The following is a 72,089-nucleotide window of genomic DNA, read 5'->3' as shown; positions in this document are numbered from 1 at the left end:
GGTAGCACTGGGGGACCACTAAGGCCCTCGAGGACCCATGCACCGGAACCCTTGGCTCACTGTACAGGAGGCCATCCTCCCAATACACGTGGTAGTTGCCGGTCTCCTTGTTCATCGCTTGGGCTTCGGCCTGTCCCGCATGCCTTCAAGCGTGGGGCACTCCTTTTGCGCCCAACAGAATTCCTCCCGGGTAGGACCTCCTTCCACATGCCACCCGGCAAGGGTCGGCAAATCCCCCACGGGAACGACATCCACCTCCACGGACTCCGGGGTTACCTCCGCGGGCTCCCCATCCATCACACGGGGTGTGTCCTCCACAACACTCTCCTCTGGACCGACAGTGGGTTGGGCCATTGTTTCAGGCTCCAACCCGGGTTGAACTTCTTGCCGGGCAGCCGTGGACCGTGTGACTACGCACGTCCACCCTGGTAATCCCAGCATCTCAGTGTGGGCCTTAAACTCCACTTCCTTCCAGGCGGTATGTTCGAGGTCCTTACCGAGCAGACAGTCCACAGGCAAGGCAGGGCTGATCACAACTCTCAACGGGCCTGACACTCCTCCCCATTCAAAGGGAACTTGAGCCACGGGATAGTAGCTCATTCTGCCGTCAGCCAACACGGCCGGATGGTACACATCAGGAACAACGTGCTCAGGGGACACCAGCCGCCTCACTACAGTGGTCATGCTGGCTCCTGTGTCCCTCAGAGCGTCCACCTCCTCCCCATTGACCTTCACCCTCTGCTGGTACTTAGCAGTATTCGATGGTAAGGGCGTCACTGGTACCATTTCTTTATCCCCGAGTGAAACCAGGGTCAGGCCTGTCCACTCCCCCTCCCTATCTAGGGGCAGCTCCAACCCAAGCGCTATACTAGCCACCCCGGGACTCTTGCCACCAGTGGGGGCTGGGGGTCGTTTGCGACACTGGGGGTCTCCCTTGTAGTGTCCGACCTCTCCGCACTCATAGCACCGGACCACTTTTGGCTGCTGACTCTTGTCAGGGTAAGTGGGTTTTGGGGAATGGTTCTGAGGTGGGGTACCTACTCCTTTCCCAAACTGTCTAGTTTGTGGGCCTCGTGAGAACTCTGTTCTTTTATCACCACCCTCTTTCTTCTGAGGGGCGCCCTGTCCGCCTTTTGGGCCATCTCCCCCGGGGCCCTTGTGTGACACCCGGGTGCTAACCCAAATATCCGCCTCCTCCGCGAGCTCACGGGGATCAGTAAGCTTGCGATCCACCAAATGTTGGCCCAACTCCGGAAAACACTTATCAAGAGGTGCTCTCTCAAAAAAAGTTTACAGAGACCCTCAAAATCACGCACCTCGCTGCCACGCACCCAACCATCCAGAGCCTTTCGGGCATACTCAAAAAAATCCACCCAATTCTGCGTGGACAGCTTATGGCTGCCACGAAACCTCTGGCGATACCTTTCAGGGTTGAGGGCAAAATGTTTGATAAGCGCCTCCTTCATGGGGGAATACCTAAACTGGTCTGCCTTCTCCAAATACAGGAGTGAGTCCCTGACATCAGGAGGTATATACCGGTACAAACCACCTCCCCAGTGTTTTTCAGGCACCCCATCGGCAGTCAAGGCCACTTCATACGCCTCCAACCACCTGGCAATGCCATCCCCTTGGTGTAGCTCGCTATCACCTCCTTGGGTAACCAGAATCTGGGCTCCTGATGAGCTCCTGGTACACTGCCACCATTAGGACTTCCTGGCACACTCAACTGCAATGCTTGCAGCTCCATTTCCTTGAGCTGCAGCTCGTGCGCCAGCTTCCTTTCTTCCAATGCTAATTTCTCTCTCTCCAAAGCAAACTGCTTATCTTCCCTTTCTCTCTCCTTCTCGTGCTCTAACTTGGCAAGCTCCCACTTTAATCGCCTCTCCTCCCTCCTGTCCTCGTACTCCTGGGGTGACACAGTCTCCCTAGATACACTGCTCCCTACCCCGGAACGTCTTCCTGGCAATATATTGTCTGACATGTCAATATTGAGCAGGCCTGGGTCTTCCTGAGTGTCCACCTCCCCGTGTGTGACCTTTTCCCCATCCTCTTCTTCCTCTGGTTGGGCCCTTACCCATGCCCTTAAGGCGGTACGGAGCTCTTCTTTTACAGCTCTCGTCCCCACAGGCACCCCCACCCCCTGACAAAACTCCCTTATCTGCACTGCCGTGTACCTATCAAGGTCAGCCAGCTGGAACTCCATTCTGTCAGGTGAGGACCTAGATAACCTGGAAGAAAAATTCTAGGACGTGGGCAACAATACTGGTTTAACACACTTTGTTGCAGGCTAGACAGTGGTGAGCAATTGGGTTTGCTTGTAGCACGATAGGTGTCCAATTAATTGCAGCGCACTCTGTCCCACTGGAGGGAGTTAGGTAGCTACAGGTCCTGGATCCCACCGCTCGCCACCAATGTAAGAACTGGGACCACCAGTTCTCCGTGGGGTAGCATGGCTCGAGCAGGAAGGCGGCCAGGGGCTTACGTGTAAAGCAGCTACTTAACACACACATCCAATGAAACGCACAGTGGCCCAATAATGGAGACCACACCAGTAGTTGTATTTGAAAAATCAAGATCTTTTATATAGGCTTTCAATTAGAGCAATGCATTGGTAATTCATTAGCATTTTAGACAAGCATTTCATTAAGACGTTTCCTGAATCACGTGCAGATTGCCTTTCCTGTGAAGGGGTAAATGATAAAAGCTCAGGAAACTGGTGAGATGAAGTAGGAGCTTTATTGATACAACCATCAACCAGCAGAAGTTACAGCAAACTGTATTCTCAACCATTGGAATGTAATCATTCTATTAGTGATGTCACTGACCTTGACACTTTTAAAGATACAGCAACATAACACATCCCCTATACATAATAAAAGAATAAAATGAATATTGATGAAGAAACAAAATAACCTAAAAGAAGAAGATCAAAGAGTAACAGAGGACACTAATGCATCACATAATCATTGAACTTCTTGGGAAGCTGTAAAGACCTCCTAGGAGTATTTCTCTGGTAACTGGTGGAAGGAGAAACATTAGGATCACAGGAGAGTTTGGGACCATCATTGTAATGATTTCTGACATCATTGCATTTGGCCAGTTTAGACATGTTCCAAGTGCAACCATTGTCTAAGGTGACAACATTTTTCTTAATGGAAACAATGGTGAAAGGACCAATGAAGTTCGAAACACCTTTGTGACCAAATTTCGTTTTTTTCACGAGAACACTGTCACTCATGTTCCATTTCCTGTGTTTGACAACCATTCTAGCATCATAACGTTGTTTGTATTTCTGCTGATAATTTGTCAACACAGCCCTCCTTCTCACTTCCCTTTCCACACTGTCCTCAACCACTTTCTCCGGAAGCCAAGTTGGATTTAGCTTTGAACAAGCTAGTCTACCTCTCAAAGCCTCAAAGGGAGACCTTTGCATAACAGCATTGGGAGTCGTGCGATGTGCCCACCACGTCTCCCTTAAAACACTGTTGAATGAAGTCTTGGACTCTAAAGCCCTCTGTGCACAACTTTTCACAACCCTATTCATCCTCTCCGTGAGACCATTTGCTTGAGGAGAGTAAAGAGCTGTTTTCTGATGAATAGTACCCAGACTTTTCAAGAAACTGTCCATCTCACTGGAAGTGAATTGTACTCCATTATCAGTGAGTAAAAACTTGGGAACACCCTCCGACCCAAACACATCTTTTAAAAATTCAATCACAGTTCTTGAGTTAACCACACTCATACATTTGGACACTACCCACTTTGAAGTGTAGTCAACCAATAAAACAACATATCTCTCATGTGAGGGCATGAGCTCAAAAGGGCCGGCGATGTCTAAGCCTAACTTTGTCCAAACAGCAACAGGAACTTCCACAGGTGACAATGGAGAATGACTGGTGGTACGTGACTTGTCGTTGACTGCACACAAATGACAATCTTTAACCACGGTTTCCACCATGCGATCCATTCCAGGCCACCAATATCTTTCCCTAATGCGAGCCTTCGTCAAATTTCTTCCCAAATGCCCCTCATGAGCCAGGTTGATAACCCTCTCTCTCAATTCACTTGGAGGCACCACTCTATCACCCCTCATCAAATTGCCTTGGAAAAAAGTTAAATCATCTCTCACGGACCAAAAAGGCTTCAACACACTCTCAAGAGTATCATAATCCGGCCAACCACTCCTTATAACATTCCTCAGCAATAGAAATACAACATCATCATCAACCTTGCGTGACCATTCCTCCTCGGAAATGCTAGACTCCAAAACCCAGTTTATACACGTAGCAACATCTGTGACACAATCTCTATCTATGGGAAGACGTGACAAGCAATCAGCAGGTTTATTGTTCAACCCTGGAATATACTGCACAGTAAAGTTGAACTCTTGCAATCCTTCACTCCATCTTTTCAACCTAGGTGTTACATGATCACTTTGATGACATGAGAAAATTTGAACTAAGGGACGGTGATCAGATTTAACCACAAATGGTATCCCCCATAAGTAAAATTTGAAGTGACATATAGACCAATATACTGCCAACGCTTCTCTTTCGATGCAAGAATAATTATGCTCAGCTTCCTTTAGAGCTCTTGAAGCGAAAGCAACAACAACTTCTTCCCCATTAACAACTTGGGAAAGCACAGCACCCAATCCTTTAAGGCTGGCATCGGTAGTCAAAATAGTTTTGACTTTGGAGTCAAAATGACCTAAAGTTGGCATCTCACCTATCTCTTTCTTAACCAAAACAAAAGCTTTCTCGCAATCACTAGACCAGGAAAAATGTACACCTTTTTTCAAAAGAGACCTAATGGGCTCAACAAGACTGGCAAAACCATTAACAAACTTGGAATAAAATTCCGCCATCCCTAAAAATGATTTGACCTGATCCTTATCCACTGGAGTAGGTGCCTTAACAATGCTCTCAGCTAACTCTAATTTGGGCTGAATTCTGTTCCCCGAAATAACGTGTCCCAAATACATGACAGACTCCAAGCCAATACGACATTTTTCCTTTTTTACTGTAAGTCCACTCTCGTTTAACTTATCTAAAACAGATCTTAACACTTTGTCATGCTCACACATGTCTACACCATGAATCAAAATATCGTCCTGAAAGAACATTACATTGGAGAGACTGCCCAAAACCATTTTCATCACCCTTTGGAAACATGCGGCAGCTGAAGCTAAGCCAAACGGCATTCTTAAAAAACTGTAAGCACCCAAAGGTGTAACAAACGATGTTAAGTGTCTGCAATCTTTATGTAGCACAACTTGGTGATAAGCAGAAGAAAGATCAAGAACACTAAATATCTTTGCTCCTTTTAGAATGCTGATACTCTCAGCTATGTTAGGTAAAGGCTGACGGTCTACCCAGATCCATTCATTCAAGCCGCGAAGATCCACACACATCCTAATCGATTTCCCACCATCCTTGGGTGATAGAACCACTGGACTCAACCACTCTGATGATTCAATCTCTTCAATCACTCCTAAGTTTAACAATTTCTCAATCTCAAGTCTAAGTGGCTCCAGCATCATGTTAGGTACTTTCCTGACCTTGTGCACACACGGTTTGGCAGATTTTTTAAGGATGATTTTATGTTCAAATCCTTTCAGACACCCCAATTTGTCAGAAAAGACATTAGGATAATCATCAAAATATTTACTAGACTCACACACAAGATCTACCTGGGAGTGAAGAGAACTGGAAAGAAAATCTTCCATCAGCATGACTTGATTTTTTGGATCTTCTGCTCCCGGATTAAGAATAATCCCTAAATCATGCTGGTGCCGCCATCCCAGGAGATTGTCACCTCTGACGGCTACATAAACTTTCCCAGATATACACTTACCACTGAAGGGAATGTTGGCCACAATGTATCCTAAAATCTCTATTTTTGACTTATTGTAGCTAAGGGGAGAGATATCAGGGGGTAATAGTTGAACATTTTCCAACCCAACCACCTCATCCCAAATCTTATTACCAATTAAAGTAAAAGGAGAGCCAGAGTCTTCCATAAGTTTAAATACAAATTTGTCAATTCCTACATCACAGAATGGCATAAAAATATGTTCTGTGTCAACCATTGCATCATTAACATTGGAAACCACAAGTGTACATACAATATCAGAGGTTGGCTCACTAATTTCTCTCTTTTTGCCAGATCTACATACACGTGCATAGTGTCCTTTGATACCACAGTTATTGCAGATGCTATCTCTTGCGAAACAATGAGGAAAATTGGAAGTGTGAGAGAAACTCCCCCACCTGAAACAACGCATTTTTTGGTTACTAATAGGACGTTGTTGGCGAGGATCACGCTCCTTAGAGAAAGTAGATTCTTTGGTCGAAGAAGGACGATTATCAAGAGTGTTTTTCTGGGCAAATGTCTTTTGGATAGGTTTGCTCTTAGCACTTACACTGACTTTAGCCACATCTTCGTGATATTCACCAAACAGTTCGTCCTCTTCTAACATATGTACAGAATCAGAGCCTTTCTTTTTACCATCACTGACAGTGTGACTGTCATCTTCTTTATTCTTTCTTATCTCTTTAACCCATGTAGAAGTGTTTTCCATACCCTCTACTATATCTAAAGCTTCTTTCAATGTGGGATTTTTGGATAATAACTTTTCTTGAACTCTAGAACTGTTCGTGCATCGAACGAGTTGATCTCTAACCAGAGATTCAGACAACTCACCAAAATCACAAGTTCGAGAAAGAGTTTTCAGAGCTGCAACATATGTACCTACACGCTCACGGGAACCTTGGACACGAGTAAAGAATCTATGTCGCTCTAAGACAACATTAATTCTAGGTCCAAAATACTGTTCCAACATAGTCATGTGAGATGAAGTAGGAGCTTTATTGATACAACCATCAACCAGCAGAAGTTACAGCAAACTGTATTCTCAACCATTGGAATGTAATCATTCTATTAGTGATGTCACTGACCATGACACTTTTAAAGATACAGCAACATAACAGTAAACATTTCATATAATCATTTCAGTAAGACATTTCATTAAAATAACAACCAGCTCATCTATGCAGTGAAACATTAACTAACCCCGCCTGTCGCATCAGACTCTTTGACAGGCAAAGGGGTAATTGTATAAACCTGGAGGATCCTACAAGAAGCGACTATAGTAATGCGTCTAATTAACACATCAAACCTCTCATGGACGCTTTTCCTGGAAAGGAATAAAACATATCAGCAAGTACTTATCAGTCTAACAAGGAACTTCAAAGAACACAGCCTTTAGTCATCTGTGACAAGCCTTTCTTCTTGTTAATACAGGTCGGTTTGCGACCCAGATCAGATCATCAGAATACTATGGAAGTCCACCTCTGCAAGAAAATTCAGTACAGTGAAGTGACTCTCCCTCTCATTAACAGGCTTGTAAATATGGTACACTATGAACATTTCAGGCTTGTAAATATGGTACACTATGCACATTTCAGGCTTGTAAATATGCAGGCAAAACGATATAATGAGGCACATTCAGAAGGGGGCCAACAGGACCCAGTCACAGTTAACCCCGGGGGAGGGGCGACCTCGGGCCTCATTCGGCCTACTGCCCTCGTCCCCAGGGGGTTACCTCTCTTCTTCGGCCCTCCGGGGCCCTTGCGAAGTGTCCGCTTGGTGGGGAAAAGAGCTCCGGCCCTGTGCGCCGCGGGGGCAGTTCTGGAGCCCCGGCACCGGGACGAAGCTGGACCAGCGTTTGGGGCGGCAAGCGGAGGGGGCTCTCAGGCTCAGCGGCCCCCTCCGTAGTGGAGTGCAGCTCTCTTCGGCCGCCGGGCCGTGTCAGCGGGGCCCGCAGTGACGGCCAATGGGGGAGCAGTGTGAGCCGGGCCGCGGGACCAATCGCGGCACAGGAGGACGGGGGCGCGGCCAATGACGAGGCCGAGCGCCCTCGTCACGTGATGGAGGCAGCGACTTGGCTTCAGGCCTAACGAGGCCTGACTGGACCACGCGGCGGCCTTCCTCAGGCTCCGGGGGCTGCCGCGGGACCTCCTCTTAGTCGGGTGGGGCCCGGCCTCACTGTGGCGGCCCTCTTCTGGTACCGGGGGCCGCCGAGGGGTCTCACAGTGCTTCTGTGGGCTGCAGCGGTGATTCGGTGCGCTGCGCGACAGCGCCTGGGGGGCAGTCTCGGCTAGGCAGAAGGAGGGGGGCCACTGGCACCTCCAGGCCTGGCGCGACAGCGGCCGACAGCGACAGGCTATCGCAGCGCTTGGGGACAGCAGGTGAGCGCTTGGGGGGCAAATGCAGCGCCTCGCTGACAAGATGATTCCTGAGGGGGAGAAGCGCTTTTGAATACAAGTGCCTCACAGGGGGCTTCAGCGCTAGAGTCTCGTGGGCACAGTTAGCTCAGGGCAGGCAGGATGGGAGCAAGTTGTAGCGCTTGGCCCACAGTTCAGTCAGGGGGAGACAGGTAGGCCCAGTTGTAGGAAGGGGATGCGCAGGGCAGCACCTGGTCCCAGGAAGCAGGTTTCTTGCCGCTTGGATGGTTCTGCGCCCTTAGGTTCTTGTTTCTTGAAGTGGAAGAGGGGGGGGGGTGATGAGTTGAAGGCTTGAAGAATTTCTCCTCAGTCACTGCAGATGGGCCCTGGGGTTCCCTACCACTGGGCCAGATCAGGGGGCTAGCTTTGGACACCTCACCCAGCTTAAGAGGCAGCACCTAGATCCTGTCACTCCCAGTAGCATAGGTTCCTCACTAGGCCCTCCCGCCTAAAACTCCTGCGTGGGTTCCCCAGGTCAGTGATGCCCCAACTGACTAGAAAAAGTTCCCTCCCTTGCTTATATATGCCCAGGTCAGGTGACCACTCTCTAAGGCGGGAAAATTCAGGTCCGCCTTCCTTCTGGAAGTTTCCAGGAGCTTCCCCACTCTAACTATGGACAGGGGCTTGGTGGCTGGTGTTGCAACATTGTATGGGGACCCAGCCTGCTCCTGGCAACTAGGGTGCTACACTAAAAAAAAAACACGCTGCAGTAGCAGGGGCCAGTGCCAGCCATGTTGAAAGTAGAGAGCACCTGCACCCTAACACAGATTAGCTATGAAAAAGGTGCCCGAAGACCTAAGGGCCAACAAAAAGTAGGTGGAAAAAATGAGGCAAGGGCAAAAAAATCACAGGGAAAGACCACCCTAGGGCTGACAGGTCTAACAGTCTGCCTCTGTGCTCTAGCCTGCCAATAATTTCTTCTCTGTATTTGGACCCTCATAGCACCATTGTGCCACATACTGCGGGAGTCTGGCGAAATAATAGAGACGAAGGTCTGGAAGTCCTAGGCCCCCCAGTCCATATCCACCTTTAACAACTCCAGCTTCCCTCTACTGCATTTCCCGGCCCATACAAGGAAAATGAGAAGGCTATTCAGGGTGGTAAATGTGGCTTTGGGGATTAAGCAGAAGGAGTTCTGCAGCACATAGAGGCAGCACGGTAGTAAGCACATTTTTGCCAGGTCTATGCACCCAAAGACAGACAGTGATAGGTGATTCCGGAAGCATATTGATGCCTCCAGGCCTGTGAGGACCGCTCGCGCATTCAAGGCATATTGGGCTTTGGCTGTATGAGCAACTTGGTTATATTAATAACGGAAATGATTGCACTGCCATGTACATGCAGAGGCAGCGAGATCCATGATTTCTCTCCCAGATAAAGCCACCAGGGGGAACATAACTGATTTCTGGCTACTGATAACCAACCCTGACACTATCCCGAACTCAGACAACACTGTCGGGGGGAGGCACAGTCTCTGTTGGGTGATGAATAGAAAGCAGTGCGTCATTGGCATACAAAGATATGACATGAGTACGCCAACCTACAACTATGCCCCATTGGGCCATGTCCCGCTGTAGCCGGATTGCCAGCGGTTCCATAGCCTGTGTGAAAAGGAGTGGTGACAAAGGGCATCCCTGTCTTGTACCCCGCTCTATATTGATGAATGCAGAAACCAATCTACAACTGCATAATCTAGCAGTTGGCTGACAGTATAGTAGACAAACCCAAGAGATAAAATCTAGCCCAAAACCTATTGTAGCCAACACCTCCCATTGATTGTCTAATCTTGGGTACCAAAGGCATTCTCGATATACAAGGCGACTGCAGCTGCCTGCATATCCATATAGGCCGTAGAGTGCAAAATATATTAAAGAATCTGCACAAATTTAGGAGAGTCCCCCAGCCTGGCATAAACCCACGTTGATTTTCATGCACCAACTGTGTAACCACCCTAGTCTGTCACATTAGTAATATTTTAGCCAGAATTTTTTTATCTACCCCTAACAAGGGCAGAGGTCAGTATGAGCTGGGTAGAATGGGGTCCTTGCCTGGTTTGACTATCTGGGCCTCCCGCACGGAAGAAGGTAGAGTTCCTACGCGCTTGGCACATGCAGGTTCTATAACAACCTACACTATCCTCAAACTCTAATCTTAAAAGGAGATTTATGATTAAATTGAACTTATAAACCAGTCTCATCTAGTTCACTGGTAAAAAATAAAAACAAAAACAAAAAATACATAACCATCTTCGATTCCAGCCTCCTTAAATAAAGTTTAACAATACACATATCCCCTTACGAGACCACCCTCATAATTTGTTCACTGTAGGAAGGAACATTATCTGACGCCCAATGAAAAGGCCTTTTTGAACCCCTACTAAAAAAAACTTCTGCTGATAGTGAAGAACTTTGCAAATTCATGCCATCAACTGGGCTACCCATGTTGGCCAACATTCTGAAAAATGTGGTAGAAAAACAACTAAAAGGTCACATGAAGAATCACACCTTACTAAACCCAAACAAATCAAGCTTTAGGGAGGAGTACAAGAGGGGAGGGTGCGCAGAGCTGCACCCTGATGAGAGGGCGAGTTCCTACTGGGGGGGTTCATGGGAGGGGGAGTAGCTGGCTCCAGTTTGGGGTTCAGTTGTGGGAAGGCTAGTAGGAGAGGGGAGTTGTGGTCCCTTCGGGGGTGAAAGTTATCTTCAATGAAGGGGGTGGTGAGAACTAGGGGAGAGTGGGTTGGCGGGTTGGGGGGTTGTGTATCGGAGTTGGCATGTCTACATATCAATTGTGGGAGGGCTAGAGAGTGGGGAGGGCAGTGTGATCTAGCGGAGTGGGGGTTGGAGGGGGGGACTGAGAAACGGAGTTGTAACGGGGTCTGGAATCTCTAAGGGGGGAGGCTGAGAGCTATTGTTGGTTCGGAAGCTGGGGAATGGTCTGGGATCTCTAAGGGGGAGGCTGAGAGCTAGTGGTGCATCTGGAGCTAGGAAGAGAGGGGTTGGGAGTCCTTTGGGGATGCGAAGGGGGCTGGGTCCTGGGAGGTAGGGTGAGATGGGTGGAGGACGGGAGTTGGGAAATAGGGGGAGCTAGGGCTGGTTGTGGCGTCTGATTGGCGGAGTGACTAAGCAAAGTAGGGAGGGGACGCTGGGGTGGCGAGGACCTGCTCCGGAGACTAGGAGTTTGTAGGGAGCCGATAGGGGGGGAGGGAGTTGGTTTGTGTGGGTAATGGGCAGTAGCCATCTTGAGAGAGGGGAAGAGAGAGTCGAAGAACTCTAGGTTCTCGTCTTTCGCCTAAATTAGAATGGTGCCATTGGCATAGATGGTGAAGTAGATGTCTCCTGTCAGTCACTGTTGGTTCAGGGGGGCGATTGTTAGTTTGCGGTTAAGTTCAGTGAAGGTGGTTTTGGAGACGGGGAGAAATGAGTTAAAAATGGTGACCCATACGTTAGGTCTGTTGGTGTGGAAAATGAAGTCCATTTTCCTCTGTCCTCTAGTTACGCAGTAGTAAGTGTCAACAACTAGTGTTTCGGGGTGTTGCCTGATTAAATTCTGTTTGAAGCGTTTCTTGGCTTTAAAGGAAAGGGTGGGTGGGAATGTTATGGCGAAGGTCTTTTGCCCTTGCGGAGATAGGTGGTTCGGAGAGGGGCAAAGATACATGACCAGTTGTGAGGCCTGGGGCATCCTAGCTGGGCTGGGGAGGGCAAGAGGGCAAGATCTCTGGGGCAGGAAGGGGGGGTAGTAGGACGTGGAGGTGCCGGGTTGATTGAATCGGGGCAGAATGTAAGTTCGTCCTAAAGGTGAGAGGTAAGATAGACTCTGAGGAGGCCAGCTTTTCAAGAAGTGGGTAGTCTGCTATGAATTATGGTGCGAGGCGCTGTTACTTAGGGTCCTCCGCTGTCCCTTGGCTGGGAGAAATAGGTACGTTGAGGCTAAGGCATTAGAAGGTCCAGTTTCCCTGCCCATTAACTGCCCAGGGAGATCTTAGCTCGCCAGGGCTTGAAGCAATCAGAGAAATTTGTTCAAACATACATCAAAACACTGACAACACAGAAGTGTACCTCATGATAAGCATGCTGAAAACCTAAAGCCAGGCCCTGAACCAATTCAGACATGCACTTCAAAGCACTTCCTAAAGGTCAATCCAGACAAAACGTAGTTCTTCCACATTTTGCCAAACAACAAAACTGACACCTGCGCACAACGGAATGCAAAACTAAAACCCTTTATTACCTAGACTGATATTAGTAAGTAAACCCAACCCCTTGGGTTTTATACTTAACAACAGACTCTCGTTAATAAAATCAAGTCTGCAACATCACAAAAAAATGCTTAATGGTAACAGCGAGCCATTCGTAACTTGAGATACTTCTGAACATGATCTACAAATTATAGTCAAGTCATTAATCCAGACCGACTATTCAAAAGTCTTACTCACTGATTGTAATGGCCTATCATGCTGGGACAATGTGCGCGATGCGGGCGTTAATAATGCGCAAGATACATAGTGCTTGGTTCATCAGCGCGGTCCCGAATGCCGCCGCAGGGCTCCGTCTCTTTATTTATAAATGCGCATTACGTCACGTGCTAATGTGTAAACGTGCGCTCAGTGCGGAGGTGAACTGGACTGTCACCCCACACTGAGAAACATTACATTCCTCTTCACCTTAATTAAACACAAAGATATAACATCAAAATAATCTGTTACTGTGGTTCTGAAAAATCTGGATTCATATAATGATACCGGACTCGAGAATAAAAACTTCGTCGAAATAGGACGAATTTGGTATCAAAAGACCGAGAATGACGAGTACATCAAGTACATGTATTTTCGGCATATTCGAGTGACGATTTCACCTCGAAATCGTCATTTACCTTCTAAACCCTTAGCTGCATGTTGCCCTCTACATAGGCCTTAATCCAGTTGAATTTGATTCCACAAGGACACATACTCCTTAATCGACTTCTCTCTGACCCCAGTACAAGTTAGAACCATTGCCCCAGGCCGAGCTTGTTAGGTCAGTTCCCTCCCAGTGGCCGAGCAAGATAGCATCTAGGCTCAACCAGCCATAAAACCATTTCAGCGCGCACACCTGCCATATCTCGCTCACATCTTTCTCCACTCCTTTCCTTCACTTGCTTTATGATGGGGAGGTGACCGTTTTTATTAGGGGTCCAGCGATATCTGATGAAATGTTGGGCCTTGCCGGATGATTTGTTATGAGCAGCACGACGTGAAATATGTACATGTCATCATGACTCTGCTTTTCTTTTGTAATCAGTAACCATAAATGAAATACCACGAATCCAAGGAATGTATTGCTCAAGGCTAAATATTAGGTATAAGAAGAGAAGCCTGACTTTGTGAAAGTGTGCAGTCTCCTGAATATACTTGTATCGTACTTCTAGGACCCTGTCACCTTGGTTGCAGCCAATAAACTAATCTTTGACTTCACCTGGAAGACTCTGAAGTTTCTGTAGGTCTGACTCAGGAGAACCCGAGGTCTCTGGTGTGTTGATCCCCTGGCACCGCTGGGTTACCGGTTCTGTACCGGTTGTTAAAAACCCAGTACCTCATTTGGCGCCCAGCGTTTGGGGCGATTCCAGTGGTACCAATCAGCCTGAAGATCGTGAGGAGCTTCGTGTGGAAATTCCGGAGGAGGGCCCACCACCTCATCGACCCCTGCATGTCGACGTGGTCCGAAGGTCTTTACTGCGAGGTTCCCCGCTTCCCGACGGCTACAAGGACTGCTGCCCTGGCTATCGCCCTGATGTTGGACCCTTGAAATTTTTGGTAGAGCGAAACGCTGAGACGAGTCTTCTGGTGAAGCCATCAATATTTTTCAGTTAAGTATAAGTGGAGCGTCTCCCAGTCCTTAGTTGGACTTACTTTGTGGTATCTTGGAGATACATAAAGGTTTTTATTGGTTCTTGCAAGCACCATAACCGAAGGACTCGTGTTTTCACGAGAAATATCATAGTCGATAAATCCTTTGAAGTTTTGGAACTAGACTAGAGAGAAAGGATGCCTAGTCTTAGACTCGGGAATTGGTTTTGTCTTGGTAGTAATAATAGGGACTCCCGATTGGAGGACTCATGTCCGGTTCCTCCAGTTGGAACTCCGACTTACGAGCTGTACGTTAAACATGGGGTAGGCCCCATCGTTTACAACGAGGTATGGATTAAATACACTAGGAAAGACGGTGTTTTAAAATGGCCCCAATATGGTAGCTTTGATTCTGAAATCTTAGACAACCTTGAAGTTAAACTCTTCAAAAAGAAAGCCCGGCCGGCGATGTTTGACTCTTTCCGCATATGGCGCAAAGAAGCCAAACAAAAAGAAATTAAATTAGCTAAGAAAAATAAGAGAGAAGGGGGACTTTCAGTAATGCAAGCTGCCGTGCAGTTTAATGATAATGAGGAAGAGCAGATAAATGAGCAATTGCACAGGCAATGTAAAATGGCAATAGATAAGTGTTATCCAGTTTTGCCGTCTCTTCAGCAAGGGACAGCAAAAGAGCGTGAAAAAGACCAATTAATGTCGCAATTATTAACTTCGCCACCCCCCTATGCGCAGAATGCTACAGCACCCCCGCAACCTTTAGTTGCACAAGCTGCGCCTCTGGCTCTTCCACAGCATTCACCAGCTGTTCTTCAGCTGGCTCCTACTTCTTCGGTGCAGCCTCCTTCAGGCCCACCGACAACTTCTGTTCCTCCTGTGTTTTCTACGATTTTGCCTACTGTACTTCCTACATCTCCTAATGCCCCTCCTATGATTTTGCCTAGTACCACATCTATTATTCCTCATACCTCTTCTGCCATCTCTACCCCCGCCTCATCTCACCCCGTTTTTTCATCTGTTTGTTCTTCCGTTTCACCTTCCCTTCGGCAGAAAATGGCCAGCACTGTTACTAATCTTCTTTTACCCCTTTTCGGGTCGCCTGCTACGACCCCTAACATAGGAAGAAGACAGTTGCGAAGTCAACTGCCTGATTATCAAGAGAGAGATTCCCTGAATAGTTTAGCTCGGAAATGGGTCTTGGACACTGCAAAATATGATTTACAGTCTGTCATGGAAGTTTTCCATCAATGGGAAACAGCGACACAGAGATATGTGTTCGAACAGATGTGTGTTTTTCTTTGCGAGGATTTAGAAGACAATGATCAGGATTGCCTCCCACAAGAGATGTGTCGTATAAGGTTTAAGTTTAGTCAAGGTATGATTGTAGGTCCCGATGTGGAAAAAGCAGTTGATATGCTATTATCATATCGAAGTAAGGGAAGTAGTTCTGGGTCACCATCGGAATATAGTGCATCTAGTAGGAAAAAGGCACGACAATACCCTATGAGAGAAGTTCCCCCACAATGGAGAGAGGGTGACGCGACAGCTGTCCCACCTGTCCTGCCCCACTTTCACCGAGTATGGGTACATGTTCCATGGAAGCGAGCTGAAGTTTTAGCACTCAAACAAACACTACCAGATCCGCGTAAAAATCCTGCAGGGTACTATAAAGAATTGTCGCAAACTGCTGGGTCATGTATAATGAATTTGGCCGATATCGATATGTTATTCGGGAACGTTGTTCCACAGCCTTTATGGGGAAAAATTTGTCATGTAGATCATGACCAGGAATTAGGTGACACGTGGGCTAATATTACTGCTGCAGACGCACGACAAGTTGGTGGTGCCAAGCCTGAGCCTCTGATAGCGGAACTACCTGGTAGAATAGTAGATTACATGAAAACGATAATGCCTGCAATACGCGTAAATTGGGATAAGTTATCTGCATGCAAGCAAAAGAAAGAAGAAACTGTTTCAGACTTCTTCACCAGATTCGAAGAAACATTCATTGACCACAGCGGTCAAGACATGACCACAGAAGGTGGTCAGAGATTGTTTGTCGATAAATTTGTGCACAATTTACTTCCAGACTTGTGTAGAAAATTGAAAGATTCAGAAAGTTCTTGGGCAGTCTCATCTTCAGCCCAGATATTAGCTACCGCACAGTACTACGAGAATAGAGACAAAGATGAGAAAGATAAAGTAGAGAAGAAAACTAGAGAACTCAAAACGAAGGTTTTGCTACAGCAAGCCTATCCTCCACGTGGTGGTGGTAATAAAAATAATAATGGTCAGAATAACTACCAGAACACTTTTCAGCAGCCTCAGAGAAACTTGCAGAGATTCGATTACAATCAAAACCGCGTAGGTCCCAACCAGTGTTTATACTGCAAACAAGAGGGTCATTACAAGTATGACTGTCCTGCCCTGCCACAACGTGCGAATGGATTTTCTGGCGTAAGAGGTCGTGGTAGTCAGCAAGCGCCTAGAGGTAGAGGGCGTGGAAACGCCCCTCAGGACGCACGTCCCCTTCCACCACAAAACTCTATGAACAGGTTTGATCAGCAAAATAACGTATCTGACAGGACAGCTCAATACTACGTTGATGAGTATTACACAGAAAATGAGCAGTGGGAGAATAATGATTGCTAGGACAGCCTTAGACAAGGAGAGGGAGTTGTTTCAGTTCCAGTAGATCAGAGTGGACCTTACGTTGAGGTGATTACATCGGGTGTGTCAGAACCTTTTCTGTTGGATACTGGTGCTACAAAGAGTTCTATTATGCACTCCAAACTCCCTGGCGCACCTTTGTCTGGCGAAATGAACGTTTCCGTAGGTTTTTTCTGGCGCCCCGGTTAGAAATCCGATTTCTGACCCTTTATCTCTTTCTGTTGGTCCTTGTGAATTCGAAGCACCCCTTATTTTGACAACAGGTTGTGGTGAAAATTTGCTAGGATTAGATTTGCTAAAAAGATTGTATGCGACTTTGTACTGTTCTCCCTCAGGAGTACAACTGACTTTAGGTAAGAAAGTGGTTTCTCCCATGTATTTGTCGAGAAATACGCTTCCAGCAGAATTGGCACTTCTTCCGGATATTCTTTGGGCTACTGGTCCGAATGATGTAGGTCTTTTAGAAATTCCACCGTATGTTGTAACATTGAAACCGAATGTCAAAATGCCACGAATTCCCCAATACAGGATATCCAATGAGGGCGAAAAAGCTTTGCTAGCGATTGTTTACGAGTTGATTGAGAAAGACGTAATTGAAGAAACACGAGGCAATGTTTGCAATAGTCCTGTTCTGCCTGTTTTAAAACGAACTGACCCTTCTCAGCCACCTGTGTATAGATTCGTGATTGATCTTAGGGAAGTAAATAAGATAGTGGTGCCACAATTCCCAGTTGTCCCCGACATTACAACATTATTGACTATGATTCCAGCGTCCGCATCCTGGTTTTCGGTGATTGACCTGAAGAATGCTTTCTTCAGTATCCCGATTGCTGAGGAAAGCAGGGATATTTTTTCCTTCAGTTTAGGTGGTCGCAGTTTCCGCTTTAAACGCGCTCCTCAAGGCTACTGTGAAAGCCCCTCAATATACAGTCAAGCTCTGAAAAGTCAGCTTGACGCAATGGTTTTGCCCAAAGGTTCCACTCTCGTACAGTACGTGGACGATTTGCTCATAGCTGCAGATACTGAGAAAACATGTAAAATGGCCACGTTGACATTACTGCGCCATCTATGTGATCTACACCACAAGGTGTCACTTTCCAAGCTCCAATATTTCCGACAAGAAGTGACCTACTTAGGTCATCTCTTATCGAAGGAGGGAAGGAAACTGACCCCAGAAAGAATTCAGGCAATAGCTAAATTGAATGTGCCAAGAACGCAGAGAGAAGTACGCGCTTTCTTGGGCATTACATCGTACTGTAGACAGTGGATTCCAAATTTTTCGTTATTAGCCAAACCCTTATTGGCACTAACGTGTGCGAATACACCCAATCCCATTCCTTGGTCTGATGAGTGTCAGAAAAGTTTTCTCGAATTACGCACAGCATTATGTTCGGCCCCTGTGTTAGGTAACCCCAACTACAGTAAGCCGTTCACATTATATGTCCACGAGAAGGAGGGTTGTGCATTGTCCGTACTGACTCAGTTATACGGAGATAGACAGCGGCCATGCGCCTATTTTTCGTCAACTTTGGATCCGGTAGCACGAGCATTGCCAAGTTGTCTAAGGGCCACAGCAGCAGCAGCTGTTTCTATTCGAGAGTCTGCAGGTCTAGTAATGAATAATACACTAATCGTGATGGTCCCGCATGCAGTAGACACATTGTTAAATAGGACCAAGACACAGCACCTAACTAGTGCTCGACTGTCCAGTTATGAATTGACGCTACTAGCGAGCCATGTGCACATCAAAAGGTGCAGTACCTTGAACATAGCCACATTGTTACCAATTACTGAGGAATCGGATGCTTCAGAACAGCACGATTGTTTCCTCAGAACGGAGGAAGAGACGAAAGGGAGAGTTGATTTATTCGACACTCCTCTTGCTGAATGTGATGGTACACTATGGGTGGATGGTTCATGCTTTAAACTCCCAAATGGTAACGTGACTACAGCATATGCTGTCACAACTTTGCACACAATCGTTGAAACTGCGCGAATACCACATGGTTCAGCTCAAGCCGCTGAACTCGTGGCATTGACGAGAGCATGTGTGTTATCCAAAGGAATGAAAGTGACTGTCTATACCGACAGTCAGTATGCTTTTGGAGTGGCTCACAGTTTTTGACGATTGTGGAGAGAACGTGGGTTCCTGACTTCGCATGGAGCTAAGATTCAGCATGGTCAGTTGGTGAATGAGCTTCTTGAATCACTGACGTTGCCCCTGAAAGTAGCGATCGTAAAATGTAGTGCACACAAGAAAGTGATTGATGATGTTGGTCGTGGAAATGCATTTGCTGATGAAACTGCTAAGGAAACGGCAAGGAATATGATGAGCCGAATGTATGTTGCGAGCCCAGAGAGATGGACTGGTGATGTTGGAATATGTGAGGACACGATAGAAAGTGTGAAGTCCATCCAAGCTGAGGCCACGGAGAAACAGTTAAGCATGTGGAAAGAAAGTACAGGGAGAATGGATGCAAATGGTTGTTGGATTGAATCGACAGAGCAACAGAGATGGTTGTTACCCGATGCATATGTGCCTGCAGTGGTTACAATGGCTCATGGGATGGCCCATATCAGCGCGAAAGGGCTTTGCGAGTTGTTGGCCCCAGTGTGGAAGAATTCAGGGATTCCCAAGTGTGCAGAGAATGTTGTCAAGAATTGCATGGTATGTCTGAAGCACAATCCTGGTAGGGGAACCCCAACTCCAGCTGGTCATTTTGCACCTCCTACGTATCCGTTCGAGGTTTTGCAGCTAGATTTCATACACATGGAGAGGTGCAACAACTTAAAATATGTGCTCGTGGTTGTTTGTGCCTTCTCAAGGTGGGTAGAAGCCAAACAACAAAACTGACACCTGCGCACAACGGAATGCAAAACTAAAACCCTTTATTACCTAGACTGATATTAGTAAGTAAACCCAACCCCTTGGGTTTTATACTTAACAACAGACTCTCGTTAATAAAATCAAGTCTGCAACATCACAAAAAAATGCTTAATGGTAACAGCGAGCCATTCGTAACTTGAGATACTTCTGAACATGATCTACAAATTATAGTCAAGTCATTAATCCAGACCGACTATTCAAAAGTCTTACTCACTGATTGTAATGGCCTATCATGCTGGGACAATGTGCGCGATGCGGGCGTTAATAATGCGCAAGATACATAGTGCTTGGTTCATCAGCGCGGTCCCGAATGCCGCCGCAGGGCTCCGTCTCTTTATTTATAAATGCGCATTACGTCACGTGCTAATGTGTAAACGTGCGCTCAGTGCGGAGGTGAACTGGACTGTCACCCCACACTGAGAAACATTACATTCCTCTTCACCTTAATTAAACACAAAGATATAACATCAAAATAATCTGTTACTGTGGTTCTGAAAAATCTGGATTCATATAATGATACCGGACTCGAGAATAAAAACTTCGTCGAAATAGGACGAATTTGGTATCAAAAGACCGAGAATGACGAGTACATCAAGTACATGTATTTTCGGCATATTCGAGTGACGATTTCACCTCGAAATCGTCATTTACCTTCTAAACCCTTAGCTGCATGTTGCCCTCTACATAGGCCTTAATCCAGTTGAATTTGATTCCACAAGGACACATACTCCTTAATCGACTTCTCTCTGACCCCAGTACAAGTTAGAACCATTGCCCCAGGCCGAGCTTGTTAGGTCAGTTCCCTCCCAGTGGCCGAGCAAGATAGCATCTAGGCTCAACCAGCCATAAAACCATTTCAGCGCGCACACCTGCCATATCTCGCTCACATCTTTCTCCACTCCTTTCCTTCACTTGCTTTATGATGGGGAGGTGACCGTTTTTATTAGGGGTCCAGCGATATCTGATGAAATGTTGGGCCTTGCCGGATGATTTGTTATGAGCAGCACGACGTGAAATATGTACATGTCATCATGACTCTGCTTTTCTTTTGTAATCAGTAACCATAAATGAAATACCACGAATCCAAGGAATGTATTGCTCAAGGCTAAATATTAGGTATAAGAAGAGAAGCCTGACTTTGTGAAAGTGTGCAGTCTCCTGAATATACTTGTATCGTACTTCTAGGACCCTGTCACCTTGGTTGCAGCCAATAAACTAATCTTTGACTTCACCTGGAAGACTCTGAAGTTTCTGTAGGTCTGACTCAGGAGAACCCGAGGTCTCTGGTGTGTTGATCCCCTGGCACCGCTGGGTTACCGGTTCTGTACCGGTTGTTAAAAACCCAGTACCTCATTTGGCGCCCAGCGTTTGGGGCGATTCCAGTGGTACCAATCAGCCTGAAGATCGTGAGGAGCTTCGTGTGGAAATTCCGGAGGAGGGCCCACCACCTCATCGACCCCTGCATGTCGACGTGGTCCGAAGGTCTTTACTGCGAGGTTCCCCGCTTCCCGACGGCTACAAGGACTGCTGCCCTGGCTATCGCCCTGATGTTGGACCCTTGAAATTTTTGGTAGAGCGAAACGCTGAGACGAGTCTTCTGGTGAAGCCATCAATATTTTTCAGTTAAGTATAAGTGGAGCGTCTCCCAGTCCTTAGTTGGACTTACTTTGTGGTATCTTGGAGATACATAAAGGTTTTTATTGGTTCTTGCAAGCACCATAACCGAAGGACTCGTGTTTTCACGAGAAATATCATAGTCGATAAATCCTTTGAAGTTTTGGAACTAGACTAGAGAGAAAGGATGCCTAGTCTTAGACTCGGGAATTGGTTTTGTCTTGGTAGTAATAATAGGGACTCCCGATTGGAGGACTCATGTCCGGTTCCTCCAGTTGGAACTCCGACTTACGAGCTGTACGTTAAACATGGGGTAGGCCCCATCGTTTACAACGAGGTATGGATTAAATACACTAGGAAAGACGGTGTTTTAAAATGGCCCCAATATGGTAGCTTTGATTCTGAAATCTTAGACAACCTTGAAGTTAAACTCTTCAAAAAGAAAGCCCGGCCGGCGATGTTTGACTCTTTCCGCATATGGCGCAAAGAAGCCAAACAAAAAGAAATTAAATTAGCTAAGAAAAATAAGAGAGAAGGGGGACTTTCAGTAATGCAAGCTGCCGTGCAGTTTAATGATAATGAGGAAGAGCAGATAAATGAGCAATTGCACAGGCAATGTAAAATGGCAATAGATAAGTGTTATCCAGTTTTGCCGTCTCTTCAGCAAGGGACAGCAAAAGAGCGTGAAAAAGACCAATTAATGTCGCAATTATTAACTTCGCCACCCCCCTATGCGCAGAATGCTACAGCACCCCCGCAACCTTTAGTTGCACAAGCTGCGCCTCTGGCTCTTCCACAGCATTCACCAGCTGTTCTTCAGCTGGCTCCTACTTCTTCGGTGCAGCCTCCTTCAGGCCCACCGACAACTTCTGTTCCTCCTGTGTTTTCTACGATTTTGCCTACTGTACTTCCTACATCTCCTAATGCCCCTCCTATGATTTTGCCTAGTACCACATCTATTATTCCTCATACCTCTTCTGCCATCTCTACCCCCGCCTCATCTCACCCCGTTTTTTCATCTGTTTGTTCTTCCGTTTCACCTTCCCTTCGGCAGAAAATGGCCAGCACTGTTACTAATCTTCTTTTACCCCTTTTCGGGTCGCCTGCTACGACCCCTAACATAGGAAGAAGACAGTTGCGAAGTCAACTGCCTGATTATCAAGAGAGAGATTCCCTGAATAGTTTAGCTCGGAAATGGGTCTTGGACACTGCAAAATATGATTTACAGTCTGTCATGGAAGTTTTCCATCAATGGGAAACAGCGACACAGAGATATGTGTTCGAACAGATGTGTGTTTTTCTTTGCGAGGATTTAGAAGACAATGATCAGGATTGCCTCCCACAAGAGATGTGTCGTATAAGGTTTAAGTTTAGTCAAGGTATGATTGTAGGTCCCGATGTGGAAAAAGCAGTTGATATGCTATTATCATATCGAAGTAAGGGAAGTAGTTCTGGGTCACCATCGGAATATAGTGCATCTAGTAGGAAAAAGGCACGACAATACCCTATGAGAGAAGTTCCCCCACAATGGAGAGAGGGTGACGCGACAGCTGTCCCACCTGTCCTGCCCCACTTTCACCGAGTATGGGTACATGTTCCATGGAAGCGAGCTGAAGTTTTAGCACTCAAACAAACACTACCAGATCCGCGTAAAAATCCTGCAGGGTACTATAAAGAATTGTCGCAAACTGCTGGGTCATGTATAATGAATTTGGCCGATATCGATATGTTATTCGGGAACGTTGTTCCACAGCCTTTATGGGGAAAAATTTGTCATGTAGATCATGACCAGGAATTAGGTGACACGTGGGCTAATATTACTGCTGCAGACGCACGACAAGTTGGTGGTGCCAAGCCTGAGCCTCTGATAGCGGAACTACCTGGTAGAATAGTAGATTACATGAAAACGATAATGCCTGCAATACGCGTAAATTGGGATAAGTTATCTGCATGCAAGCAAAAGAAAGAAGAAACTGTTTCAGACTTCTTCACCAGATTCGAAGAAACATTCATTGACCACAGCGGTCAAGACATGACCACAGAAGGTGGTCAGAGATTGTTTGTCGATAAATTTGTGCACAATTTACTTCCAGACTTGTGTAGAAAATTGAAAGATTCAGAAAGTTCTTGGGCAGTCTCATCTTCAGCCCAGATATTAGCTACCGCACAGTACTACGAGAATAGAGACAAAGATGAGAAAGATAAAGTAGAGAAGAAAACTAGAGAACTCAAAACGAAGGTTTTGCTACAGCAAGCCTATCCTCCACGTGGTGGTGGTAATAAAAATAATAATGGTCAGAATAACTACCAGAACACTTTTCAGCAGCCTCAGAGAAACTTGCAGAGATTCGATTACAATCAAAACCGCGTAGGTCCCAACCAGTGTTTATACTGCAAACAAGAGGGTCATTACAAGTATGACTGTCCTGCCCTGCCACAACGTGCGAATGGATTTTCTGGCGTAAGAGGTCGTGGTAGTCAGCAAGCGCCTAGAGGTAGAGGGCGTGGAAACGCCCCTCAGGACGCACGTCCCCTTCCACCACAAAACTCTATGAACAGGTTTGATCAGCAAAATAACGTATCTGACAGGACAGCTCAATACTACGTTGATGAGTATTACACAGAAAATGAGCAGTGGGAGAATAATGATTGCTAGGACAGCCTTAGACAAGGAGAGGGAGTTGTTTCAGTTCCAGTAGATCAGAGTGGACCTTACGTTGAGGTGATTACATCGGGTGTGTCAGAACCTTTTCTGTTGGATACTGGTGCTACAAAGAGTTCTATTATGCACTCCAAACTCCCTGGCGCACCTTTGTCTGGCGAAATGAACGTTTCCGTAGGTTTTTTCTGGCGCCCCGGTTAGAAATCCGATTTCTGACCCTTTATCTCTTTCTGTTGGTCCTTGTGAATTCGAAGCACCCCTTATTTTGACAACAGGTTGTGGTGAAAATTTGCTAGGATTAGATTTGCTAAAAAGATTGTATGCGACTTTGTACTGTTCTCCCTCAGGAGTACAACTGACTTTAGGTAAGAAAGTGGTTTCTCCCATGTATTTGTCGAGAAATACGCTTCCAGCAGAATTGGCACTTCTTCCGGATATTCTTTGGGCTACTGGTCCGAATGATGTAGGTCTTTTAGAAATTCCACCGTATGTTGTAACATTGAAACCGAATGTCAAAATGCCACGAATTCCCCAATACAGGATATCCAATGAGGGCGAAAAAGCTTTGCTAGCGATTGTTTACGAGTTGATTGAGAAAGACGTAATTGAAGAAACACGAGGCAATGTTTGCAATAGTCCTGTTCTGCCTGTTTTAAAACGAACTGACCCTTCTCAGCCACCTGTGTATAGATTCGTGATTGATCTTAGGGAAGTAAATAAGATAGTGGTGCCACAATTCCCAGTTGTCCCCGACATTACAACATTATTGACTATGATTCCAGCGTCCGCATCCTGGTTTTCGGTGATTGACCTGAAGAATGCTTTCTTCAGTATCCCGATTGCTGAGGAAAGCAGGGATATTTTTTCCTTCAGTTTAGGTGGTCGCAGTTTCCGCTTTAAACGCGCTCCTCAAGGCTACTGTGAAAGCCCCTCAATATACAGTCAAGCTCTGAAAAGTCAGCTTGACGCAATGGTTTTGCCCAAAGGTTCCACTCTCGTACAGTACGTGGACGATTTGCTCATAGCTGCAGATACTGAGAAAACATGTAAAATGGCCACGTTGACATTACTGCGCCATCTATGTGATCTACACCACAAGGTGTCACTTTCCAAGCTCCAATATTTCCGACAAGAAGTGACCTACTTAGGTCATCTCTTATCGAAGGAGGGAAGGAAACTGACCCCAGAAAGAATTCAGGCAATAGCTAAATTGAATGTGCCAAGAACGCAGAGAGAAGTACGCGCTTTCTTGGGCATTACATCGTACTGTAGACAGTGGATTCCAAATTTTTCGTTATTAGCCAAACCCTTATTGGCACTAACGTGTGCGAATACACCCAATCCCATTCCTTGGTCTGATGAGTGTCAGAAAAGTTTTCTCGAATTACGCACAGCATTATGTTCGGCCCCTGTGTTAGGTAACCCCAACTACAGTAAGCCGTTCACATTATATGTCCACGAGAAGGAGGGTTGTGCATTGTCCGTACTGACTCAGTTATACGGAGATAGACAGCGGCCATGCGCCTATTTTTCGTCAACTTTGGATCCGGTAGCACGAGCATTGCCAAGTTGTCTAAGGGCCACAGCAGCAGCAGCTGTTTCTATTCGAGAGTCTGCAGGTCTAGTAATGAATAATACACTAATCGTGATGGTCCCGCATGCAGTAGACACATTGTTAAATAGGACCAAGACACAGCACCTAACTAGTGCTCGACTGTCCAGTTATGAATTGACGCTACTAGCGAGCCATGTGCACATCAAAAGGTGCAGTACCTTGAACATAGCCACATTGTTACCAATTACTGAGGAATCGGATGCTTCAGAACAGCACGATTGTTTCCTCAGAACGGAGGAAGAGACGAAAGGGAGAGTTGATTTATTCGACACTCCTCTTGCTGAATGTGATGGTACACTATGGGTGGATGGTTCATGCTTTAAACTCCCAAATGGTAACGTGACTACAGCATATGCTGTCACAACTTTGCACACAATCGTTGAAACTGCGCGAATACCACATGGTTCAGCTCAAGCCGCTGAACTCGTGGCATTGACGAGAGCATGTGTGTTATCCAAAGGAATGAAAGTGACTGTCTATACCGACAGTCAGTATGCTTTTGGAGTGGCTCACAGTTTTTGACGATTGTGGAGAGAACGTGGGTTCCTGACTTCGCATGGAGCTAAGATTCAGCATGGTCAGTTGGTGAATGAGCTTCTTGAATCACTGACGTTGCCCCTGAAAGTAGCGATCGTAAAATGTAGTGCACACAAGAAAGTGATTGATGATGTTGGTCGTGGAAATGCATTTGCTGATGAAACTGCTAAGGAAACGGCAAGGAATATGATGAGCCGAATGTATGTTGCGAGCCCAGAGAGATGGACTGGTGATGTTGGAATATGTGAGGACACGATAGAAAGTGTGAAGTCCATCCAAGCTGAGGCCACGGAGAAAGAGTTAAGCATGTGGAAAGAAAGTACAGGGAGAATGGATGCAAATGGTTGTTGGATTGAATCGACAGAGCAACAGAGATGGTTGTTACCCGATGCATATGTGCCTGCAGTGGTTACAATGGCTCATGGGATGGCCCATATCAGCGCGAAAGGGCTTTGCGAGTTGTTGGCCCCAGTGTGGAAGAATTCAGGGATTCCCAAGTGTGCAGAGAATGTTGTCAAGAATTGCATGGTATGTCTGAAGCACAATCCTGGTAGGGGAACCCCAACTCCAGCTGGTCATTTTGCACCTCCTACGTATCCGTTCGAGGTTTTGCAGCTAGATTTCATACACATGGAGAGGTGCAACAACTTAAAATATGTGCTCGTGGTTGTTTGTGCCTTCTCAAGGTGGGTAGAAGCCTATCCCCTAAGAGACAATACTGCCTTGTCCACAGCGAAAGCCCTTGTGAAAGAGTTCTTCCCCAGGTTCGGAATGCCTAGAATGGTCTGGTCGGACAACGGAAGTGAATTTGTGGGTTGTGTGATGAAAAGAGTGTGTGAAGGGCTAGGCATTAGGCAGAAATTCCACGCTGCAAATCACCCCCAATCAGCTGGATTAGTGGAATGTTACAATGGCACGCTTAAACTTAAATTGGCCAAAATCTAAGCGAGCACAGGTCTTAAATGGCCTGACGCTGTACCCTTAGCACTCCTATCCACCAGAATGACTGTGCATTCGCGAATGAAACTCAGCCCCTATGAAATAATCTTTGGTCGGCCAGCCAACATATGGGGAGTGCCTAGGCCCACGAAGTTTAGCGAGCTGCAACACCCCATTTTGCTTGACTATTTGTATGAATTGACGGCTAAATTGCGTGTTTTATATCAACAGGTCCACAACACCTTGCCTCCGGTCTCTGAGACACCGGGTCACTCCATTGACCCCGGTTCCTGGGTGTTGGTCCGCAATTTCCAGAGAACAAGAAACGACCAGCCCAGATGGACCGGGCCTCACCTCGTCCTCCTGTCTACAAGGTCGACTGTTAAAGTGGAGAGGAAGGCAAATTGGGTCCACGGGATCCATTGTAAGAAAATACCCTTCCCTCTGCCACATGACCAATGGGTCCGAAAAGGAGGCACTGACTCAGAGCGCACAACTGATGAACGTGTAAAAGAAGCTAAACGTGATTGTAAGAGTGTGAACATTTTTCAAGAAACTACGCCGCCATCAGAACAATTGAACTCTGTGGAACCTGAGCTACTATTTCTGGACCAGACAGTACCCGGGAAAAGACGCTACAATTTACGACCAAGAAAAACAGACTAAAGTAAAAGTGATTTATTTTTATGATCCGAGAGAAAACCTGTGGACTAATAAAAAGTTTTGTTTTTCTTTCCCCAAATCCTATTTTTGAAAGTGCAGATTCTCCCATCTAGGTAACTTGCTCATTTTTGTTTTTCGAACCGCCATCCGGGTTCCGCTGCTAGGGTCGCGGTTGATTAAAGACTTTTGGGTGCAGCTGACGACGATAGGTCGCTGGTTCCAGTTAGTCCAAGGGAGCCACCCTAGACTGACGGAAGCATCCTTTAGCAGAAACAACCTACCGCCGCGGGCAGCACCTTAGAGAGGATGGAGTTTCCTGATGTGGAGAGAACTGCCAAACAAATGAACTTTAAGCAGAGACTTTTGAAAACAATGAGGAGGAGAATTTTTATAATAATGTGTATTTTTATGCTATTTAGCGTAATGGTCTTTTTGATAAGCTATGTTTTATTCTCTTTTCATGTGACATTCACGCCCACTACATCACCCATACCTCCCCCTACTGTTTCCTCTCATTCTTTCCACCCTTTGCCTGACCACGAATCAAATAGGAGATTAGAGTTCATTAATAACTCCTTCGTTCAGCTATTACACCAGCACCAACTTGTAATGAACACAACCAACTGTTGGGTGTGTGGTCTCATGCCCCACACCACGGATAGAGGTATTCCCTATTTGGTCCTGCCGTTCAGTCGCAATGGGTCAGTATGGGCATATAGGACAATGTTCATATATGCACGAGAAATCCAACCCCTACGTTCTGTAAAAGACAACCTCAAGACTAGCGCCCTAGTCAAGGGTATAGTTGACATGATCAGGGAAGTAACTTCTTACGAAGATACCCCGGATGATGAGATACTTGCATATGTAGGTTGGAATGTGACCGGATATGGCACTACAGTAAGTGAGAAACAGCAAGCCAAGAGATCGTCCCCAATCTGGATCGTACCCCATCAAGGTCACCTGTGTCTGCAAGGTATTGGTAAGAATCCCAGAGCTCAGCTAGGGAAGAGTGTCTGTACAGAAACGTACGTTTTTGGATCTCAGACTTCCCCAGCCTTTTTAGCTGCTAAGGGTACTTATTTCATCTGCCATGATAGAGCCTATACATGGTTGCCCCCTGACTTCTCGGGCTCATGTTTTGTTTCATTCCTGTTACCTCCCACCTACACAGCAGCGGCGGATTACCATCGGACAAGGGTAGTTAGAGGTGTTTTGAGTAAAGAAGACACTGCAGGTCAAGAATTTGGTGACTTTGCAATGGGTGTTCTGCCGTTCTGGGGAGCCATGATTAACAGCAGAAACATAAGGCAATTGACAAGGGTAGTTGAATCCACCGTGATTGAAACTGCTGGTGCCCTTAGTAACCTGACTGCTGAGCTCCAGTCGGATCGACTAATGACCCTTCAAAACAGGGTCGCTTTGGATGTGATACTGGCGGACCGAGGTGGAGTATGCAAATTGATCCAGTCCAGTTGTTGCATTTTTATTCCAGATAATGCTCCAACAGTATACGGGGCCATCTCCAAACTACATAAGATTTCCGAATCTATTCATGTGGATAAAGGAGATTGGTCATTAATGGGATGGTTCTGGGGACTGATATCCGCCTGGGGATGGAGAATTCTGATGGTCATTGGGATGGTCTTAGCCATTCTTTTCCTGTTCTGTCTATGCATACAGTGTGCTCCTGCAATATGTGGCCTCTGTGCTACATCATGTGTAAGGAAGCCTGTGTCAAGACATGAGCTCAGCACTAGAATGATGTTGCAGCAACATCTCAATGACTTTAGGAATATAGATCTGGACTCAGATTAACATGAGGATAGATTAATTGCCTATGTAAGGGCAAAAGGAGGGTCTGTGGTTCTGAAAAATCTGGATTCATATAATGATACCGGACTAGAGAATAAAAACTTCGTCGAAATAGGACGAATTTGGTATCAAAAGACCGAGAATGACGAGTACATCAAGTACATGTATTTTCGGCATATTCGAGTGACGATTTCACCTCGAAATCGTCATTTACCTTCTAAACCCTTAGCTGCATGTTGCCCTCTACATAGGCCTTAATCCAGTTGAATTTGATTCCACAAGGACACATACTCCTTAATCGACTTCTCTCTGACCCCAGTACAAGTTAGAACCATTGCCCCAGGCCGAGCTTGTTAGGTCAGTTCCCTCCCAGTGGCCGAGCAAGATAGCATCTAGGCTCAACCAGCCATAAAACCATTTCAGCGCGCACACCTGCCATATCTCGCTCACATCTTTCTCCACTCCTTTCCTTCACTTGCTTTATGATGGGGAGGTGACCGTTTTTATTAGGGGTCCAGCGATATCTGATGAAATGTTGGGCCTTGCCGGATGATTTGTTATGAGCAGCACGACGTGAAATATGTACATGTCATCATGACTCTGCTTTTCTTTTGTAATCAGTAACCATAAATGAAATACCACGAATCCAAGGAATGTATTGCTCAAGGCTAAATATTAGGTATAAGAAGAGAAGCCTGACTTTGTGAAAGTGTGCAGTCTCCTGAATATACTTGTATCGTACTTCTAGGACCCTGTCACCTTGGTTGCAGCCAATAAACTAATCTTTGACTTCACCTGGAAGACTCTGAAGTTTCTGTAGGTCTGACTCAGGAGAACCCGAGGTCTCTGGTGTGTTGATCCCCTGGCACCGCTGGGTTACCGGTTCTGTACCGGTTGTTAAAAACCCAGTACCTCCTTACCAGTCCAGGACGAGTCCCACTCGGTCACCTGACACTGCTCTCGGTCGCCTGCCTCTCACATGACTGTGGATCCTCACACAAGGAATCCAGTCAAGCGGGAGGAGGGGCCAGGATTGCCCCGCAACTGATACTGGGACCGCTCTTCTCTGGATGGGGCCGGAGACGGAACTCCTTCTCTCGGGGCATAGCTACCCAGAGATCCCGGTGGGGAGCTGGATGGTTCTCCTTCAGGGCCTCTTTGTGGTGATGGGGATTCTTGGCCTGGCGCGCTCGGGATTGCCACGGGATTATCCCTGGATCGGACCACTGCTCCCGGACTTGGGTTTGCCTCCTCACTTCTTCGGACTGGGAGGGTAGATGTCCCAACACATACTTTCATGAAAAAGATGTTCCGGTTAAGTTCTTCCCCATCTTTCCGGGCTGTGATAATTGTGCCTCTCCAGTGAGTTACTGTCCACAGACATTGCTCGAATGGGAGGCGAAATTTGCTCTCCGGATGTCTGTCCTTGACATATACCTTGTCTCCTTCACGGATGCTGGATGCTCTCGATTTTCTGTTGATACTGGACCGGTCGTTGGTGTTGGTTCTTTTTTCTAGGACTCGAGCTCCGTTAATTGGGGAAGGGACCCAGGTCGGGTGATGTGGACTAGTGTCTCGTACTATGCGGCCCATGCTTGCAGACCCCGGTGCTCTCTCTGTCGTGAAATGGGGCATCAGACGATATTCCTTCAGGAAGCTGTATATAGCTTGTTCTAGGGGCGCTTCTTTGTTGTGGATCTGCTTCTATGACGACAGGAGCAGGTCGCTCTAGCTGGTCTGAGACTTGACACCATTGGCAGGTTCTGACAGTCTATTCAACCATCGTGCCAAGCCCCGGGAACCACACTTTTGCCCTCAGCCTACTTTTTGTTTTTACCACGCCTTATTGCCCTCGGTGTGACAGATCCACTGCCTGCTGTGTCAGGCTTGACGGAATAACTAGTCGAGGACCTCTCAGAAGGCATCCGCTGCTGTCGGTGGATAGCTCTTCTTTGACTCTCATCAATGACTCTAAGGTGTCCTTCGCTGAAATTGTTTGCCTGGCCATGCTGGACTGGATGGGTCGCCAGTCATTCGCTTGAACTGCCGCAATGGCTAGCTGCAGACACTCGTAATTTTTTGTGGCTTCAACTAGAGTTTCTAGCGTCACCGGCATTGGCCGAGACCGTTCGGCCACAAAGAAGACATATTCTTTGATTTCTTCTGCTTCTTCCTCCTCTGCTTTGGTCGCTTCCGAGAGGGCTGCTTTGGTGTCTTTGAAGGAGTGTTCTTGGTCAGGCCCCCACTGGTACGCAGCGCAGTTTTTGTCAATTCTCGAAGTGCTTTGTGACATTGGTCAGGTCTGGAATGAAACATCCAAAGAAGTTAACCATTACCAAGAAACTCCACGTTTCAGAAACATTGGAGGGTGCTGGGGCATCTTGAATATCACAGACTTTATCTGGATCTGGGGCCACCCCTCTGTCTGAGAACATGTATTCGAAAAAAACTGATTTTCTTTTGAAGGAATTGGCACTTCTTCCTGTGCAGCTTGAGGCCGGCATCTCGGATCCTTTGAAACCCATTGAGGAGCCTTTTATGGTAATCTTCCAGGGATGTGGCATAGACTAGCAGGTCGTCACTGATGTTGAGGACTCCTGGGAGCCCACTCAGGACTTCTCTCATGGTGTTCTGAAACACCTTGGCGGTGCTCGAGATCCCGAAGTTTAGCCTCTTGTATCTTCTCAGGCCTACATGGGTGGAGAAGGTAGTGATGTACCGGGAATCGGGATGCAGAGGCAATTGGCGGTAGCTGAGTATAAGTCCATTTTCGAAAACCAGGCGGCACCATTTAGCTCACTGAGGATGTCATCTATAGTGGAGGTTATGTGGCATTCCCTCTTAATGTCCACGTTTGGAAGGCGAATGTTCACACAGATGCATACTTGGCCTGGCTGCTTCGGATTTCTGGCCACTACGATTGGTGATATCCATGGGGTGGGTCCACTAACCTTCTCTATAATTCCTTGCTGTTCAAGCACCTCCAGCTCTTCTTCGACTTTCTGCCTTAGGTGGAAGGCTATGCGTCGGTGACTCAGCGCCACCGGTTGGACTGATTTGTCGATGTGGAGGAAGACTTCTTTTCCTTTTAAGCAACCTATTCCTTGGAAGACATCATCAAACTCTTCCATTTCGCCATCAATTCTTCTTTCTGGACTGCGAGGGCAAAGGAGATTAGCCGCAGTTCTTCTGCTGCATAGCCACTAACTAGCATGCCGCTCCCTTCTTCTGTCACTTACACTGTGGTGGGGATGCTCAGGTCTTGATGATGAAGATTGGTTTTGAAACACCCCAGGAGCGGGATGGGCATATTCGGCCCATACGGAAACACGCAGATCTTGGCCTCTCGTAGCTCTGTGCGTGACTGAGATTCCTGTACACGTTGGCGGCCATCAGCTATATTGAGGCACCGGTGTCTATGGTGGCTTGCACCTCCTGGTCGTGAATCAGAATACGGCATTTCAAAGGTTTACGCTTTTTCCGCCACGGTTGGTCCACAGCAAACACCTAGTGGACGGGATAGTCTCCAGTATCGTCGTACATGTCTTCACTATCGAGCGATTCACCTACTGCTTGTGCTGTTTCTTTCTGTTGCTTCGAAGATCTGCACACGGCTGCAAAGTGGTTTATCCTGCCACAGGCTGTGCACCTTTTGCTGGGCAGTCCTGCATGCAGTGGGGAGTGCCTCCGCATTCTCTTCCCTTGCCCTGTGGTTGCTTGCCTGGGGGCCTGCTGGGTTTGGCCTTCACAACGTTCGCTTGTTCAACCTTTATGGGGCAGTGGAGCGCCGCTTCCATGTGCGATGCCCTGGCTTTCAATAACTCCTTGGACCGTCCTAATGTGAGAATGTCAGCAAATGATTTGCCAGACTCCTGGAGGATGGTCTCCCTTAGCTTCGAGGAGTAGCAGCCCTGTATGATCTGGGCCCTGACTTCTTCCTGTTTATCTTGGAATGCTGGCCAGCTCCTTCAGGCGACCATGGAACGCGTCTAACGCCTCCTCTGCCTCTTGTTTGGCCTGGCGGGAAATTAATCTCTCATAGTCCCTGTTAGTCATAGGCTCGAAGTGCGCATTCAGGGCATTCAGCAACGTTACATACATCTTGGGCGTGGCCTCCACTAGAGTCTTATAGATGCAATGAATGTCCTTACCTCCTAGGTGTAGGACTAGTGCTCTACGCCGTTCGTGGGCGATGCCCGCCCCCTCAAAGTAGAACTGAAGGTGTTCCGTCCAGTCCCTCCACTTCGGGGCGAGCGACGAGGGAGCGCCATCCACCTCAAACGGTTCGATCGCAGGGATCGCCGCCTTCAGGTCGTCGGGGTCACACCTCGCGGCACGTGCAGTGCTTCACCTTGGCAGAAGTGGCAGCCGCCTGACCGAGGGTATATGAGGCCTGGATACACTAAAGCTTGTCCTTCCCTGTTGCAGTCTGGCAGCACCAGCAGGGAATGCCCTGTAGGGGGGGCTCGGGCTGAGCCGGCACCAGCGGCGTGAAAGCAGGGTAGTGGAAACCCTAGAGCAGGTGCCAGAAAGGGCGTGGAGGCGGGGTAGCAGAACCCTCCCTGGTGGCAGAACCAGCTGTACCTCCGTGGCAGGCAGTGCAGCGAAATTTTGTGCTGTGAGGCAGCGTGCGTCCAACCGCCACCGCCTCGTCGCCAATGTAATGGCCTATCATATGGGGACCATGTGCGCGCTGTGGGTGTGAATAATGCGCAAGACACAAAGTGCTTAGTTCACCAGCACGGTACCGACTGCTGCCGCCGGGCCCCGCCTCTTTATTTATACATGCGCAATACGTCATGCGCTAACGTGTAAACGGGCGCTCAGTGCGGAGGTGAACTGGACCGTCACCCCGCACTGAGAAACATTACACCGACCTTCCTAAAATAAACCATAACAACTGTCTCTAGGCATCGCATGTGACTCAGTAGCACAGCTAATCACAAACACTAGGAAAACTTAGCTTTCTTTAGGTTTATATTTGATAAGGAAAAAATACTGGATTCTACCACTTTTCTACATTAGTCGTACTTATATGAACACTAGAATACTGACCAGGCTATTATAACAGCAGCCATGTGGCAATCCTATGTATCTAATAGATATGTTTGCACTGTAAGAATGTTAAATGTGTCCGTCTATATGACTAATTATACTAGTAACCATATGTATAGCACTTACAAGCACAATATTTGGCCCTGAACTTTTAACAATCACTATAATCACTGATTTCGGATATGTTGGTCTAATTATTTAAATGAAATCGAAACAAGACAACTCACAGAACGTATTAGGGTATCGAACAAAAATCCAGGACTGGAAATCGTGGTCTTAATGACCTGCACGCAGGTAGGTGGTCATGCTAAATCGCTGCAACAAAAGCAAACGTTGAGCTCCCTGCATAAAATACGGATTGGCAACCTGCATGTTACAGGCTGCGCTTAACAGATGTACATTTTGTTTATTCCACTACCTATGCACATCTTCGCAACACCCTCACATCTGTCATTCATCTGACTGTTAAAATCTGTGCTTTTTTATTGCAACTCCGTCTGAAACTCCTTTCAAGATGGCCGTTGATCGGATACAGTCTTTTCATACCTAAGAGTGGTCTAGTGTTTAAAACGTCCACAAAATATTTACATGCACGCTAGTCCTTCCTCGAACTCTATAATCTCAGACGTCAAAAAAAGAGGCGGGTCATTGAGGATCTTTGGCCGTTGCACCTTCAGATAGTCTTGTTCAATTGGCCGTTGACAGGCAATTCCGGAAAGGGCGTAGTTTATTCCCTGATGGGTATGATGAGCTTCCGGGACTGTACATGAGGACCCGTCCTATTTCTTGTGCTTGAAAGATGGCTGCAGAGGGGGATGTTGAATTGGAGCTCGAAACCGAAGAGAACTGCACCGAACGGCCTACGGAGAAGCCGCGCAAGCATGATAGCGGGGCCGCCGACCTCGAGAGAGTCACCGACTATGCGGAAGAGAAAGAGATCCAGAGTTCAAACCTTGAGACGGTGAGATGTTCTGGGTTGGTAGAAACAGGCAAGCCTCGAGGGAGTGAATGCAAATAGTACACTGGGAAGTGTGCTTCTGTTTAACAGTGTGGGGATGGACCCAAGCTTGACGTTAGTAGATGATCCTGAGTCATTAAGGACAAGATGCTCCAGTTCCAGGCATTTCTTTTAGAAATAATTATTTCTAGGTCCAGTGTCTTAGTTAATTTGTTTGTAGTGAACAAGTGATATAACTCACAAAATGTGTTAGATTGTTCAATGAAATTCCATTGGTGCAGCAAAATATCAACAGGGTAAAGGAGGCGCAAGAGCTACTTAGGTTACGTAATTCCAAGATTGTTTTTGTGTGAGTGAAAATAATCCATCAGAGGGATGACGGCTAAACTTTTTTGTTAAATAAAGTTTTGCCACACTAGAGACACAGTGATATGTCTTTTAAAGAAACAGACTTTTCAGCTGTACAGGAGGCAGCGGTATACAAACAAGTGGTGGCATTTGTAAAAAAAAAAAAAAAATGCATTTCCTTCGAATGAGAGCTAATATAACAATCGTTGCTGCACTGGCTACCTGGAATGTACGGGGACTAGGGGCGGTACAAAAAAGACACAGGATGCATGCCTTTTTACTTCGGCACCACGCCCAAATAGTATTCCTACAAGAATCGCACCTAACACAGACGGAAGCACACTCATTACGGAAGAAGTGGAGGGGTACTATATTCTCTACAATGTACTCCGCCTTTTCCAGAGGGGCCACCATATGGGTACGACATGGCACCCCATTTGTAGAACTGGAGAGGAGGGTAGACGACCAAGGGCGTTATATGCTGGTGAAAGGCACTCTAGACGGTACACTGCTGGTCCTGGGCAGCATCTACGCCCCGAACTTTGACCAGGACAAATTCTTGGGAAACGTGGGCCGGGTCTTAGCGGACTGGGTAGACATCCCCTGGATTCTAGGTGGGGATTGGAACATGATCCTAAATGTCGACCTGGACAGGCGACAGGAATACACAAGATGACCGACTCCTTTAAAACCTGGACCCAGGGATGGGGACTGGAGGACGTATGGCGCACCCTGCACCCAACACACAAGGAATACTCTTACTGCTCCACAGTACATGCCCTACATACCCGCTTAGATAGAATCCTGTGTACCAAGTCACTATTGACTAAATGTATGGCCTCAGACTACCTGGCTAAAACCTTCTCCGACCACAGACCACTGACACTCGACCTACACTGGGGGAGGGTGCCACCACCGGTACCCACCTGGAGACTTAATCCATTGCTACTGGAAGATGGCCCCTTCTGCGAGCATCTGTCGGATACTCTAAATAACTACTTTAGGGGGAACTGGGACACTGCGTCCTCGAACCTACTGGTGTGGGACGCCATGAAAGTTGTAATAAGGGGAAGCGCTATTGGAAGGATAGTAGGGGCCAGACAGGAAATCCACAGGAAACTCTGTACGATTGAAGACGGTCTGAAGGATCTGGAGACGGCGGCGGGAGTAGACCCCGGACGTAAGGGAGACTTACAGTTATGTAACATAGAACACGCGGAAACTCTAGAGGCACTGAGAGTCATTGACCACAAAGACTATCTGAGGCGTCAGCAGGCGGAGGCAGACAGGTCTGGAACTTTGCTGGCTCGCCTGGTCCGTGACAACCCTGAAACCCCAGTGATTACGAAGGTTAGAGACGGCGAGGGCAGAGAGGTGTTCACACAATCAGGCATTAACACTGCATTTAGGGCTCACCTGGAGCGGCTATATGCCCCTCCCCCCGTGGGTGATGAAGATGAAACAACGGAATTCTTGAGGGATCTCCCGATCCCAACCCTGACCCGAGACGAACAGACTGGGCTGGACGGACCCATAACGCAGCAGGAAATTAAACTAGCTATTGGCTCTCTTAACTGGGGCAAGACCCCTGGCATGGATGGCCTGCTGGTAGAATTTTATCAGACCTACTCTGCAACGCTAGTACCCATCTTAGAGAAAATGTATAAGACCGCTTATGAAGTGGGTCACCTGCCTACCACGACGATGCAGGCTGCAGTGATCTCCATACCAAAACCCGGTAGGGATACCCTTGACCTAAGTAATTACAGGCCCCTTTCAATGCTCTCCACAGAGTATAAAATACTTAGCAAAGCCATTGCTATGCGCCTTCAGTCCCGTCTCCCTGCCCTAATACACCCAGACCAATGTGGCTTCCTCCTGGAGAGGAGCACATCCCAGAACACGAGAAGACTCCACGCCCTTATGTCGGCCACGCCAGCAGACTTTCCCCAGGCCGGTTGCATCGCCTTAGATCTCAGACAGGCGTTTGATTCCCTGACATGGAACTTTATGTTCGCGGTCATACGGCGATTTGGCTTCCCGAACTCCCTGATCAAATGGATTTGTCTACTGTACAAGAACCCGACGGCCAGAGCGCGCACAGGCAGGTACATTTCAGATAGCTACGACATCTATAGAGGCACCCAACAGGGCTGCCCCCTATCGCCTCTTCTGTTTGTCCTGACACTTGAGCCTCTAGCGAAAGCGCTCCAGACCCGAGCGGGCGAGGTGGGTATCCCCATAGGGGGGGGAGTACATAATTTGATATCAATATATGCCAATGACATTTTGGTATATCTACGGGATTTGAACGGGAACCACTCAAACCTAGCGACTATCTTTGCCCAATTTGCGACTATATCTGGCCTAGCCATTAACCCGACGAAATCCCTGGGTTTTTATTTCCGAGCGGGGCAACGACCCCCTTACATACAATTCGGCGACTGTCGGATTCACACGGAGCCGACTACATTTAAATACCTAGGTATCAACGTATATAGGCGGCAGGACGACCAGATTGAGGGAAACCTGAGGAGGGCCATTACTGGCCTCCGAAGTAGTGTAAACTTTTGGTCATCCCTACCACTGTCTGTCATGGGTCGGATAGCGGTCTCCAAGATGGTAATGCTCCCACTTATACTGTATTACTTTGTCAACCTACCGATCCTTCTGCCGCAGCACATATTCACTACACTGAACACGCTCCTAATCTCATATGGGGCCCTGGGAGACGGCGAATAAGCCTAAAAAAATTACAACTGAGCACTAGACAGGGAGGCCTAGGTGTACCAGACCTGCGAAGCTACTACTACGCAAGCCAATTGCAGTGGTTGTCACGATGGGTGGCGGGCAAGAATCTACATGAGATTGGTTTCACACAAGCACAAATAGCGCGAGGAGAATTGCATTCCCTTCTGTTGCCCAAAGCCAAGATTCCCCGAGACTGCCATCCCCTGCTACATACTGCTTTAATGTGCTGGAGGAAGGCATTGGCATACACGGCAGGGACCGCACCCTATGCAGATAACATTCCCCTGTTGTGGATCCCAACACCACAAGGACGTCTAACACAACGCAGGTTACAGCCCTGGACGGCGGCGGGAGTGGACAGAGTGGGAGACCTGTTTGGAGACGACACTATACTAGACCATGCCTCCTTCGCGCTGACAACTGGAGCCCCAGCGAGACTGTACTTCCTACATGCCACAGTGACGCATTACGTACGCCGTACATGGGCCCCACAACGTAGCAAACCAACACAACACGAACTGGTGCATCTCCTCTATTATATGGGAACACTTAGTGAAATGTCTCTGTGTGGGCATTAGGGAACACGCTGCTCTGTCTCCCAGTACACTCAGGGACACCTGGACATTCGACACAGGAGAGGCTATGACAGACGAAGCCTGGAAGATTGTCCTAGAACATCACAGAAAGGTATCCAGGAACGTAAAATTCAAATTCATTCAGGCTATGATATTGCATAGAGCATACCTTACCTCGTAAAGACTTGGATGTTCCCTGCTTCCTCACATAGATGTCCCCGGTGTCAAAGAGAGGAGGCCGACCTTCTCCATATGCTGTGGGCGTGCCCGAGAATACGCAGTTACTGGGGGACAGTCCGACATACCCTACACACTATCACAACCCTGCAGATCCCGGAGGGGGCACTGCCTTGCCTGATAGGTCACAGGAAAAGGACCAAGAACCACAAAGCGCAGCTGAAGTTCTTGGACTTAGCACTCCTGTTAGCAGCTAGGGTCATAACTATGAGGTGGAAATCAGCCAGGCCCCCGAGTGTCGAGGTATGGCGGTCCGATCTGCTAAAGTGGGGCAGGGCAGAAAGTGTGGTTCTGCGCAGGGAGGAGGAGAAAGGTCTCCGGAAGCATCCGATCGCACAGGACTGGGAGCAGATGCTGATGGAGGTAGAGGACGAGGACCTAGAGATATCACAAGAGACTGCCCCGGGACCAGTAATACAAAATGGGGAGAGGATGGAACACTGAACACGGATAGAGTCGCCAGAAGTACAGGATAGACAGCCGCTTAGAACTGCATTGCTGGATGGTATACGGCTGTCATGCCAGGAGTTACAGTGCCTACCTGATAGGGATGCTAGGAGACGGGGAGGGTGGGTGGGTGGGAGGTTGGGAGGGTCAGAGTTTAAGAGGCGATAATGTACTGCAAATGTAATGCATTTCCTGTTCTAATAACACTGAGATAACCTACACTATTGTCGAAAGAGGGAAAGTTACTTGTACAATAGCCGGAAGTTAAAGGGAGAAAATGAGAAAAGACTGCTGAAGACTAAAAAGTATACGTGTTCAATGTACTAACTGTTACAGTCATGAATAAAGAGTTTTACAAAAAAAACAATCGTTGCTGCACTTTGAGAATATTACTGTGTTGAACATTTACGTTAGGAGTAATCTTGTATAATGTTTATATTCTTTATTTATAGGCAATGTCTGTGATAGGAGATCGAAGGTCCAGGGAGCAAAAGGCAAAGCAGGAAAGGTAAACAATCTGGTCATTCAGGTTCTGAAAGCCATACAGTGATCATGTGCTGTGTTTTAGTGTTTATTTATCACAATTCTAAAATGGTATATTTTAGTAGTTGTTTGAATCTACAGTTGTCCAATTTTCAGGTTGGGTATTTATAGCACTGAAAAATCTAAATTGAAAAGTTTGACTAGATTTGTGTAAAAACAACATTTCATGTAGAATTGCATGATTCGTGAAGTCGGAAGAATACTGTTGGGGGCGTAAATTATATTCTTGAAAGAGGAATTATAAAAAGCTTCTAAATTTGCAACAAAAATATGCTGGGGAAATTTGAAAAATCCACCTGGATATATGCCTTTCAAGCAGGGCCTATTTTTGGTGTGGTAGCGGTGGGCCCAGGCCGACAATCTTCAGAGGGTCACACAGAGCTGTGTGCATGAAGTTTATGCGAACAGAAGCTCTCCTCTTTCCTTTCCACAGCCTTGTCCGTGTGCTTGTTCTGTCAAATTTTCCAGTTTAAAGTAGTTTTATTCCTTCGTTATCATACCACAAACTTAATTTTTAACTCGCCATTAAACCCCTTCTTTGCCCTCCCATCACCCTGTCATTCCAGCTGACACACATCCACAATCCTCTCATCAACGTGACGCAGGTAAACTGGCGGATTTAGGTGAGCTGAGGGAGGTCCGAAAATGTTTGTGTTTAGAGGCCAGTCACCTCAGAGACTGACTGACTGAATTTTATTCACTACCATCAGCTAGGGTGCCAAATTTCTCTCCAGCTTGAGCTCTTTCATATCTAAAGTCAGGTCTGCTTTTCAGAGCATGTACTCTGTAAAGAGCTTGAGTTGCATATGTCAATAGCCAAGTTATTTTTTTCTAGGAATATAGTTTGTATAAAGTGAAAGCAAAATGTACCCATCAAATTACAAAATGTCAGCGTTGTTACTACATCTGCCATAATTTCCGTAACCAATGCATAGCTTAAGCCTTGCTTTGGTACATTAGGTGGCTAACATTCAGGCTTTGATTCCTAATAATAACCACTTTGACTGTGGAAGACTGCACGTTGGAGTTAATGAAGATTGTGTTTTTATGTTTTTTAGCTTTTTAACTGGAGTAGCTTATTCTGCTTGTATGGAACGTTTTTGGTGACATAGTCAAGTAGAGTGCAAATGGTTGCATAGTCAGAAAATTATTTGCGTGTATGTGATGAGTTCAGTAAAGAGTTTGAAATTGTCTCACTGTTCACTGCAACTCAGCTAAGTAAGTTGGGTTTTAAGATGGGTGTGGTTGGCTTGTAATTGGAAATTTAATGTATCGGGTGTTGGGCAAAGAAGTTTGCAATGGACAAAGAAGAGGATGATAGTGTTCAGGTCTGTTTTGCAGAATAAATTATAGTTTCCTTTTGATGATTTAGTGTTTTCTGTTAACCTTTGCTTGTGACTTTAGACTGAAGAGTTATGATATTCTGGTGGTTGTAATGGCACAAATAAGTAATACATTTACACAGTGCCCTTTATGCAAAAACATCTGTAAGCTTTGTTGTGCCAGAAGCCGAGGACTTTCATGAGAGAACGTAATATTCAGTAGATGCCAAAACCTCTTGTGTGAGGGTTGTGATTTTGGGAAAATTGAAGCATATTTCATAATTAAAGAGCCACACCTACAAACCTTTTCCCTCCTATTTGTGCATGTTTTGAGTAAAAAGGCTGCATCAACATTTTGTCCAAAGATCCTAATTGATGAGATGACACAATGGGTATGGTTTTTCCCAGATAAATATTGTAGAGTAGTACTGTAGCAGACTTTATGCACCATGCACTGAAGGCAGTTCTATTCCCCATTTTGGGGGCATTTAAGTCTAGAAAAGGCTTATGAAATATATTCCAGATCGACTTTATCCTGGAGTTTTTTATAACTTCCGTTCTTTTCAGGAGTTTGGCATTTCGTTGTTTGACAATTTGCACACACCATTATTTGTTTGTCAATCCAGGCCTGACCTTTGGCCCTTATTAACTAGACAAATCTTTTAGCAAAAGAGCGTAGGATTAGTGCTTTTCACTTGCAGGGTTTTAATACTTATTTATCTGACGGAAACAATAACCTGACTTTTAGACCCTTTACGATTTTCATTCTCTGCTTTCAATTGCAAGTTGTTTGTACTCCACACTTAAATATTAGTCAACCATTTGGAAAATGATTTTCCTTCAGCAGGTTATTAAATAGACACTTTTGTCTGTGTAGACATCTTTAGTAGAAATCTTTTCTTCTAAAGATGTTGACTAAGGTTTTCAGGCAAATATTACAAGATTGGTACCCATCTCCAAATTAATACTCATTTGTGTACTTTCATTGTAATAACTGGGGCACATAAGGGCAAAATACTTATGCTTAATACACATCAAAATTAAATATAATTCATGAAACCAATGTGTTTATCTGCCAAGCGTTATGTGCTCTTAAAGTCTAACTCTTGTGTCTACAGTTTCTGTGATAAGACATACTCTCTTGCAGAACGGAAGACGTGCTTAATAGCTGTTGAGAAAAGCTAGAAAGCTGAAATAAAGATCAATTTTCTGATAAAAACTTCTCTTTGCAGGGAAAAGGAGTTGGCAAAAGTAACTATCAAAAGAGAGGATGTAGAGTTGATCGTAAGTATGAAAATGTAAAATACATTTTACTTTTTGTGTAGCACCCTATTTGATGAATAAGATCTTCAAGAAATGTACCATCAACCATGCAGGTCTCCAAAAATACGTGAAAAAACAGGTGTATAAGATCTGAAATCTGTATTTGATTGAATAAGTTTTAAGTTTTCTGGAAGGTTCACTTTAAACGTGGAATGCAAACCGGACATTAGCATAGTGCTTTTTTAAAATCTATGTACTGTAATCTTTGTCTTTGGGTGGCATAGTGTTGCACTTTATGTAGTAGAGGGGATTAGATGGGGTGTAGTGTAAAGTTTCTTTCAATGGAAAATGATTCTGTTAATACGTTTATATACAATTCTTAACATGTTGCTTTATATTGGTCTCTTTCCTTGATTACTTTATAAACATGGACTGTCCTGTAAAAAAATATTCCATCACTTGCACAATTACATGTCGGTTTTAGTGAGCGTGTCATTGTGGTCAGTGGACCGTTGTAACAATGTTCACTGAGCACACACAAATTCAGAGTTGAGGTCATGGTTTCAACAGTTCTTGTATTTCTTTGTTCTCATATATGCCCTTTGCCAACACGTTTTGTCTCTAGCAGTTCCTGTCCCAGCGGACTTCATCAGGGCTTTACATTGTTTACATTTTCCTATGCTGGTATGTGTATTATGAGAAGCTTTCATAAGTAAGCCATACCATTAGTCTCAAGTTGTCCTAATCCTTTGTATGGCACTCTAAATTACGCTGTGGGCTGATAATTTCTTCACTCATATCTTGAGTACATAGTTCTGTATAATGTCTGGTACCGCAGTGTAAGTGGGCGCGAATGTTATTTGGTCACTCAAAGAATAGTGTGAAATGTTTTCAATATTTGAAGACTCTGAATGTAAGTCTTGGTTTAGCTTCTTATGACTAATCTTTTACATATATAATCAGTTAAAAAAATGTAATGCATAAACACTTTTTTTTATTAAACAGTACTTGCCTATTCTGACCTGTATATTATATTGTCTAATTCTTTTTTTACCTGCATATAGTGAGCGCTTAATTCCAGCTGTTGAAACGTGATGCTGTTTGCGGCTGAATCAGTAAAGCCTTGGGGTGATTTAGTTAAGAGGCATTGTATTTTTTTAGGTCGAGCCTGTCCCATTCCGCAGGAATGGATAGGATCGAATTCAAGTGCTCGATCGGCTAGTGAAACCACTGGCGTTTCTTCACAGTGCATGTGAGGTCACGTGGCCACAAAGCGGGTCACGTGACCACACAAGCACGCGCATCTCCCTAATCTGCCTGCCTCCTTGCTCGCATTCACGCCCCAGGCTCTCCCACCCCCATCCGGCTTCCCTCCTCGCTCGCATTCACGCCCCAGGCTCTCCCACCCCCATCCGGCTTCCCTCCTCGCTCGCATTCACGTCCCAGGCTCTCCTACCCCCATCCGGCTTCCCTCCTCGCACTTAAAACATCTCGCGCGATGGCTGTAGATCCATCTACGCAGACGGCATGCTCCCTTCCAACATCTAGCTAACACAGCGATCACATCGTTCTCTCTTATACCATTCCACATTCCCACAGGGGCAACGGGACACTCCGACGGCTGAAAAACAACACCAGAAAGAAAGCTGCCCCGCCCATCAATCACCCTCCCACGCCAGCAGCTCTTCCCGCTCCGACCCCCTGCTCTCCGCCCCCTGCTGCATCTACTTTTTTTTCTTTTGCTTCTGCGGCATGTATGGGAAGTCTCTCTCATCGCACAGCTGCTTCATCTGCACGATTGAAAACAGGCAGGTTCCCGTTTCCTGCTCCTGTTGCGAGCTCTGCTCCTATCTGAATGCTTTTTATTATTATTTATACCATTCCACATTTATCATTACTGCTCATTGGGCAGCTTTGATGCTACCAGGACATTCAGCGCTTGCCCTGTTCAGAAGCATGGTGGCAGGGTGGGATTACACCTATTTAAATCACATATTGGCAGCTACATGGTGCTTGCACTGGTGATACTGGCATCAAGGATCATTATTTTTTTTTAGCACTTGTGTGTGTTTTAAAAGCGTGCCATGGCTTCAATGCGCGATGGCATTGCACGGGCTTTTAGCCACAAGTTGAACGTGTCATTTTACATATCCCGGTACATTCAGTTTCGGATTTCAAGGGGAACTAAGTTACATGTTCCGATCGTGGCTCCACACAAATGGTAACATTCTTGACTTCAGACATGCCGTTAGTGGGAAACGGGTCCAGAGCGCTACAGTGATAATCTGTTCGTCTTTTTCATCATTGCTCAAGCAGTAAAGATGTTGACATAGGCTTTGAATACAGGCCGAGTTCTGAAGATTACTCGGAAGGAAAGGGGTAGATATAAAATTGCACAATAATTCCTCACATGGACAACATATTTAGCAAGACGGAATGTTTCAGGTTGAATGCTAAGAGCAGACGTGTCCCTGTTTTGCATCTTTTGGGCTCTTAATAAAATAAAGAACAAGCATTGGAAATGCAATAGGTCTCGTTTTAACGCAAATTTAAGCTATAGGCCTGGTAAGTGACAAAGCCTTTTATTTATGTTCTAAAAACCAGAACGCAAAAATAAAGGGCATTATCATTTACAATGCTAATAGTTCAGACTCGCGTAATTGTGAGACCTATTGCATTTCCAATTCTTGTTTGTTGAGGTTGCCTTTTCATGGCTTTGAACGAAAAGGGCTTGCCTATTAGTCCATCGTATTTGCTGGCTCAATAGAGGGTTATTGCAGTAAATAGTTACTGTTGTGGATATTCTAAAATACCTTCTGTTTATTTTGACAACTGTATAGGTCCAGTTGGGCTACAGTAGAAATAGATTGTGAGGGTGGTTCTCTATCCTGGGTTGGAGGGGGTACCAATATATAGTGTCTTAAGATAGTTTTGTGTATTGGCTCCCACTCCATTTGCCTTATTTTTGTTGACCTTCCCAGGTCCTTTTAAAGATCGCATACTCTTATCTGAGAATGGGTTGTGTGGATTTTCCATTTATGCTGTATGAGGGCGAATTTCTTATAATGAATTCCATCCAAACTTGAAAACCAAGGAGAAGGGCTCTAAAGATCCAAAGGGACAGAGCACCCAATAACTTAAAAGTTCAAAATAAATGTTCCCTTTTGGAGAAACTTTACATAATATATCCTCACTCAGCTTATACACCCACTTTCACACTTCACACAATTAATGCTCCACTCAGGATATTAAAGCATTTGTGCACAAATTTAATAAGTATTAGAAATACATTCACTATAAAAACATAATAATGTACAGTTACATTTTTTTCCCATGGATACTTGAAAACACAATAAATCACAGTAAAATAATTTCATTACACAAAAAGGAGAACCCAGAAAGACAGTAATAGTTGTCTTGCAGTTGTTAATTTGGAGACATAGACAGCACCTTGCACGGGCATAAATTCCCTGTCTAATTCTGATTGCTGACTTGAGCCAAATTTGCCTCAAGTCAGCAATCCGAATTAGACAGGGAATTTATGCCCGTGCAAGGTGCCGCCTATTTCTCCAAATCAATGAAATTATTCTACTGTGATTTATTGTGTTTTTAAGTGTTCATGGATTTATTTATTTTTTTAGGTTGGGGGAGGGGGTGGAGAGCTGCAGAAGACGGCGACCAAACTGGTACATAGCATATTTTTCATATATCTTTTGCTTTCAACCTCCTTCCAGTTAGTGGTAGAAATAGATGTAAAGCGATAATGGATCCTGGAAAGCCATACATTTTTGAAAAGAAGACAACATTCTGAATTCTGCAGGGGTCATTTGTGTAGCTCCTTCAAGGTTTTCCATCAGAAAGTAACAGGTGAAATAGAAAATATATTGAAATTGAGTTGGGGAAAACACACGTTTGTGCCTACATTTTTACCTTTAACTATGCTAGATTTTTGAAACCAAAATACCATTACGTCCGCACGACTCTTCTGGTTGCTGGTATATATTTGGCTTGTTGGTTCACGAAGAACCCGAGGTACCCAGAGCAAATAACGGAGCTGCACCTGTCGATGGTTTTTAGGTCTCGCTGAGCTAGCACATGCGCTGCTCTGCAAGAAATTTAGTTCACAGGCTTTTAAAAGTGCCACCAGAAGCTTTTCCTGGCCTCAAGCTTGCATGCAGCACACATGCCTTCATTTCAGCACGCGCCGTGTAACTCCAACCATGTTATTGTTTACTTCCCCTGTTCCCGAGGGCGCTTTTAATGCAGCCATAAATCTTTTCTCTACCAAAAGCATCGCAATGCACTTTCACGGCGGAACTCCTGGGCTTTTTTTTAATTGATTTGCTGTGCGGGCCACTTTCTCTGCGCTTGTTCTACACGGCCCAGCTTTCAATTAAAATGTAAGGAGCAGTAGAGTTGAGTGCTGTGCTTAACACACAGCATGGCTGTGCACCTTCATTTATGAACAGCGCCGCTTACATTTTAAATTTCAGGAGCTGAGCTCAGCACACATGCCTTCATTTCACCACGCGCCATGTAACTCCGACCATGTTATTGTTTACTTCCCCTGTTCCCGAAAGCGCTTTTAATGCAGCCATAAATCTTTTCTCTACATTGGCACCATTCTTCATTTTTTTACACGACACCTGATACTCCTTCAAAATTTCCTGTTCTGCACAAGCTGATAAAATATACAAAATGCCTGGTAGGGAAAATGTCTGATAGGCATTCAAAGCTAATTCAGTAGACACTCGTTTAAATGTCGCTTTTGTGACTTATGCCAACACCTGCGAAACCTGTACAAACAACACTTGCAAAATGAGTGTAGGACTGGCTTCACAGAGAAGGGCGTTTATGGATTTTAAACCCTGATCTCTCGGTGTGCCATAAACACCGACTGCTTCTCGCCCGAACCTCTTAGTTTGACAGCTCAGTTCTATTCTGATTTGCTGCTGTTAGTTTACTGCAGTATTAAATCATATGCTTCTAATTTCTGTCTCAGTGAAAAGCAAAGTACATCTGGCAAAAGGCGAATTAATGTTCCCCCTAACCACAGCTGTCACATAGTTAATTGATTGAAAAGCCTACACAGTGTCCACTCCACTCCTTTACTCTATGCAGGAGTCCAATTACGAAGCACTGGCAGCAGCCAAGTCGAGAGGAGATGGGGAAAACAATGTTGGTGTCATTAACTTTCACTCAATGTGCTCCCTCGGTTCAGGTTTTGGATTATTTTTATTTATTTAAAGTAAATGGCATCAAGGCATTCCTTTCACAATACACATCACTTCATCAAAGTGCACCCAGCTGACTTTTTTTGGTATTCCCGCTACACTCCACCCCTTCTGCTCCTTAATCTATTTTAATGGTCAAGCAGTAATTGAAAACTGTAGCATATCCGTTAAGTATTTTTGTTCGAGATACAAATGCAGAAAATATATGGACAACTCTTCGCTCTTTTCCTTCTGCACAGTAATATTTTTAAACTACTTAAACTGGAACATTCTCTTGCATGGAAGACTGCCTGTGCCAGTGGTGTAATTAAGAATTTTTATGGCTCCTCCCGTGACCCGGTCCTGGGTGAGCGAAGGGTCATTGGGGATGTGTTGGATTCTTTAAGATTTCAGGGTGCAGTACCTTAAGTGGCTAAAAGAGGTCATGAGACACCTAGTAACAGCCTGTGGTACTGCACCCTGCAAAGTAGAACAATAAATGTTGCTGTACCGACAATCTGCTGCATGGCTAAATACGTGTAAGGTCTCAAAAGCGAGACCGGTTGCATTGCAAATGTTTGTTCATTGTGTACTGGGTATACAGCAGTTCATTTGGTAAAATCTAAAGAGTGAAAATAGTTAACAAGGAAACCTATGTATGTCCGAAATGGAAACAAGACATAGAATTTAGAAGCAATGGTTATTTGCACAGCTTTGGATTTGTGCGTAGCCATACTAAAATGTGAATTGGGGGCATTTTCCAAAATGTCGTTTTTTTTTTTATACACGGTTTTACATTTGGAAGGTAGAAATGTATTTAAAGAACACAGGTAATAACACTTGTTCTATTATTCTGTGTTCTCCCAAGTTTCCCGATAAAAATGTTACCTCACTTGTGTGGATAGACCTAGTGCCCACAACAGGAAATGACGAAAACATACTATGGCAACTTAAAAATGATCGATTACAAAAAGACATGGTTCTGCAAGGGAGTTATCTGTGCTTTTGGTCCCGGGCTTGGCGGCCATCTCGGAAAACCTACCAGACCCAGACATTTCTGAAAACTGGACTCCCGGGGGAAGTCTAGGGAGATGTAGCTTGCGTGGATCCCCCAACCGTTTGTTACCTAGAATCCCCTGCAAAGCTCAAATTTTGCCCCAAAAATGTACTTTTCCCCACATTTGTTTCACTGGTCGAAGACAAATGTCCTACCACCTAGCGTTCCGCCAGGTCTCCTGATTAAAATGGTACTTCACTTGTATGGGTGGGCCAAGTTCCTGCAACAGGAAGGGGCTTAAATGTATTGTTGAGGTAACATTTTCTTTCATAAAACAATCTGATTTTGAAGGGGGGTGGAGCGGGGGGGGCAGCTGGTTTTGGAAGTTGGGGCACCTGCGTTTTTGTTCCCGGGCTCTGCGGTCCTCTAGGGAAACCTGCCAAACCCAGAGATTTCTGATAAATAGACCCCTGGGGAAGTCCACGGAGGTGTGGCTTGCATGGATTTCCCCAATGTTTTCATGCGCAGAATCCCCTATAAATCTCAAAATTTGCTATTAAAAAAAAAAAGCACATTTTCCTCCCATTTCTGATTGGGATCATCTTGCCAGCACACATTTCCTACCACCCAGCTTCTCCTGATAACCAGCATTTACAATGCAATAGGTCTCGCGTTTTTGAGAGTTTAAGCTATTGGCATTTTAAATGGAAATGCTTTTTACTTAACTGTTTTAAAAACTAACGCATATATAAAAGGCATTGTCATTAACAATGCCAATAGCTCAAACTCGCTCAAATGCGAGACCTGTTGCATTGCAAATGCTTGTTTCGAAATAAACTTAGTTTGCCGGTGTGAGTTGAACTGGCACACAAAAAGAAGAGGGAAGAGCAACTGAAAGTGGGGCTATTGAGGAATCACAGAGGGCCAATTTATTAAACAATATTGGGGCACGGGTGGGGAAAGAAACAAGGGGGTGGTGGGAGAACACACAGAAAGAGTAATGAGATGAGATGCTGCACTGGACGTATCGTGCAAGAAGGGTGGTGATTAAGTGCCTTGGTATGGGTGAAGCATAGGGAGGAGAGTAATGTGAAAACTGAGAGCTTAACAGGAAAAGGGTGGAGATGAGATCTGGCTAAAGGGCTACAGCTGCTGATTTTGGAACCTGGTAGGAATCCCGGCGTTGGTTCAACACCCTGTGATCCTGGGCAAGTCACTTAATTTCCCTGTGCATAAAGCAAAATGAATGTGCCCTTCTATAATGTTAGTGTTGCTCTTGTAAAGCACTCCAAATCCTTCTGGTTGAGTTCAGGCTATATAAAAACTGAGGAAAAAATAGTAAACCACCAGAAAGCGGACTAAAACGTAGAATAGTTTGACATACAGATGGCACTTGTCTTGAAACGACTGCTCTCTAATTAGGTACTCATACCTGTATGCGACTTAGAAATTGCCTTCGGAAGCGTGCGCTACCAGTTGCTCCAGCTCTAGGGAAACAATAAAATTCAACCATGATCTAATTTTGGGAATGCGCGGACTCTAACTGGTCATACTTTGGAGTAGGGAGGCCGGGTAGGGAAAGGAGAAGTGCTGGTCTGCTTTCCTGGCTGATGTTTTTGCTCTGGTGCACATGAGGCTGGAGGAGGAGGAGTTCTGAAGCTGATGCTAGCGAGTGAGAGTGGAAAGCATACATTGGCAACAGGGTGTGGGCGGGGTCTCTGCATTGGCTCTTCTTGTTGTTAATAAAAAATGAAACCTGAATGCCGTGTGTTTAAACAAAAACATTTTTAAAAAGCCGCCAGCGGAGCATGTTTGATAACCAATGAGTTTTAAAAAAACTAACCAGAGCGACTAAAGAAACTTCTAAAAAAGAGTGTGTGCATGTTTAAAATGCACACCGAACATTTGGGAGGGACTAAACAAGTTCTGGGATTACACGAGTGCTGCGTGGGGCGGCGGGCACCCTTTGTGAAAGTGAAATTGCGCACCGTGCTCTGCTAATACAACAAGCCTCCTCGTGGGGCCTTGTGTCACCCAACAAATCACGAAAAATAAACAAAGGCCAGCCGTGCAGACAGTGGGGTTTGTTTTCATTGACTTATGCTTGTGTGGGCACCGGTTATGGCACTGTGGGAGGTATGCTGGGGCAGGCTGTAGGTTAATTGTATCATACACATGTAGCCATGACAAACCTGAGACGATGGCTCCCAGGAAAACCTGGTGTGCTTGTCGGGGCTGCCTTCTCCCCCACAACTTTACTCCCAGAATCACTATGCAATCTTTGACTTTCCTCTTGCCCGGACTCTGTTCGTATGTACAGCTTGAGCGAGTACTAGATGTGGAATTGCTACACAAAGGTCTTAGGGCACTCTTCACTTCCAAAGAGTGATTGAGGCGAGTGCCTTCAGGTGTTTGAGCTTGGAGAGAGCGCTGTTGTAACCCACAAAGGGGCTCCAGTACCTTCGGGTTGAGTTCTGCTTATAAAATCTGCAAAAAAAATAAGCAGCTCAAGAGCAGAGGTGGGGGGTGGGCACAGGAGGACAAGGAGGAGGGGTGCTAGGGAGACAAGGAGGCACTGCAGCTACCGCCCTGCGCGCCGCTCCTCGCTCCTGTGGCAAATCACTGCGGGAGTGCACTTTTCAGAAGAGGTGAGACGTGCACCCACCGTTAGTCATTTGGAGGCTTTGATTCAAAAAAGACATCGGACCCACACAGAGTGGATACAAGGAGGCTTGCGCGCTGCGCTAGGCTCGACCTAAAAATGATTCAATTTAGCTAAAAAGTCAGACTTTCCTCACATTTCTGAATGGGAAAAGTTGTGGGATCATCGCCTGGCACATATTTCCCACCACCCAGCATTTCTGTCAGTTTCCTGATAAAAATGATACTTCACTTAAATGGGTGCCCAAAGCACAGAACCTAAAAACGTATAAAATTAAAAACTGAGGGGAAACCAAAGTTGGGCCAAAAGGGCAGTGTTTTTTGTTTTGTTTTTAAAATGGTATTCGGCTGACTGCTTTGGGCACCCTGACAAGTGAGTTGTCATTTTTAGGTCTCGCCTGTCGATGCGCATGCGCATCGAGCAAGCGAGACTATAGGGGCTCATCGACTCTTTATCTAACTTGCAAGGAATCGTGGCGATTCCTTGCAGTGCCCGTGACTTTTAAGCTCAATGCGCATGCGCATTGAGCTTAAAAGCGCGTGCACAGCCGCCCGCATTCCTCCGACACCTTTGAAGTGAAGCTTAGCTTCACTTCAAAGGCCCGGCTTCCACGGCCGCCAGGCCACATCAAAGGCTTCCCCAGCACTGCCCCGCCCATCAATCACCCTCCCACTGCCACCCCCCTCCCTCTCCATATGGTGCGCTCTGCCTCAGGCCTCTGAGCCGTCCCTACGCTCCCCGCCCACCCCCATCCTTCACACCCTTTGTCATTACTTCGGCCCCGAGCCCGAGCCACCCCTACGCAGATGCATTATTATTAAGGTCCCGGACGCACGCAGGACATCGCGCCGGAAAGCAGAGGGTCTGAAACATTGATTTACGCGCAGTTCTTTTCATTTAACGTTTATAGTGTCATTAAAGCACTCGTGCTCTGTGGCCTTCCATCACGCCACCTCTGTCGATTCACCTCATTTTTATACCCTTCACTGCTCGCTTCACCCTATCCTCGTCTAATCAGATTTTCGGGGTCATTTAATTTTTCTATCATCTCCGCACGTCTGAGGAAAGGGGTTTTCAGTTTTTCTTAAGTGCTTTCTATCCTCGGCCGCAACAATCAAGAGAAAAAAAACACTGCGCGCGCTAGTGTGACCCGGTTTAACTATCTCACATACTAAAAATAAACACACGGGACCTGCATTTCTCACGTGGGCAGATTTTACACATTACATTTTTAAGTGGTAGCTAGACAGTAGTGTTTTCCCCTCTGTGCGTACCTATGACTATTACTTCACGTGCCAGCAGAATCTGACAAAAAAGTCAAAATACCGATTATTTAAGATTCGTATAACATGCTTTTGAGAAGTGCTGCAAGCTATACCATGGCAGATTGTGCACTAGACAAGTGCCAAGTAATACTGCAATTCTCCTGCTTGGACCTTCACTGGCGCACGCAGTTCCAAATAATGCTAGAAGATTGAAAACATCTAGTGGGGTTAATAATCTACTCTGGAGATTACTTTTGCGGGAGAGTAATATTGATTACATCCAAATTATTTGGCTTATAGTAGTTTTCGTAATTTTTATTTTTCATCTGCTTTTCCTGTAACATTGGCATGCAGCATGCTGAGCCGGGAATAATGTCTTGCATAACTGTTTTCTTGGATGTGTGCTGCGGCCCTTTATGCAACTATATGGAGCAGGGCGTGACCTTTGTGAACGAGGAAAGAACTCTAGCAGATGGTCATTCAATAGTATTCTGCATAATACTCCTAATTATTGGGGGGGGGGACGATTTTATACACCCCTGGTTAATAAGTGTGATGCAAATTGTAGGCGATAGACCTGAATCCATACTTGCCCATCTCTTGAATCACTGGAGCCTACATATATATATCTGTAACTGTCCAGCCTGAAGCAAGAGTGTCTGCAATGAATGCACTGTACTCATTTTGAGCCAAAAATTGCTTCATCTCAGTTGTCTCACCTGAAAAATCATCATTTTCAATGAAGAGAATATCCTGCATATTTCACGTCTCCCTCCTCTGTTCCTAAACGCTAGCATATATGCCACCGACCTTCAATAATAAAGCCAAACGCTTAACATCTATCCCCCTTGCATCTCATTAAGCCATATTCACGGATCTTCATCCCATTCAAGAGAAGACAGTCAACAGTATTATCTCACCAGTAGACACTGTCAGTTTCCACTCTGCTATCTACATTACAGAACACAACAGACCTTTGGATCTACGTGGATCACTAAAACTGACAACTCACTACAAAATAGGACCATGCTACTCTAACTCACCCCTTTAACACACCATCAGAACCCACTACTTCATTTCAACTGCAAACCTCACTTTCAACACCTATAATTCTATATTAAGCCACTTCTCTAACAGTTTCCAATGTAGATTTTCCTCACATAAGCTAGTCCTTGATAACTGTCTACTGTAGAATTTCTCACAACACAACAACACTGCCCACCTTCATACACCGCTCCGGTCCATCCCTACAACATACAGTTCATAACATCGACCACACAGACGGCCCACATCACTTCTCAACATCCCCACACCACACCATTTCGTGTTCATGGGAAAACCTAGCTCTGCCTCATTACTCCTGCGCTCTAAAGCTGTGGTCACAACCTTTCTCCTTCCTTTTTACATAAACACGCATTTGACCCTCAACATCACATCACCACCTGATCAAACTCACATCTTCGGCCATCAACATGCAAACCAGCTCTGCTACAAAAAAAAGTCAAGAAAGCACATGTACTGTATATAGCGTGTATACAGTGCTTCCTACCCCAGGCGCAGGTTGAAAAGTGTTCCAATTTGCATCACAAACAAACTTATCAGTCAGCAGGGATAAAAAATGGTGTTGGTTGTAGTGACCTATATAGAAGTGGAGATATGCTCTAGACATCGTGTGGCAGCAACACCGAGCTTAAGGATGATGTGCTTACAGAACAGTGAGAGAATAGATTCATTTGCACTTTAGCATTGGCTACAAAAAATAAAAATGCAAAAGATTTACAACAAAAAACCCATAAACAATTCTAAATGCACTAACTCTAATGCTGCGAGACCTATTGCATTTCCAATGCTTGTTATTGGATTGGGATACTTAGGAAAATGCTGGGTTTTGGGAAATTTGTGGCGACGCAGTGATCTCACAGTCTTGGCACACAAATGTGAGGAAAATCTGTCTTTTTAGCTACATCGAAGGTTTACAGGGGCTCTGGGTAATAAAACGCTGGAGTATTCATCCAAGCCATACCGCCAACCAAGCGCCATCCATGGATACCGCCAACCAAGCAATAGTCCACACAACACCAGACATGTGCCATCAACGCAGACAGAAATGACAGTGCTACTAACTTTCGCATTTTCATCAGTGAAAAGAGAAGTGTGACTAAATGGAATTATTTATTTTATGTTGCTTTTTAAAAATTTAAATCTAGTTGTCCATGGGTTTGGCACAAGTGCAATAGAGCCGGAATTAATCTTGGCTGTCACTGTCTTAGCAAAACTGTGAGTTTTATATTTTAACATTGCATGGCACACATCAATAAGAGACTCTGATTTATTACTAACGGATGGTCTCTGGTGCCTCTTCCATTGGTCCATGGCTCATCTCTCAGGAACTCTTGTCTCACAGCACCTAGACCCTTTGCAGGCTCCATAAAATTCTACAAAGGTAGGAAGATATAATCTCTGTGAGATCTACTCTGAGATGTGATTTAATTACCTTAACCCACAAACTTGCACAATGGATCATCGCCATATCTCAGTTGTCTGGTCTGGTGGCTAAAAACACTATTGCATCTACACAAAAAAGATTTGTGCAGGGAAACTTCTCTTCCAGGCTTTTACTGTGTTATAGGGTTTTATGTGATTTCATAGAAATTAATTCGCAGAATACCATTACTGAAAACTTATTTCATCTAAACTGTTAAGTGGAAATTTTCATAATGAATGGCATGTACCTTTTTGCAGAGATTAGTTCATAGAATGTCGCTTTTAAATGTAAATCAAATGATTGCAGGTTTTACTTTCAGAAACAGTTTGTCAGATATGTATTTCAGTGCTCTACTTTATTTTTCATATTTCTATCCGCATGCAATGTCAAACAATAACTTCGGATGCTTTTAATTTTCTTACCCATCACCACCCGTAAACCTTATCCATTGCTGACCCCTTACAACCTCTAAACCCCATCAATAACTGCTCCCTAAAACACCTCACCTAAACTTCACCCGTGCCTAGAGGGTCTTTGTACCCACTAAATCCACCATTCCCATACCCTAAAATACCACCCATCCTGTATCCCTCGGCACACCCAAACTCCACCCTTACCTGAACACTCAAAAACCTTCACCACCCCTTTTTTAGGTCGAGCAGACCTACTCTCAATGCGTGAGCATTGAGAGTGTCTGCTTCAGACCTTTTGTGGCCCGTATTTAGGAGAGTGGACAGCTACCAGACATGCGCTTTGACGATGTCAGATTTCACCTCGGGAGCGAGCGTCTGGTAGCTGCGCATGCGCAGACACAGGCAGCCCCCACCCCTCTGCATGCACGCACGCACACACACAGGCGCGCGCATGCACACGCAGGCATACGGCACCCATACAGGCACACATACAGGCACACTATCCCTACCTCGCATTCTCTCTCAATCACACAGTCACGCATGCGCACACACATTCCCTCGCGCACACACGCGCGCACACACTCCCCCCCTCCCTCCCCCCACCCCCAGGCATACACACAGGCACGCACGCACTTCACATCAGCCCTGGGCCCCACTCACCGACTGCGCTCTTCCGGCGGGGCTCCTCTCGCGCTCCGCTCCTCACGGCGCGGCGCGTCTCGTCTCCTCTTCTCAATCGGGGCTCCCTCAGGTCCGAGGAGCCCCGCAACAGGCGCCACACACCTCCTTCTCCCCGGCCCCCTCCTGGGGACCCGGGCTACCTCGGACCGGCACGGCGCTCCATGCGCCGGCAGCTCGCAGAGCTCGGGAGGCGGGACTTCCGGTCGGCCGCGACCGGATTGGCCGGCCGGCCAAGAGCTTCCGGGTCGCCGCGGGCAGCGCGGCGGCACCGTATAACATGAACTTGTTCTTTATTTTTATCGCACCAGTGTGAGCAAAATGTTTATCGGAAGATGTTGGTGTTTGCTATTTCGTAAGACTTTTCTTTATTTTATTTTATTTTACGAGCGATAAACACCCCAATTGTCCTTTATGAGAATTAATTTTATTGGCGCCTGTGAAACGTTTTAATATCCTACATCCCTTGAAATGGCTCTTCCAGTTCAGAAGAACATTACCCCGATTAGAGTTGCCAGAGTTATATGCCACGTTTCCATATTAGTGCTGACTGGCTGGCTGACTGAAAGAATGATGCGGAAGGAGTTTCCCCGTCCTTTAAGTGAGCGTATCCACCTGGAGTATTCATTATAGCAACTGTCGGTAGAGGGCGCCATTGCTGATGTAATGTGAAAGGTATTTTAGTAGATATAACGACACTGAGATGTGGGTTTCATGGCCATAGCAGTCCTAGTATTCATTGAGGCGTAAAAGCCGGAGTGGTTTATCTCCCACTAAGAAAAATGATAATTTTCTGGCCAATATCCAAATTCGTCCACATGTCGCCTTTCTCGCTGTAAGGAAACAAGTGAAGCTTGTCAGTCTCCTTGGCATTACATAGTTCAACTCTATGTTGCCTAAAGATTAAGCCCGAGACTAAACCCCAAGTTGTCTTAGAAAGCATAAATGAACCTAGTGTGTAACTACTAGCCAAAGTGCGATATTAAATGTACTTTTCAAAAATGGGGGCACTTGGAATGAGAGTGAGGGGTTCCTAATACGACTGTAATTAGACCCTATCCGTCAGATGTCTTTGGGTTTCATTCTTTGAGAGAGAAGTTAAGTATATACGGTTCTGAGTACCATTTCTGTGAGTGAGCAGCGAAGCGTCCAGTCCACATGCTGGCAACCTCCCATATGTAGGTTAACATCACTGCACTTGGCAGGTTTCTTCGAAGAAGCTTAAGGTGCCTGGCTAACGCACCTTTGAGCAGAATGCCTGACCCGTTGTCAGCTGATATATTTGCCTTGTTCCAGGCCGCCATCTAATCGAGTCTGACAGATTGCCTTCCTTGAGATGTCCAGTGTGTGATTAAGACAGTCGCTCCTTCTGTGACAGGTGTCGCTGATCATTGCACTCAGAGCTTGAGCAGCCACCCTCCCAATGCATAAGTTGATGGACAGTGTCACAAGCCTCTTCAACGTGTAGAGCCTTGCTTTTTCTCTGGTGCCCTTTGTCTCCGTCACAACCTGAGGAGTCTTAATGCCCGACTCTTTCCTGACACTGAAAGCCAACTGCTGATTGTTAAGAGAAAGAGAGGGAGGTCAGAGCAAGCTTGCAAGTAGCCCCTTTGAATCCCATAGTGCTTTTGGCAAGATCACACACATTCCCAGACATACAAGGATGCATAAGAAACTAGTTTTTCTTATGCCCCCTGCCCCCTGCCCCCTCTATTCCCTCCCTAATGCCGTCGTCTCTTCCCCTCCGTGGTTTTCGCTACCAGACCTGCAAAAGCCCCTCATTCCTCCTTCCCTGGCGCTTTTTCCCATGTACCTTGCTCTTTCTCCAGCCAGTCACAGCCCTTATTCCTTCCCTCCATCACTCCTTATTTCCCCTTGTTTCCTCCTTATTCTATCTCCCTTCTCTCCCACGAGCTTCTCATTAGTGCCTCTGAGCCATGGTATATACTTTTTCGACTTACAAATACAAGGCTGTGTATACTGAAGGCTCCCTTGCTTCACCGCAGACCTCTTTGTTTCTATGTCTTATGAAGGACACCCCCTTACCCCCTCACACACCCTCTCACTCCCTCACACCCTCACCCTGTCAACCTCACACCCCCTCAACCTCACACAGCCTCAACCTCACCCCCTCACAACCCCACACCCTCACCCTCACACCCCCTCACCCTCACACATCCCCTCACACACCCCCTCACCCTCACACACCCTCACCCACACACACCCTCACCCTCACACACCCTCACACATACCCTCACTCTCACCCTCGCTCTAACACACCCTCTCGCCCTCACACACCTCACCCTCACACAACCCCTCACACTCACACACCCTCACCCTCAAACACTCTCACCCTCTCACCTTCACACCCCCTCACCTTCACACCCTCTCACCCTCACACACCCTCACCCTCACATCCCCTCACCCCTGTTGCCCTCATCCCTGTCACCCTCACCCTCCCTCACACACCCTCACTCACCCTCACCCACCCTCACCCTCACACACCCTCGCCCCCCTCACCCTCACCTATGTTCACACACCCTCCCTCACCCTCACACCCCCTCACACCATCACACCCCCTCACCATCACACCCCCTCACCATCACACCCCCTCACCATCACACCCCCTCACCATCACACCCCCTCACCATCACACCCCCTCACCATCACACCCCCTCACCATCACACCCCCTCACCATCACACCCCCTCACCATCACACCCCCTCACCATCACACCCCCTCACCCTCACACCCCCTCACCCTCACACCCCCTCACCCTCACACCCCCTCACCCTCACACCCCCTCACCCTCACACCCCCTCACCCTCACACCCCCTCACACCCCCTCACCCTCACACCCCCTCACCCTCACACCCCCTCACCCTCACACCCCCTCACCCTCACACCCCCTCACCCTCACAACCCTCTCACCCTCACAACCCTCTCACCCTCACAACCCTCTCACCCTCACAACCCCCTACCCTCAAACACCCTCACCCTCACACACCCTCACCCTCACTCACCCTCACTCACCCTCACTAGCATAGCATAACAAAACATAGCATAGCATAACAATACACAGCATAGCATAACAAAAAAGCATAGGACAGCGAAGCATAGCATAACAAAACTAAGCATATGATAGCAAAACAAAACACAGCATAGCATAACAAAACACAGCATAGCATAACAAATCAAAACATAGGATAGCAAAGCATAGCATAACAAAACAAAACATAGGATAGCAAAACATAGCATAGCATAACAAAACAAAACATAGGATAGCAAAACAAAGCATAGCATACAGCATCACTCAGCACACCACAGCATCACTCAGGGGCACCACAACATCACTATGCGCTACCACAGCATCACTGAACGCCACAGCATCACTCGTTCGACATCACATCACTCTGCGCCACCAAAGCATTAATCTGTGCAACCATTCAACAAAAACTGGTTCAAATATGTTCTCTCAATGTTTCAAGCTTTATTACAAATGTAACAAAAAGGTGGTAATATTTCACTTCTGTTCTTGGATTTTCGACATAATAAAATACACTGAACATAATCTTCACAAAAGTTATTTACAAACGTTTAAGCTATTGCCATTATAAATTGCAATAACTTTTATTTAAGTATTAATTATTTTAAAAAAAGTAAGACATTGTTATTTGTAATACTAATACAGGTAAGTCACATAAATACAACACATATTGCATTACCAATGCTATAGGTGTCACATTTGCAAAAGTTATAACTATTGGTATTGTAAATGACAAAACTATTAATTTTGCTATTTTCAAAAACAAAACATAAATAAAAAATTTGTCAATTACAATACCAATAGCTCAAACTTTCCTAATGCGAGACCTATTGCATTGCAAATGCTTGTTTGTTTTTGTTTTCATATTAAAGAATATAAGCATAGCAGACACAGTACACCGTGCAGAGCCACCGCATGCAGTAGCAAGATGAAGTACAATTCAGACATTGAGATACAGTTAAGTTACGTTTACAGCAGTTTAGTAAATCCAGGACTGTTAGTCACAGCTCCACAGCCCAGGGCTACCTCCACCCTAGGGAAAGCTCACATAAAAGCGCTATAAAAGACGAGAGCCAAGGCAACAGGGACACTGATGGGAAATTGGGGGAGGGGAGCATTCACTGACCAACACCGGCGGCCGCCGCGGACCCAGGACCGGCAGGGAGCACGGGAGAGGTAGCGCTGCTGGGGTGGGAGCGGGAAAGGAGATACTTGACCAAGGAAGCCCAAATGTCGACAGGGTGGGATCTGGCAGGCATTAAATCCCAAAACTCAGAGAGGAGAATCTGGCATCGGGAGGCATCCTCCAACCAACTCTCTACCCTAGTAGCAGGCCGCCCACCCCAACACATGGCCACCCTGCGTCTAGCGAGGCCCAGTAGCATCGAAATCAGGCGGCGGGAAGCATCAGAGCAGAGCTTAACGAAGCCAAGAAGGCACAGGGGAGGGTCTGGGCGCACTGCAGCACCGGTGATGTCGGAGGTGGTGGAGCACACCGCCAACCAGAACTCTGAAACCTCGGGGCAGAGCCTCGCTAGATGGGCAAAGTCCGCGGTGGGAGCAGCGCATACATCTATCCCCAGGGGAGAGCCCGAGCCGGTAGAGCTGTACTGTGGTGCTGTACAATCTATGCAAGTACTTGAAGTGGATCAGGCGGAGCCGGTAGTTCGGTGACAGCTTTTTGGTTTGATTACAGCAATAAAGCCAGTCTGCCTCCGAAATATCAATACCAAGGTCCGCGATCCACGCCTCCCTGGCACAGCCCAAGGAGATGGGGGCAGACAAGGGAAAAAGCGTACAGTTTGGTGACTAGCTTGTGCGGCGACGAAGAAGTATAAATGAAGTCCAGAGCCAGAAGGGTGGGAGGGGCAGTGGGAAATGTGGGGTGCAGTTTCCGGCAAGTGGCACGTGACTGATAGAATAGTAATGTGTCCTGCAACCTCGGAGATTCTGGAAGAGCGAAAAAGGAGTTTCCCGGGTAAAGATCCGCCACCGTTTCCAGCCCCAATCGTGCCGCGTGTCGGGACATGCTGGAAGACTGAAGTGAGGGGAAATCTGGGCGGTTTACAATGGGCATGGCGTTAGAAGAGAGAGACCGGAGAGCCGGCGCAGGCAAGACCATGCCCGCGCAGCGTCTCAACTGTGTCAACCTCTGCCTGGGGACGCACCGCGGGCGTGAACAAAGCTGTGGACAGGGGCCATGGGGAAGCAACATCTGTCTCGACCGCGATGTGGGGCTGATATGGGGTGGGGTGTATCCAGAAATTCAGAAAGCTGGCCTGGGCACATAAGGCGTAGATCTGAAAGTCAGGCGCACCCGTCCCACCGGCGGCCATAGGGAGAGTGAGGATATCTTAGGCCACCCTGGGTTGTTTGCCTGCTCAAACAAGCGAGATGACTAAAGAACGCAGTTTGCGAAAGAAATGAGAGGTGAGGGGGATAGGTATGTTCAAGAAGAGATAGATGAATTTAGGAAAGACCACCATTTTAGCTATGGCGATACAGCCCGCCAAAGATAGTGGCAGACGGCTCCACTAAGGGATTCTGGATTCCAGCCAGTCAACAGCACGCCCGAAGTTCGACCGCCACAGTTCGTCCAAATCCCTACTTAACCAGATGCCCAAATAACGCTGGGGACTGATGCCCACATGAATGGAAAGTCCGGTGTGAAGAGGACTGTGGCATCAGTCAGGGGAAAGAGGACCGACTTACTCCAGTTCACCTGGATGCCCAAAAGCCCGCCAAAGCGTATGATTTCCCGAACCAGGGGGCTAAGGTTTTCCTGGGGATGGCGGACATAGAGGGTAACATCATCCGCATACATTGAAACCAGGAGAGAGCGGGACGAGAAACCAATGCCCCTATGTGTATGGTGCTGCCGTAACCTAGCAGCCAGGGGCTCCATGGCGATGGCAAAAAGCATGGACGATAACGGACACCCCTGACGAGTGCCACGGGCAATGTTGATGGGGTCGGAGACCTGACCATTAATGCAGAGACGTGCAGAGGGGCTGGTGTAAAGGAGTTTGATGTTACGCAGAAAGTGAGCGCCGAAACCCATACGCGGTAGGATGTAGAATTGGAAAGGCCACTCCAACGTATCGAACGCCTTGGTGTCGTCTAGTAGTGCGGCCACGGCCGGCAAGTTAGGATTGATTTGGTGTAATACTGAGAAAATGGTGCGAAGATTGTGTGAGGTTGCCCTGCCGGGTATGAAGCCAGATTGATCCGGGAGGGCGATAGTGGGCATTAAAAGAAGGCGGGAGGCAATCAATTTGGCAAAGATTTTATTATCTATGTTTATTAGGGAGAGAGGGCGGTAGGAGTCCCGACGGTCGGCAGGCTTGTCCGGTTTAAGGAGCAGAGTTATCAATGCCTCGCGCAGGGATGGCGGGAAAAGCCCGGTGTCAAAAGACTCGTTAAACATAGCCGCCAGATGCGGCACCAAGATGTCAGCAAACGATTTGTAGAACGAGGCAGGGAGGCCATCCAGGCCAGGGGCCTTGTCACTGGGTAGGCCGTTAATGGCTGCCAGTATTTCTTCCCTGGAGAAAGGCTCAATGGACTCGAAATATTGATAGAACTCCTCCCATGGCAAGGGAGCACCGGCAGAATAGAGTTGGGAGTAAAACTCAAGAAAACGGGATTTTATATCTTCCGGGGAGGTGGTCCTATCCGGACCACCATCACTGAGAGCCGTTATATAGGAGGCAGCACGTGGCGGACGGAGGAGGATAGCCAGGGAGCGCTCTGGGCGGTCACCCTCCCCAAAGTGGCGCGCCCGACCCTCTCTACCAAGGAAAGAAAGTTCGCAGCCTGCTTACTCTGAGAATTCGGTATGTTTTTGGCGTAGCAGCGTCTCAGGACTGGGGCTCGCCGCCTGGGCGGCATCAAGATCCTTAATTTCCCCCTCAAGCCTAGCCAGGGTGGAGCGTATGGATCGGAGAACGCCCGCCTGTTTGGAAATACTCTCGCCCCGAACGACAACCTTGAAACCTTCCCATAGGGTAGAGACGGAACCCGTGTTGAGATCAAAATAGTTAGTGATCGCTGTATGAATTTCAGCGCAGAACAGGGAGTCCCGGAGGGTGTTGGGAGAAAGATGCCAAGTAAAGGTGCGGCGCTGGGAGTGGGGAGGCCGAAGACGGAGCTGGACCGGCGCGTGATCGGAGAAGGTATGAGCCATATGCTCCGCATCAGCGAGCCAGGACAGGATATCCGGCGTGGTCAGCCAGAGATCAATTCACAACCAACAGCCCTGCGCATCAGTTACGCAAGTACCCTCATGGGCATCGGGTCTGAGGTGGCACCAGGCATCATAGAGTGCATTGTCAATTAAAATAGACTGGGTGGGACGTATAAGAGCCAGAACGATCCAGGGTAGCTGAGAGAGCGACATTAAAATCTCCACCCCAAACTATCGCCGCGGAGCCACAAGAGGAGATGAGGTGCCAAACATGATTGAAGTCCGGGTTGTCAGATTTGGGGCCGTAAACCGTGGCAATCATGACCGGCTGGGCCAGTAGTAGACCATGGAGTATGGCATACCTACCCTCCGGATTGAGGAGAACCCGGAGGGGGGGCCTGGGGGGGGGGGGTCTGCCAAGGTAGGCCACGGCGCAGCAAGATTGAAACACCCCTGGCATAAGAAGAGTATGTTGAGGAGTGGGATTCCCCCCAGTAGCGAGAGTGAAGTCTGAAGATGGTGCCGGGTAAGAGGTGCGTCTCCTGTAAGAGGCAGATATCCATCTTGTGGCGCTGTAGGTGGGAATGTAACAGACGGGCCTTGCGGTAGTCATTCAGACCACAGACATTCCAAGTCCGGCAGACGATGTCAGCCATTAGGGGGTGGGAAAGGGTGCATCATCTTGCGGCGCGGACAGCAGACATCGCAGCTCATTGCAGCGCATATGTGAAATAATGGAGCCAAGTAGAAGCAAGGGGTAGCACTAATGGAAAGCAGCGCAGGGAAAGAGAGACAACTAGCGATGGGTTGCCACCTAAGGAGCAGCGTGGGCAAAGCACATGGGCGTCTGGCTGACAGGTGAGGCTGAGGGTAAGAAGTACTCCGGTAGGTGGCGAGATCGCCCAACATGCCTGTCTGCCCGAGGGCGCAACCTAGGGAGGAGCCAGTGGAGCAGCATATAAATCTGCAATACATAACCCGTAAGTGCAATCAAGACGAATTGGAGGACATTGTGCAGTGTAACAGTCGAAGCAAGACAAAATGCGGAATGAAGTCGAACTGCAACAGTGTCAAAAACAAAACAGGAGAAAGCCCACAATCCCAACCACCCACCACCTCAAAACAACCCCATCGACCCAAGCAGAAAGAAACCCATCCACCCCACTCCAACCCCCCAATCAGGCTGAGAATACCACCCACCCTGCCCCAGGGACCCACAACTTCGAGGGGGTAACAAAGCATCATTATTGGGAATCATCCCAGTGGGGGCATGGCAGGACTCTGTGGACACCCCTGCACTAAAGCAGGGTGCCAAGCTTGGGTTAGATAGCGGCATCATAAATAGATAATATGCTGATCAAGAAACATTGCTGCACAGTCGATCATTGTCACTGAGGTGGCTAGCACTTTCTTGAGGGGACTTAGGAGAGGCGGAACGAGACTCTTTTTTTTTTTTTTCTTTCCCCCAGTCTCTTAGCGAAAGCCAGGGCCTCCCTCGGGTCGGGAAAAAGTTAATGTCTTTGAATCCTGACAGACCCTCAACTTCGCCGGGTAGGCCAGGGAATAGGAGACGTGGTGCTTCTGAAGGATGCGCTTGGCCGGCAAAAACTCTCCTGGCAGATTGAACGGTCTGGGTATAGTTCGGGTAGAAGGAGAGGTTGTTACCCTGGTGTGCGATGGTGCCCTTGTCGCCCGAAGGATAGCATCGCGATCTCGGAAGTGCAGATCTTCGCCACATGGATTCAACATGGAGCAGTCTGTTATGGTGGGAGTCAACATGAGCCTTCACTGAGTCAAGGCAAGCCGAGAGCTGGTCAAGCTGAGACGCAATTCCGGTGACAGTAGACTTCACCTCAAGCATAATTGCCTTAAGGTTGTTGTCTCTGCTCGAGGTCCATCGCTGTAGAGGAGTCGGCACTTTCAGAACCCGCGCCATCCTGACATGGGGATCTCCTCAGTTCGAAGGCGATCTTGGGCTGCTTAGGGTCAGATTTCCCCGATGGATGCTCAAAGTGGGCACCTAGCCAACCAGGGTGTGAGGAGAGCCGGTGATTGGGGGGGGTATACACAAGTAATCTGCAACACAGGGCGCAGCAACGTGCAGAGTCCAGGCACCAGATGAAAGACAGTTCCAGCAGGCCTGGGGGGACGTCCCAGGGCAGCACAGCCAAGCAAGCAGCCGACAATCAGAGGTGGAGGGTGGGAGCCAGTGATGCAGCACGTTGACCAGCCGCTGCCAGCCAGTATTGTACAGGGAGGGACAGGAGCGCAGCGCTGTGTAGGGCGCTCCAGACAAGAGCGGCGTGGAGGAGGCTCCGAGGCCGGCAACTAGTGAGCCCAGCCAGGTGTGTAATAATGGCACGCAGTCCCTGGAAGCGAGGAAGGATCAAGTGGCGCACTGTAGTAGATATCGCACCTAATCACAAGTCCAGCGCCGGGCACTCGGCCGATATCCGGCGGCCACCACTAAAAGGACCGAGGTTGAGCAGGGTGGCAGTGCAGCAAAGGGCAAGTCTCCAGGTAGAGCAGGATGTAATTATGTATGTATGGGGTGAGCAGCTGCCCAACAGGCAAAGCCCCGTCCAAGCAACTGCCCTCAAGGGAGAAAGCAGCCAGGATAATTCGCACGAGGGTGGGGGGGGGGGGGGGGTTACCTGCCACTCCCACAGCCCGCTCCAGGCGCCGCAGCACTCACGCGAGGCAGGGAAGCTGCGGAAGGCCGAAACTAGCCCGCGGCGGCCGCGGACTGCCACCAGCAAACCCCAACAGTGTCTGCATGACTCAGTCAGCAGCAGCCTCAGGTCACCAACCGCCTCGTCAGGGCCCCGCCGGCCCAGACGGCCTCGAGGGGAGCAGAGGCCGCCTCCTGGCCCAGGGAGCCAGCGGCGACAATCTGTGCCGGAGAGGCACGCAGGAGCACCGGAATCTGGCAGGTGGGTGCACAGAGTTCCCTAGAGTCTGGGAATCGTGATGTAGGGCAGAATAGGTAGGGATGCCTGCAGGATGGCGGTGGATAAAGAAGCTTGGCCGGCAGAGCCCACTTAGAGTGCGGCCATCTTGCAGCTGGCCAAGCCACGCCCCAAAAGCCTTCACCACCCTTAAACACCAGCCATCCATGACCCCTAAACTACTCCGTCCTGAACCCTCAAAACTCTATCCAGCTCTGAATTCTTAAAATCTCCACTACCGTAAACTCCACCTTGCCTGAACCCTAAAAAAAATCACCACCCAGCCGCTACCCTTAATTAAACCTTAAAATCCCTCACCAGCCCTAAACTCCGCCCAGCAATAAACCCTCAAACACCACTCATCTGTGAATTCCACTCACCTGTGAATTCCCCCCAAATAACCTCCCCTCCCCTCCACTTCTCTGAACCCTAAAAACTCCTTTCTATGACTGAATGCTAGTTGTTGCTAACCGCTAAAAAGCTCTCCCCCCCCCAAACATTATCCACCCGAAAACCCCTCAAAATTCTCTTCCCTTTAAATTGGTTTTCCATGATCTGTTTTCCTCCAGTGTGGCTTCTCATTTTCGGTTTTCCATTAATACACATACATCAGTATTATAGATCTATTGCATACCGTGGTGAACCGAACAGTTTCAACCTATAACCAATACAGACCTACCTATTCATGCAGCTCTGTTCCCCACTTGCTTATGCCCCTAAGTGTGCTAAAGCTGCTGAAAAGCATTGAGATTTAACAAAAACAATTATTGCTAGTCTTCTCTCTACTTGATTTTGTGACTTGACCAACATTTCTCAAAACACCTGCAAAAATGCATAGAGGCTGCATTATTTAAATTGACAAAGTCCATTGTGTACTTTTTATTGCCTACAGTGCCTTTTTTTTTTTTTTTTTTCGATAATGGACCGATTCAATAAATGTTAGCCATCCCAGAGCATGAGATATATAATTTGTCATAAACTGATTTGAATAATTATTGCAGCATTATATGCTTTTCAGAGACTCTTATTTGTATACCTTCTTACAGATGAATGAAATGGAGATCCCACGTTCAACGGCAGAGCGGAGCCTGCGGGAGCATATGGGGAATGTGGTTGAAGCCTTAATTGCCCTCACAAACTGAATGATATGTTTGTGTTTGGTGATTCCTTTGATCAATGAATTCATTCTTGTCTGGAAGAGCAACAACAGGAGGGGGAAATTTGTATTGAAACTACTGACCTTTTCTTCAGGTCATATTGACCCACAAGTACAGTGTTCATTGCTATTTTATTTTTCCTAGACTGTAAATGTATCAATAAAAATATGTAAACAAAAAATGTGTTCGTGTTCATATAATAAACCATATATTTTCCAGTTCTTGGTTCTGGAATCTGGCAAAGGCCATTTTCTTCATGTGGAAAACGAAAATTCTGAAGTTGGTAAACTCTTGAACTTTTTTTATCGCCTGCTGACTGCTAGGATTTTCACACAAGTACCCATGTTGCTTCCCCATTTATGAGGACCAGGTTGGCAGGAGGCTATCCAATGTTGGGATCACTTTGGTTGCAGTGTGCTCTTTTAGGGTTTCAGTGTTATGGCTGTGCAAAGTTAGTTTTAACTGCCACCCTTGGTGCTCTGTGCAGCAGCAAAGTGATGACGGGGATTCTTGTAGAAGAAGCAAGAGTTAATTACATGTTGTTTGGATAGTCAAATATGCCGTTTTACTTTTGTTTAACATTTTGCATCCAGCAAAGATCTTCGGCACTCTGCTGGTTTTATGCCTACATCACACAATTTTTCAAAGAAAAAACTTGAGCTCTGATAAACTCCTTTACCACTGAGGAATTGAGCAGTGTCCAAGAATCTCCCGTTGTCCTGAGTAAATTTCTCCATTAAAGTATATGCACCATCGAATGGCTTCTTCCTTCCTAAGTTAATTGCTCAGCTTCAGAGATCCATCAACTCTTCATAAGATGTTGCCTCTATTACCTGGCCCTGTAAAGGCGGGCCAGTGTGAAGCTATGTGGATGCCCCTTGAAATGACTTTGCACAGGACTGACATCTGGGCAAACCGGTCGCACTTAAAGCAACACAAAGTATACAAAAAAGTATGCCGGAATAACTGATTAGCATATGGTTGTGCTTAATTGCTTGTTACAAACTGAACACTTGACTGATAATTCACTACATTGTCATTCATCTTCGCAACACAGCTCGGATGGTGTGATGTTTTTGACATATTTAATAAGAAGCACAAGTGCACTGGTGTGCTCAGTTACATAGGAAATTGGATATTTTCCTAGAGGTGAGACCTTTTGTATTACAGTAGCTTTAACTTAACCCTGAAAATGTGCACTGACTGATGGTTTATGAAATGAGGCAAAATGGCTGTTAATTCGTTCTCAAGAAACCCCATGCAACTCTTTGACCATGTGAGGGTCCAGTAATAAAAATGCAGATTAATATACAAAGAAACAGCGCTGATCCTGCTTTATACAATTGGTGATTGTAGAGAAGAAGGTGTAGATTGTAGTTTAACAGATGACTGATCAATATGAGATTTACCTGAAAGCTGGTGAACCTGGTTTGCTGATGTTTTTAATGCCTAAGAAAATGTATGTCCTTAGTGCTCTAACCCCCCTGCCGCCCCCACCCCTCCAAAAAAAAGCTACCAAGCTCCTCCACTGTTGTACTAAAATAGTTTCCAATTAATTTCTAGTTGGCACTTACTTGTGTAATGGATTGTGCATAACCCTCACAAGCAAGCTCTTCTGTACTGCAATGCACCGACGCCTGTACACTCAGTGTTTTAAATGTGATTTTATCATTCGTGTTTAGGTCCAATATCTAGGTTTCCTTCTTTTTACTCTTTATGTGGGAACTTAAACTGTGATAACAGCTCTCTAAAAAAAAAAAACTATGGTCCATGTCACCTTTCCAGTGAACTCGCAGCTGAGTTATATTTATAAGGAAACTGCATGAGGTAAATCAGTGGCTTTGAGACATTCAGGATAGTATAGCACCATGAGACTTTGCAGAATGCTGCAAAGAGCCTCAGAAATTGTTTTAAATGAAATTCATGGGACATTCAGACTAATGCATGCTAAGCAGTGACCATTATCTCACTATGCTGAAAGAAATCTTTGCTTACTTCAAGGTAAATTGTGAAACTGTTTAATTTTCACCAAAGGCCAGAATTGGAAACTTCACAAAACTTTGCATTCCTGTAGAAGTACACTCTTCCCCTTTTTCTTGTACCAGTACTACATGGAGAAAGATTACTGCCTGTCTGAAGAAATAGAGATCAACCATGTACGAGCTAAACATTTTAAGAATCCAATTGAGGTGGTACATCTAAACACTGACAGAATTTCACCTGTTTCGGGGATTTATGGGAAATGTGCTTTTGGCGATGTCCTCACGATCGGATTGTGAACTAAATATTATGATATGTATCTATAGTTGAATATTTTAGATTAAATTAGAGTGTATAAATAGTACCTGGGTCGGATAGAGTCCCCGGGTGCAGGGTGACAACAGACTATGCTAATGAGTTGCAGTGGGGTTACTGTCATTCACATCTGCTTGGTGCGGACTCCCCTTTTTTATATATGTTTTATTATTGCACCTTTCCAGTTCTTGGGGACGTTTGGAGCAGATATACATTACTTAAACCTATCTGCATAACATTTTGACCATACATTTTAAATTCGTTTTTATTATGAGTGCCAACAGTTGGTCTTCTTTAGAGGAAATGGCTGCTCCCAGATATTTGATAACTTCAGCAGCTCAGTCCCTGTGATATCATGCTGTTTATCTTGCCACCAGTAAATGCTGTCCTAAGAGACAATATTGAAATTGATAACCAAGTTGGGATATTTCCCAGCCCCTAGTGGCTCTCTGTGCCAGAAACAATCACACATCATAAATAAGGTACTGGGGAGAAGGCCCGAATTAACTGTGTAGTTTCAGGATGGGTCTGAACAAAAAATGTGTCAATATATGGTCTGGACACGAACCTCATGAGTAATTCTTAGTTGGGGAGGATGAACTTCAAGAGCGATAAGAATCATTTGAAAAAAGGGATATCTGTAAATTCTCTGCGGCTAGCTAGCAGACATTGGGAATCTGGGAACTAGGACACTAGATTAGCCTCTTGCTTTTATTGGACGTATTTAGCGCACTTATGTGCCATCACCAGTTGCAACCTATCAATCTGCACTGGAGATTAAAGTATGTAAAAAATAAATAAACCAAGCTTTTGCAAAGTAAATAAGTTTCGCCTACGCACAATCTATAGGCTTTGTCCATGTTTTCTCCATTTTGTTCAGCAGTTGAGCTATTGTTCAAGATGGCTTAAACTAACAGGAGAGAAGTGGTGGGAAGGACTGGCAAGCAACGAACGAGGAAGGGGCATATAGCGATGGAAGTGAAGTGGTGGGAGGGAGAAGCAAGCAAACGTTTCTTTACAAGTGCACAGCCAGTAGAAGGACACTGGCTGCCTGAAGCAGTACTTGGTCCAGGCTCCACAGCTAGTACACGATTGTGAAGCCAAGCAGGACGCAGTAGGAGGTACTGACTAACCGGTAGAAAGGAAACGTGTGACGTGGGCAGGGCCGGTGCTAGGCATGGGCAGCGTGGCCTCCTAAGAGTTTACGTTTTTTTTTTTTTGTTATCAATCTTCCATTCTGGGCCGTCTCTGTGGGCCTAATGGCTGCTGCATCTCCATGTTGATGACAGCAATTAGTTAATTACAGTTCCCTTTCTTGTGAAGGGTGCCCTGGGCCTGTGTCAATGAAAATCTGAATATCCTGCTGGGCGCAGAGCAAAAGATAGAATGGCGGCGCATCACAATTGAAACTGCTCACCTAGGTCAAGGGGCAAGGGAGCAGAGAGGCGAATGAAAGGGGTTAAACAAATGCAATGAAGTGGGGGGAGCAGATAGGTGCGAGTACAGCAGAGAGACTGGGGGTGCACGCAGAGGAGCAGAATCAGTGTGTAAAAGTGAATGGAGCATGTCCTTAAGTTCGCCTGCAAAAACATTGATCCAGTGTCTGCACAATGAATGAAAGTTCTGAAAAGCAGGTGATTAGACGGGCCAACTCTGCATTTTTACTCACCCTCCGAGTGAAAAAACAAATCTTGACTATGCAGCAGTGCCAGCCAT

At 46.5% G+C, this 72,089-nt stretch overlaps 1 protein-coding gene across 1 annotated transcript; it reads left to right on the top strand.

Annotated features, from left to right (window-relative positions):
- The first annotated feature begins 35,297 nt into the window (after positions 1-35,297).
- On the top strand, positions 35,298-68,259 carry HYPK (huntingtin interacting protein K). Its single transcript, XM_078684113.1, has 4 exons — positions 35,298-35,545; positions 40,353-40,408; positions 42,998-43,049; positions 67,968-68,259. The coding sequence occupies exons 1-4, from the start codon at positions 35,384-35,386 to the stop codon at positions 68,061-68,063; spliced, it is 366 nt and encodes a 121-aa protein (XP_078540239.1). The 5' UTR covers positions 35,298-35,383; the 3' UTR covers positions 68,064-68,259.
- The last annotated feature ends 3,830 nt before the right edge of the window (positions 68,260-72,089 follow it).

Source organism: Lissotriton helveticus, chromosome 3_1, assembly GCF_964261635.1.
Source record: "Lissotriton helveticus chromosome 3_1, aLisHel1.1, whole genome shotgun sequence".
NCBI classification, from domain to species: Eukaryota; Metazoa; Chordata; class Amphibia; order Caudata; family Salamandridae; genus Lissotriton; species Lissotriton helveticus.
This window is presented reverse-complemented; position numbering and strand designations above follow the sequence as displayed.

Excerpts from the sequence above, each read along its gene's own strand:
- HYPK (XM_078684113.1), top strand. The coding sequence starts at position 35,384 with ATGGCTGCAGAGGGGGATGTTGAATTGGAGCTCGAAACCGAAGAGAAC. Across the intron at positions 35,546-40,352 it reads AGAGTTCAAACCTTGAGACG|GCAATGTCTGTGATAGGAGA; the intron begins GTGAGATGTTCT and ends CTTTATTTATAG. Across the intron at positions 40,409-42,997 it reads CAAAAGGCAAAGCAGGAAAG|GGAAAAGGAGTTGGCAAAAG; the intron begins GTAAACAATCTG and ends TTCTCTTTGCAG.